At 40.9% G+C, this 72,089-nt stretch overlaps 2 protein-coding genes across 4 annotated transcripts in view; one reads left to right on the top strand and one right to left on the bottom strand.

Annotated features, from left to right (window-relative positions):
* Window positions 1–23,016: 23,016 nt before the first annotated feature.
* GATM (glycine amidinotransferase) lies at window positions 23,017–42,855 on the bottom strand. Its single transcript, XM_066276554.1, has 9 exons — window positions 42,686–42,855; window positions 40,987–41,205; window positions 32,866–33,061; window positions 31,920–32,110; window positions 30,564–30,701; window positions 30,278–30,442; window positions 27,866–27,929; window positions 27,290–27,406; window positions 23,017–24,067 (listed from the first exon to the last, which is right to left on the bottom strand). Exons 1-9 carry the CDS (start codon window positions 42,752–42,754, stop codon window positions 23,955–23,957), a joined length of 1,272 nt encoding a protein of 423 aa, XP_066132651.1. The 5' UTR covers window positions 42,755–42,855; the 3' UTR covers window positions 23,017–23,954.
* A 23,702-nt stretch (window positions 42,856–66,557) lies between these two features.
* The window catches only part of AFG2B (AFG2 AAA ATPase homolog B), a 17,651-nt gene continuing 12,119 nt past the window's right edge, over window positions 66,558–72,089 (top strand). The window contains exons 1-2 of one of the 3 annotated variants that reach the window (XM_066276540.1): window positions 66,558–68,324; window positions 69,354–69,401. In XM_066276540.1, coding sequence (XP_066132637.1) covers window positions 67,230–68,324; window positions 69,354–69,401 — 1,143 coding nt within the window. In that variant the 5' untranslated portion in view covers window positions 66,558–67,229. Of the gene's footprint in view, window positions 68,325–69,353; window positions 69,540–72,089 lie in introns of all 3 variants that reach the window. The other 2 variants (XR_010731294.1, XM_066276539.1) reach the window with 2 other exon arrangements.

The raw sequence follows: 72,089 nt of genomic DNA, 5'->3' as shown, positions 1-72,089 counted from the left end.
CCACATAAAAACTTGTACCCAAATGTTTATAGCAGCATTGTTCATAATTGCCAAAAAGTGGAAATAATACACATGTCTATGCATCAGTAGGAAATAACCTAATAACTCACAAATATGTGGAATTGCCATATAATGGAATTTTGTTCAGCCATAAAAAGGAATAAAGTCTTGGCCCTGGCCAGCTGGCTCAGTGGTAGAGCATCGACCTGGCGTGCAGAAGTCCCGGGTTCGATTCCCGGCCAGGGCACACAGGAGAAGCGCCCATCTGCTTCTCCACCCCTCCCCCTCTTCTTCCTCTCTGTCTAGCAAAGATGGCCCGGGAGCTGGGGATGGCTCCTTGGCCTCTGCCCCAGGCGCTAGAGTGGCTCTGGTTGCAGCAGAGTGACGCCCTAGAGGGGCAGAGCATCGCCCCCTGGTGGGCAGAGCGTTGCCCCCTGGTGGGCGTGCTGGGTGGATTCCGGTCAGGCTCATGCGAGAGTCTGTCTGACTGTCTCTCCCCGTTTCCAGCTTCAGAAAAAAAAAAAAAGGAATGAAGTCTTGCTAAGAGCTAAAGTAAATGAAATTTGAAAACATTTTGCTGAGTAAAAGAAACCCATGACAAAAAAACACATACTGTATGATTCTATTTCTGGTTCATCTTACTATGCATAGCTGTTTCCTCTAGACAGGCAGTTACAAAGAGGCTTGATGTTCTGTAGGAAGAGTGATGGTCTGCAGTTGTTGATATGTTATCCAGACACCTGTCAGCAGGTGGTGGGCCTTCTGCCTGCTGTAGACCACAAAGAAGCCACTGGGTTGCAGAAATGGTAGACGACAGATAGAAAACTGACAGCAGCTTTGTGGTGGAGAAGAGCTGCTTCTGTTTTCTCCACAACCTTGACAGAGGAGCATACTCAAGAGCACTGTCAGAAGATCTAAAAATAGTGACTTTATTAAATCATTCAACTGAGCTATCTTTGTTGAAATAATTGTCTTGTTTAATAACAATGCAAAAGGCCCATGGAAGGGACAAGATGAGATGAGGAAGAGGGAAGAGTCCAGGATGGCTTGGTGAAGAGTCAATTGTGATATTGTGATGAGCCTGCAATGCCTTTGCACATCCAGATAATGTCCACAGATGATTGAGAACAGGACCTGGAGCTTATAGGTCAAGATTCGAAGTCTAGGTATAGGACCTCCCAAGGACAGAACCCTGGGGGCATCCACCTCTTGGGGTGGGAAGAAGATAATTCAGTGAAGGAGCTTGAACATCAATAAGAAGAGATAGGAGAGAGTGGTATTACAGAAACCCCAAAGAGGAGAGATATTCAAAAGAATGACCAGTAAGGCCTGAATCCACTATCCACTGGAAATGACCCTTGAAAGGTTAGGTAAGAAATATGATCAGTACCTTGCAATTGTAAGGTAGAAATCAGATAGCAGGAAATTGAGGAATAAATAAAAGGTAAAATAGGGAAATAGCAGATGTAATTTTTCAGCAAGCTTTGCTTCAAAGTAAAATGAAGTAGCCAGAGGAATAGTTTTTGTTTGAACATTATTTTGAGCATGATTATTTATTTGCTGAGGGAAAACACACACACACACATACCCACTAAAGTTGTAGAAAATGTAACTGATGTAGCTGAAAGAGGAAAGAAATTAGAATCAAAGGACAGTTATATGAACCATACCTGGTTATAAGGCTGGCCTCTTTTTCTGCCACAATGAGAGAGAAGTGCCTCTTTGTAGAAGGTTGAGAAGTAAAGGCAAATCATGAGATGAAAACCTGATTTTTCTCTTTATAAGCTTAATTAGCAAAGGCAAGGAGAACAAGAACTCTAACCAGAGAATGCAAATGAAAATAAATCTGTATGGGACTGGAACAGAAAAGCTGAGGGAACTGACACATGATGGCCTCCATTTTCTCTGTGAAGAATGAAATAATATGATCAGGTGATATAACATAGTGAAAGTTTGGAATAGACACTGAGAAGAATGTGGAAGAGTATGTAATAGAATCACCAAGTAGTATGTTGGCCCAGGAATATATACTCCAAGGATGCATCAATTTACATGACTGTATTGATTTCTTAAGCAGGATTCAGTCCCAGTGCAAGAATGATGGGTATTTATCTGGTAGATGAGAAAGGGAACAAATCAGGTTACATAAGGAGTTAAAGGTATTGGCAAAGCATGGTTGAAACCTGTGACTCACTTTAAAGAATATCTCCCCAACTCCTAGATTTTTGATAAGTCAAAACCTTTCATATCTTGAGAACAGAGACTTTTCTTTTCTTGGACCTTGGATGAGTCCCTTATATCCAGAAGACATTCAGATATTTTTGAATAAGCAAATTAATTAATAAACAAAATTGGGCTCTGCTAAACATTTCTGAATACAAGAATTAGGTTTAAATTTGTATCTACTAAAGGTGAATATATTGATTATTTCAGACATTACAACTCTGTCCCAAGAACTAGAGCCTATAGTTTACTAGTGCTCAAAATAATTAGACTTGGGGGGGGTGGCAAGATGGCAATGGAGTAGACGGATGCACCAACTTCCACCTCCCAGAACCAAAGTGGATTTCAACTTAATTTTAAGAACCATCATCTGGAAAAACCAAATTTGGACTAAACTAAGAGGACTCTTTAACCAAGGAACACCTACTGAGACTGGTAGGAAAAGCAGAAACATGGAGAGAGCCACCCAGCTCCCGGGAGTGAATAGCAGCCCTGAGAGACTCATGTAGCGAGAAGTGAGTTTAGCGGAGAGGGGAAGGTCCTGGGCCCCAGGAACAAAGCCCCAGCTTGCATCATCCCCAGAGCCTAGAAGAAGTGTATGGACAGTATTTAGCTGTGAAACAAGTCAGGATACTGTTTGTGAAAAAGAGACAGATTTCTCAGACCCAGGATTCTTCTTAAAGGGACTGCGCAGAAAACCTCTTTCACAACCACTCACCTGGGGCTCCAGGGGACGAGGAGAGAGGAGAGGACTGGAGTAGCAGGAAAAGAGTGTAATTTAGGAGGCACAGGCAGAAACACATTGAGGGATAGCCACCCTAATCCCTGGGCTTAGTCACTCCCCAAATCTGAAGTGAATATTTCCCCTGGAACCAGCAATACCAAGCAAAGGGCAGCAGGACACCAGCCAAACAAGCTCTTCTGTGGCACTCAGAGCAGAGTTGCTTAGAAGGAGGGAGCCTTAAGGAATACAGTATTGAGTGCTAGGGTCTGAGCTTTAGTGCCCCCACCCACACTGCTGAGGGCTCACCGGAGGGCGGGTGGTGGCAAGATGCAGAAGCACGGTCCTGTTGGCGGGGGTGGAAGCCCAGCTGGCCACGACTGAGGCCCAGTATGAGCTCATTCTTGCTGGGCGGGGGTGGAAGGGAAACACAAAAGTGGTCCAGCTGGCTGCAGTCCCACCTGCAATACTGTCAGCAGGGGAAAGGGGAAATCCCAGGAACAGGCGGAGACCTGTGGCTGAGCAAAGGTGCTCACCCCTACTTGCGGTGCCGAGGCTTGCGGTCCTGGGCATGATGCGCGGCCTCACCCATGCAGGTGGGGCAAAGGCCAAGGCATGTAGACCTGGGCACATGAACACAGCCCCTCTCATGGAGGAGAGGTGGAAACCACAGCGACAGCCGCAGCTGGTGGGCGCTGGCAAAGTCTATACCCGAATGCCTGAGGCAGTGGCAGAGGGGGTTGCAGGCCTGCAGACAGACCACACCTAGGGAACACAGAGGCCATACCCATTGGACTCCAGTGGCCACATCCTTCTTTTTTTTTTTTTTTTTTTTAATTTTTTTTTGCATTTTTCTGAAGCTGGAAACAGGGAGAGACAGTCAGACAGACTCCCGCATGCGCCCGACCAGGATCCACCCGGCACGCCCACCAGGGGGCGATGCTCTGCCCATCCTGGGCGTCGCCATGTTGCGACCCTCCTGGGTGTCGCCATGTTGCGACCAGAGCCACTCTAGCGCCTGGCGCAGAGGCCACAGAGCCATCCCCAGCGCCCGGGCCATCTTTGCTCCAATGGAGCCTTGGCTGCGGGAGGGGAAGAGAGAGACAGAGAGGAAAGCGCGGCAGAGGGGTGGAGAAGCAAATGTGCGCTTCTCCTGTGTGCCCTGGCCGGGAATCGAACCCGGGTCCTCTGCACGCTAGGCCAACGCTCTACCGCTGAGCCAACCGGCCAGGGCCACATCCTTCTTATACACAGACAAAATGGGAAGGCAAAGAAATACAACCCAATTGAATCAAGAGAAATCCCCAGAAAATAACTTGAATGAGTCAGATATAACCAAATTACTGGATGCAGAGTTTAAAATAATAATTGTTAGGATGCTCAAAGATCTTAGAACAATAATAGATGGTCATAACAAACAACTAAATAAAGAGATAGCAAGTATAAAAAGGACATTGAAATAATAAAAAGGAATCAGCCAGAAATGACAAATACAATATCAGATATGAAGACCACAATGGAAGGAATTAAAAGCAGAATGGATGAAGCTGATGATTGAATCAATGAGTTAGAAGACAAGATAAATGAAGGCACAGAAGCAGAGCAGCAAAAAGAAAAGAGACTCAAAAAGTCTGAGGAAACTCTAAGAGAGTTCTGTGACAATATGAAGAGAAATAACACCTGCATCATAGGGGTTCCTGAAGAAGAAGAGAAAGAACAAGGGATAGAGACTTTGTTCAATCAAATCATAGCTGAAAACTTTCCTAAATTGATGCAGGAAAAAGTCATACAAGTTCAAGAAGCACAGAGAATTCCATTAAAGAGAAACCCAAGGAAATCTACACCAAGACACATCATAATTAAAATATCAAAGCTAAGTGATACAGAGAAAATATTAAAAGCTGCTAGGAAAAAAAAGGCTATCACCTACAAAGGAGCACCCATAAGGATGACATCCGACTTCTCAACAGAAACACTTGAGGTCAGAAGGGAATGGCAAGAAATATTCAAAGTAATGCAGAACAAGAGTCTACAACCAAGACTACTTTATCCAGCAAGGCTACCATTTAAAATTGAAGGAGAAATAAAAAGCTCCCAGACAAAAAAACAAAACAAAACAAAATTCAAGGAATTCATTACAACCAAACCAATGCTGCAAGAAATGTTAAAGGGCTGTTGTAAACAGATCAAAGTGGGAAAAGAATATAGCAAAAGAGGAATACAGCTTTAAAAAATAAAATGGCAATAAACAAGTACATATCAATAATAACCTTAAATGTAAATGCTTAAATGATTCAATCAAAAGACATAGGGTAGCTGCGTGGATAAGAAAACAGGACCCATACATATGCTGTCTACAAGAGACACACCTTAAAACAAAAGATGCACATAGACTGAAGGTAAAGGATAGAAAAAAATATTTCATGCAAATGAAAATGAAAAAAAAAGCTGGAGTAGCAATACTTATGTCAGACAAAATGGACTTTAAAACAAAAGATATAGTAAGAGATAAAGAAGGTCACTACATAATGATAAAGGGAGCAATTCAACAGGAAGATATAACCATTATAAATATCTACACACCTAATATAGGAGCACCTAAATATATAAAGAAGACTTTGATGGATATAAAGGGTGAGATCAACAGCAATACTATAATAGTAGGGGATTTTAATACCTTACTAACATCACTAGATAGATCCTGAAGAAAGAAAATTAACAAAGAAACAGCAGACTTAAAGAACACACTAGATCAACTGGATTTAATAGATATATTCAGAATCTTTCACCCTAAAGCAGCAGAATATACATTCTTTTCAAGTGCTCATGGTACATTCTCTAGGATAGACCACATGTTAGAGCACAAAAGTGGTCTCAACAAATTTAAGAAGATTGAAATCATATCTGTTGGGGACTGAAATATAAACAGGGTGTTTTTACAATCTGGATATCCAGGGGACAGAGATGCTGAGCCTAACCACCCATCTCACCTGCCCAGTTAACAAAGAGCTATACCTGATTATTGCTTGTCCCACCCATGTTCTCTGGAGGAGGCTGGAAGCTAGTTTCTTATTGGTGTAAAGTTAGATCTAAATGGTATGGCGGGGGTTGTCTTGGAAACAATTGAATTGCTAATGAACCACATTTTTTCCCTGAATAAATAGATAGATCCTGAAGAAAGAAAATTAACAAAGAAAGAGCAGACTTAAAGGACACACTAGATCAACTGGATTTAATAGATATCTTCAGAACCTTTCACCCTACAGCAGATGCGCTTCTGGGAACTGCCATGGCATTGGCTTAGGAACAGTAGAGACTGTTTGTTGTGCTGTCCTCCCGAACCAATCTTTTTTTTTTTTTAATTTTTTTTTTCAGAGACAGAGAGTCAGAGAGAGGGATAGACAGGGACAGACAGACAGGAACGGAGAGATTAGAAGCATCAATCATTAGCTTTTTTGTTGCTATACCTTAGTTGTTCATTGATTGCTTTCTCATATGTGCCTTGACCGCAGGCCTTCAGCAGACCGAGTAACCCCTTGCTCAAACCAGCGACCTTGGGTCCAGGCTGGTGAGCTTTTGCTCAAACCAGATGAGCCCCTGCTCAAGCTGGCAACCTCGGGGTCTCGAATCTGGGTCTTCCACATCCCAGTCCGACGTGCTATCCACTGTGCCACCACCTGGTCAGGGCCAAACCAATCTTTATGTATATGTCTTTAATTCTCTGTCTATCATTTATTTAATTCCATACCTTTCCCTGTTTGAGGACTCTGTAATACACTCGTTGTGGCTGGACCACGACAATTGGCATGCATACATGTGGCCATTTAAAAGGGGAAAGCAGAGAGGTAATGGAACTTCCCCAGAAGTGAGCACACGAAGTTAAGTTAAAGCTTTTAGAGAGTCAAGCTTTTAATTACAGTGTGGGAGGAGAGTATAATAATAAAGTAATTTGGGAGTAAATAACTATGGGAGTATTAGGTTCAAAAGTGAGGGACCTTTTTCTTTTTGTACAAATGTTTTTATTTGAGAATAAGTTATTTGATCAGAATGAGGTAGAAACAGAGGAATGTAAATATGAGAGCTTGGAGTCTGAGAATAACTTGGGAGATGGGAATATCACAGCTATGGCCATTTTAAACTTTGTGGCTCTGCAGCCCTCTGCTCTCCAAGTCTTTGTCTCAGGCCCTTAGAAATCTCCACTCCAAAGAGCAGAAGGCTGGCCTCCCCAGGCAGGGGCGATGAACTGAGAGCCGATAAAGCAGCGGGGGAAAAGGCCGCCCGTGGACTAGGGTTCGTGCTAGCCTCACGGCTCTCCCTGCCTCGTGCCTCTGAGGTGAAGCAAGCAGGCAACGGCAGAGGCATAAGTGGTGCCTTCCCAGGTCAGCAGGACGAAAAAGACACAAATGGGTCGGGAGAGAGCTCCAGCTGGTGCTCAGAATCGGCATACGACAGGTGTGCGGTGGGAAAAGCTCGCCCCAAATACAAGGCTCCAGACACCGCCAAGTTCCCAGGAGAAGCCACGGCAGCTGCCCTTTGGCAGGTGCAGCCGCCAGTGTGGCCCAGCTAGGGTCCGCTCTTGGAAGCGCAGGTAGCCACTCGCACAGGTGGTGAAGAAGGTGTGTCCCACGCGCTCGCGCAAGCCCGCGCAGGCGGCGGAGGGGACGTGTCCCACAGGCTGCACAGGCAGGGTGAGCAGCACAGCCTCCTGTGCTGGAATGTGTGGCTCCTGCGAGCTCACAGCGCTGCAGCAGAGGAAATGCTGCGGAGGCTGGGGCCCCAGATCCCAGTGACTGCAGGGGTGACAGCTCTATGGTAGGCTGACCTTTGTGCTAGCAGTGCACGGCTCTGCCTGGGAAGACCAGGCCCAGGAAAAGAAAGAGCAGGAAAGTATTCCCCTCCCAGATAAGCTAAACCTGCCTTTCGGCGGGGGTTGAAATGGAGGTGTTTCGGCTGCCAGTTGTAGCAGCTATTAGAACAGGGGTCCTCAAACTTTTTACACAGGGGGCCAGTTCACTGTCCCTCAGACTATTGGAGGGCCAGACTATAAAAAAACTATGAACAAATCCCTATGCACACTGCACAGATCTTATTTTTTTTTTAATAATTTTATTTTTTTAATGGGGTGACATCAATAAATCAGGATACATATATTCAAAGATAACAAGTCCAGGGTATCTTGTCGTTCAATTATGTTGCATACCCATAACCCAAAGTCAGATTGTCCTCTGTCACCTTCTATCTTGTTTTCTTTGTGCCCCTCCCCCTCCCCCTTTCCCTCTCCCATTCCCCCCCCCCCCTAACCACCACACTCTTATCAGTGTCTCTTAGTTTCACTTTTATGTCCCACCTACGTATGGAATAATGCAGTTCCTGGTTTTTTCTGATTTACTTATTTCGCTTCGTATCATGTTATCAAGATCCCACCATTTTGCTATAAATGTTCCGATGTCATCATTTCTTATGGCTGAGTAGTATTCCATAGTGTATATGTGCCACATCTTCTTTATCCAGTCATCTATTGACGGGCTTTTTGGTTGTTTCCATGTCCTGGCCACTGTGAACAATGCTGCAATAAACATGGGTTGCATGTGTCTTTACGTATCAATGTTTCTGAGTTTTTGGTGTATATACCCAGTAGAGGTATTGCTGGGTCATAAGGTAGTTCTATTTTCAGTTTTTTGAGGAACCACCATACTTTCTTCCATAATGGTTGTACTACTTTACATTCCTACCAACAGTGTATGAGGGTTCCTTTTTCTCCACAGCCTCTCCAACATTTGCTATTACCTGTCTTGCTAATAATAGCTAATCGAACAGGTGTGAGGCGGTATCTCATTGCAGTTTTGATTTGCATTTCTCTAATAGCTAAAGAAGATGAGCATCTTTTCATATATCTGTTGGCCATTTGTATTTCTTCCTGGGAGAAGTGTCTGTTCATATCCTCTTCCCATTTTTTTATGGGATTGTTTGTTTGTTTGTTGTTGAGTTTTATGAGTTCTTTGTATATTTTGGATATTAGGCCCTTATCTGAGCTGTTGTTTGAAAATATCATTTCCCATTTAGTTGGCTTTCTCTTTATTTTGTTATCAGTTTCTCTTGCTGAGCAAAAAGTTCTTAGTCTGATGTAGTCCCATTCATTAATTTTTTCCTTCACTTCTCTTGCCTGTGGAGTCAAATTCATAAAATGCTCTTTAAAACCCAGGTCCATGAGTTGAGTACCTATGTCTTCTTCTATGTACTTAATTGTTTCAGGTCTTATGTTTAGATCTTTGATCCATTTTGAGTTAATTTTAGTACAGGGGGACAAACTGTAGTCCAGTTTCATTCTTTTTCATGTGGCTTTCCAGTTTTCCCAGCACCATTTATTGAAGAGGCTTTCTTTTCTCCATTGTGTGTTGTTGGCCCCTTTATCAAAAATTATTTGACTATATATATGTGGTTTTATTTCTGGACTTTCTATTCTGTTCCATTGGTCTGAGTGTCTATTTTTCTGCCAATACCATGCTGTTTTGATTGTCATGGCCCTATAATATAGTTTGAAGTCAGGTATTGTAATGCCCCCAGCTTCATTCTTTTTCTTTAGGATTGCTTTGGCTATTCGGGGTTTTTTATAGTTCCATATAAATCTGATGATTTTTTGCTCTATTTCTTTAAAAAATGTCATTGGAAGTTTGATGGGAATTGCATTAAATTTGTATATTGCTTTGGGTAATATAGCCATCTTGATTATATTTATTCTTCCTAGCCAAGAACAAGGTATATTCTTCCATCTCATTATATCTTTTTCGATTTCCCTTAAAATGGTTTATAGTTTTCATTATATAAGTCCTTTACATTCTTTGTTATGTTTATTCCTAAGTATTTTATTTTTTTTGTTGCAATCGTGAAGGGGATTATTCTTTTGAGTTCCTTCTCAATTGTTTCATTGTTGGCATATAGAAAGGCTATTGACTTCTGTATGTTAATTTTGTATCCTGCGACCTTACTGTATTGGCTTATTGTTTCTAGTAGTCTTTTTGTGGATTCTTTGGGGTTTTCAATGTATAGGATCATATCATCAGCAAAAAGTGATACCTTTACTTCTTCTTTTCCGATATGGATGCCTTTTATTTCTTTGTCTTGTCTGATTGCTGTGGCTAGAACCTCTAGTACCACATTAAATAAGAGTGGAGAGAGTGGACAACCCTGTCTTGTTCCTGATTTAAGGGGGAAAGCCTTCAGTTTAGTGCCATTTAATATGATGTTAGCTGATGGTTTATCATATATGGCCTTTATCATGTTGAGATATTTTCCTTCTATACCCATTTTGTTGAGAGTCTTAAACATAAAATTGTGTTGTATTTTATCAAAAGCCTTTTCTGCGTCTATTGATAAGATCATGTGGTATTTGTTCTTTGTTTTGTTGATATGGTGTATTACGTTAACCGTTTTATGTATGTTGAACCATCCTTGAGATTCTGGGATGAATCCCACTTGATCATGATGTATTATTTTTTTAATGTGTTGTTGTATTCGATTTGCTAGTATTTTGTTTAGTATTTTAGCATCTGTATTCATTAGAGATATTGGTCTGTAGATTTCTTTTATTGTGCTGTCCTTTCCTGGTTTTGGTATGAGGGTTATGTTGGCCTCATAAAATGTGTTTGGAAGTATTGCTTCTTCTTTAATTTTTTGGAAGACTTTGAGTAGAATAGGAACCAAGTCTTCTTTGAATGTTTGATAAAATTCGCTGGTATAGCCGTCAGGGCCTGGACTTTTATTTTTGGGGAGGTTTTTTTTTTATTTTATTTTATTTTATTTTATTTTTTTATTTTTATTCATTATAGAGAGGAGAGAGAAGGGGAGAGAGAGAGAGAGGAGAGAGAGAAGGGGGAGGAGCTGGAAGCATCAACTCCCATACGTGCCTTGACCAGGCAAGCCCAGGGTTTCGAACCGGCGACCTCAGCATTTCCAGGTCGATGCTTTATCCACTGCGCCACCACAGGTCAGGCTATTTTTGGGGAGGTTTTTAATGTTTTTTTCTATTTCTTCTCTACTGATAGGTCTGTTTAGGCTTTCTGCTTCTTCTTGACTCAGTCTAGGAAGGTTGTATTGTTCTAGGAATTTATCCATTTCTTCTAGGTTGTTGAATTTAGTGGCATAAAGTTTTTCATAGTATTCTACAATAATTCTTTGTATATCTACGGTGTCCGTGGTGATTTCTCCTCTTTCATTTTGGATTTTGTTTATATGAGTTCTTTCTCTTTTTTCCTTGGTAAGTCTTGCCAAGGGTTTGTCAATTTTGTTGATCTTTTCAAAGAACCAGCTCCTTGTTCTATTAATTTTTTCTATCGTTTTTCTGTTCTCTAATTCATTTATTTCTGCTCTGATTTTTATTATCTCCTTTCTTCGGCTAGTTTTGGGTTGTCTTTGTTCTTCTTTTTCTAGTTCCTTAAGGTGGGAAGTTAAGTGGTTCACTTGGGCTCTCTCTTGTTTGTTCATATATGCCTGAAGTGATATGAACTTCCCTCTTATCACTGCTTTTGCTGCATCCCATAGATTCTGATATGTCGTATTGTCATTTTCATTAGTCTGTATATATCTTTTGATCTCTGCACTTATTTCTTCTTTGACCCATTCATTTTTTAAAAGTATGTTGTTTAGTTTCCACATTTTTGTGGGATTTTTTTCCTCTTTTTTGCAATTGAATTCTAGTTTCAAGGCTTTATGATCAGAAAATATGCTTGGTATAACTTCAATTTTTCTGAATTTGCTGATGTTGTTTTTGTGGCCCAACATATGGTCAGTTATTGAGAATGATCCATGTACACTGGAGAAAAATGTATACTCAGTCACTTTGGGATGAAATGTCCTGTAGATGTCTATCATATCCAGGTGCTCTAGTGTTTTGTTTAAGGCCACTATATCTTTGTTGATTCTCTGTTTGGATGACCGATCTAGAGCCGTCAGTGGTGTATTGAGGTCTCCAAGTATGATTGTATTTTTGTCAGTTTTTGTTTTAAGATCAATAAGTAGCTGTCTTATATATTTTGGTGCTCCTTAGTTTGGTGCATATATATTAAGAATTGTTATGTCTTCTTGATTCAGTGTCCCCTTAGCCATTATAAAATGGCCATTTTTATCTCTGAGTACTTTTCCTGTCTTGTAGTCAGCATTATCCAATATGAGTATTGCTACACCTGCTTTTTTTTGGATGTTATTTGCTTGGAGTATTGTTTTCCAGCCTTTCACTTTGAATTTGTTTTTATCCTTGTTACTTAGATGAGTTTCCTGTAGGCAGCATACAGTTGGATTTTCTTTTTTAATCCATTCTGCTACTCTGTGCCTTTTTATTGGTGAGTTTAATCCGTTTACATTTAGTGTAATTACTGATACTTGTGAGTTCCCTATTGCCATTTTATAGATTGCTTTCTGTTAGTTTTGTGTCTTGTTTGATCCTTCTCTTTCGTTTTTCTATGTTTTGTTTTTATTTGGTTGTATTCCATACATCTTTCCTCTGTTGCTATCTTTTTTATCTCATGTGCTTCTGTGGTGGTTTTTTCAATGGTGGTTACCTTCGAGTAATGAAAAGGGTCCCTACCCTGTTCATTGTAGTGAACTATTTTGTGAGTACTTTTGCACTCCATCGTCCTTTGCTACTGTTAATCTCCATCTTCTCCCCCTCTTTCTTTTTGTTGTTGTCACAGTTTAAATTTGGTTTTATTGTGTTCTTCTTGGAGCTTTTACTTGTGGCTCTGTTTTTTTTTTGTTCTTTGTGTCTGATTGGAGAACCCCCTTTAGTAATTCCTGGAGTGGGGGTTTTCTGATGATAAATTCCCTCATCTTTTCTGTATCTGTGAATGTTTTTATTTCTCCTTCATATTTGAAGGATAGCTTTGATGGGTATAGTATTCGTGGCTTAAAGTTCCTCTCTTTCAGGGCTTTAAATATTGGGGTCCCCTCTCTTCTAGCTTGTAGAGTATCTGCTGAGAAATCTGATGATAATCTAATGGGCCTTCCTTTATATGTTGTATTCTTCTTTTCTCTGGCTGCCTTGAGAATTTTTTCTTTGCTGTTGGTTTGTGTCAATTTCATTATGATATGCCTTGGAGTAGGTTTGTTGGGGTTAAGAAAACTCGGTGTTCTGTTTGCTTCATGAATTTGAGGCTTTAGTTCTTTCCACAGGCTTGGGAAGTTGTCATCTATTATTTGTTTGAGTATGTTCTCCATTCCATTTTCTTTCTCTTCTCCCTCTGATATACCTATTATTCTTATGTTATTCTTTCTGATGGAGTCAGATAATTCTTGTAGGGCTATCTCATTTTTTTTTTAATTTTTGAATCTCTTTCTTCTTCTCTCTGTTGTGCCTCAAGTTGCTTGTCTTCTATTTCACTAATCCTCTCTTCTATCTGACCTGTTCTATTAGCTAAGCTTGTTACTTCGTTTTTCAGCTCGTGAATTGAGTTTTTCATCTCTGTTTGATTTGTTTTTATAATTTCAATTTCTTTGGACATATATTCTTTGTGTTCATTGAGTTGTTTTCTGAGCTCCCTAAATTGCCTTTCTGTGTTTTCTTGTATATCTCTGAGTATTTTTAGGATTTCTATCTTGAATTCTCTGTCATTTAGCTCCAAGGTTTCCAATATATTAAATTTTTTCTCCATAGATTTTTCCTCATCTAGCTGTGTTACCTCTCTTTCTTTTGTATCCATGATATTTATTTTCTCTTCCTTAATGGCATCTGAGGGTGGTTTTGTTGATAGTATTAATGAGATTTAATAAAGAATAAAAAGTTAAAAAAAATAAAAAATCGAAAAGAGTTGTTTTTTTAAAAAAAATTAATAATGAAATAAAGAAAAATAAAATAAAATAAAAATTTTTAAAAAAAGGAAATTATTCCCCCCCTCCTTTTTTCCTCTCCTCTCCCCTTTTTCTTGAGAAAATCTTGTGGTGAACTGTGAATTATAACAACCAATGCCTGTGATGGAGGGCCTGAATTGGGGAAAAGTAATAAAGGGGCAAAAAGAAAAAAAAAAGAAAAAAAATAGGGCGGTTATGGACCCACAAAAAGCAAATAAGGAAAAAATTTGGGTCAAGAATAAAATGATTTGCTTTTAGGTGTTGGTTGTCTAAGAGTTATGATGAGAGGAATAAGAGGAAAACAGAAAAATGGGGGGACAAATTAAAAAAATGCTATTGTATTTAGTGGAACAAGAACTAGATAAAATGGAGAGCCAGGGATGGGAGCACTGCTAGTGAGTTAAAAAGGTGAAGTAAAAACCCCCCAAAATGCCACAAACATAAGTTTGAGTCCCAGATAAGAGAATTTGTTTGTTATTGAGGTTTGAATGAGAGGAGATGTAAAGGAGAAAGGAAGAAACTAATATAGAGGGAGAAAAGAAAGAGAGAGAGAGAAAAAAGAGGGAACCACTAAAAGAAGAAAAAAGAAAGGAGAGAGAGAGAGAGAGAGTTAAGGGTTTTGGAGTGCAACCCTCATAGAAAGAAAGGAAGAGGAGAAAAAAGATAATGGGAGATGTAACACTTATGGGGAGTGTAGTTTAAGGAGAGGAGAGAGTAAGACCAGCAGAGAGTTAATCGGCCAAATTGGAGGAGGAAAAAAAGTATCAAGAATGAAGATAAGAGAAACAAACGAACAAATATAATAAAATGGGATAGGTTATAAAGTCTGCAGATTATTCTTGATTTTGAGAGGTTATCTTCTTGCTTTTTCTTTTCTCTCCCTCTTCCTGGTCGGTGACTCTGTACCCCAGGTTCTGCCCCTTTGGCATGCTCAGGTAGAGGTTTGCAGTTGATAAGTCTCTATGGCAATGTCATGTATTGTGCTTTAGTCTCGTTGGCAGTCAAGGCTCATTAGCATTTATAGGCTCCGACAGTGAGAGAGTCCGTGTTCCTGGAGCCTCTCTCCTAGTCTTTCCTTCCTCAATTAGTAGCCTGATAATCCAGCTATGGGGTTGCTGCTGCCTCTGCCTGGATAGTAAGAGGCTCAAAGAGCTGGCAACTCCCCAATCTATTCCCACTCAGCACAGGGCTCTGGGTAAGGCTCAGTCAGTCAGAGCTGCTAGCATAATCAGTCGGGCTTTCCGCCCACTCAAAGACCTCTGGCTCTGCCACTCTGTCTGGTAACACAGGCGGGCGCCCACTTCCGGGGCGCTTGGAGGAAACTCTCATTCACTATCTGCGTGCGCAGACCAGGATATCCGGCCAGCAGTCTCACGCTCTGAGTGAAACCCCCAACCGCATGGAAAAGTTGCAGCGTTGGAATTCGCTCTCGCTCCGTCCCCGTGCGCGTCTTTTGCAAGGCACTGGGGCGGCCCAAGATTCCGCTTTTGCCCACACAAAGGCCCCTGACTCTGCCCCTCTGTGCGATAACACGGGCGCGCACTGCCGAAGCACTCGGAGGAATTGCTCACTTCCTATCTGTGCGCGCACACCAGGATATGAGGCTGGCCGCGTTTCCCTCTGAGTGAAACCCTCACCAGCACGGAAAATTTCCACCGTTGAAATTAGTTCTTGCTCCCTCCCGTGTGCGGCTTTCCCAGGGTGCTGGGGCTGCCTAGAGATTCTGCTTTCGGCCCACAGAAAGGCCTCTGACCCTGCCTCTCTGTGGGGTAACACGGACACCCACTTCCGGGGCTTAGGAAGAAATCTCTTGCCCACTAACTGCGCACCGACCAGGGATCGGGTAAAATGGCCGTTCCGCTTGTCTTTCTTTGTTTGGGTTTGGCGCGAGTGTTAGCTTGTATTGCCCGGCTTGCCACAGGATCAGTTTTTCCTTGGCTAGGATCTCCATGCCACAGCCTGGTTCGGCCATTTGGGCCGCGGCCTGGATCTATTCACCCTCTTTGCCCGCCTCAGTTTCTATATTCACAGTTACCAGAGAAAGCTGCCCTGTTTAGGTTACTGAGGAAGGCGGAACATTTCTTACTCCCTATTTCCTTCAGGGTTTGGTTATATATTTAGCCAATTTTTCACTCGACCATACCTTCGGGTGTATTGCGAAGCATCTGGAGGCTCCAAGTATAGGTTTTTCTGTTTCTGGTTGAAGATCTTGTTGAGTTTTGGGGGAGATTTATCGATATCACTTCCTACTCTGCCATTACTCTGACGTCATCTCCCCAGATCTTATTTTAAAGTAAAAAAAAACACAAAACGGGAACAAATACAATATTTAAAATAAAGAACAAGTAAGTTTAAATCAACTAACTGACCAGTATTTCAATGGGAACTATGCTCCTCTCACTGACCACCAATGAAAGAGGTGCCCCTTCCGGAAGTGCGGTGGGGGCCAGATAAATGGCCTCAGGGGGCCGCATGTGGCCCGCGGGCCGTAGTTTGGGGACCCCTGTATTAGAATTTAAGAATGATTAGAAGGCTGAGATGCTTTTTAAAGGTGTGTTATCTGATTTTCTTTAGTAAATAAAAAGACTTAAGAGTTTGGGAAAATTACGTTTTCCCGTTCTCTTTCTCTAAACTCATTTTATTTCTTTCCTGTTCTATGCCTGAAAAGAGGGTGAAGGGAACGCCTGTTTGGATGTTGCTAAACAGAATCTCATAAATGGCCGTTCTCAAAACTTTTTGAGAGAGTTCTGTTTAGTTTCTATCCTTTATGTTCCTATCAAAATAGCCCTTTGTAAAGATCAAGCAGGCCACGTTCTAATCTCTAAAACCTCAGGTTTCTCTCTAATTTGTCTGATTTGTCTACTTTGACTGATTCTTGTTTATGTTTGGTCTTTGTTTAATGTTGTCTAAATGTGATTTTTTAAGTTCTTGCATGCAAAAAATTGGAAATGCCGGCTTTAATATTGAAAAAATAAAATATCATTCCTACAAATTTTTTATTTTAATTGGAACAAGTATAGCACGCTCATTTAAATTTAAATAGAATGGAATGTGGATCCTAAAGACTTGCTAATTTAGGCCCTGGCCGGTTGGCTCAGTGGTAGAGTGTCAGCCTGGTGTGCAGAAGTCCCGGGTTCGATTCCCGGCCAGGGCACACAGGAGAAGCGCCCATCTGCTTCTCCGCCCCTCCCCCCTCTCCTTCCTCTCTGTCTCTCTCTTCCCCTCCCGCAGCCGAGGCTCCTTTGGAGCAAAGATGGCCTGTGCGCTGGGGATGGCTCCTTGGCCTCTGCCCCAGGTGCTAGAGTGGCTCTGGTCGCAGCAGAGCGATGCCCCGGAGGGGCAGAGCATTGCCCCTGGTGGGCAGAGCGTCGCCCCCTGGTGGGCGTGCCGGGTGGATCCCAGTCGGGCACATGCGGGAGTCTGTCTGACTGTCTCTCCCCGTTTCTAGCTTCAGAAAAATACAAAAAAAAAAAAGACTTGCTAATTTAGGCTAAACTGCTTCAAACTTCAGGCTGCTTGTTTAAAGCAGAGTACATTTATCTAACAAAAGTGTAGATTTTTTTAATAATATAGGAAAATAATGAAAGCCACACTGGAATTTTTCAGCTTTAATGTGCTCTTTAATTTTCCTGTTAATTAATGGGGTAGAAATGTTTTAATAAATATGGGAATGTTACTTGAAAATGCATTTACTATATTTTGTTAGAAGTTAACATAAAGATAAGTATTTTTACAATTTTTGAAGTCAAGGTATTGACTTTATATAAGGTATGCTCAACAAATGCTTAAAGGTCTATTATAAATAATATAAAAAGGGGGGGTCATATCCTGCAACTCCTGCAAATCTATTTTATCATGCTTTTTACTTAAAAAAATTTTATTTTGAATCCTGATGTACAGGGTTATTCAGCAGCTGAGAGACTCTGGAATCCTACAGGAGATGCCAAACTTCTTTTCTTTCTCCTTCAAACTTTAGCCTCTTTTATTTGATCCAGCTGATAACGCTGTTTTGTCTTTTTCCAATTAGCTCCAGATATATGGAAAAAGTTTATATAGGCAGATGAGGACCCTCAAATCCCTCAGTGAAATCTTCTGAGCATGGCTTTTAAGGTCTATAATGACCAAGAGAGAAATAGAAAAGGCAGACAGAGCCCAAAAAGAGATCATTCAAAATACCAGCTCTTGGCATATGCCCATAAAGGGTCCAATGCCCTGAGGGGGCTTCATAGGACTCCATCAGGGCCCTGCTTCACGAGTAGAAAGGAAGGTCATTGAGCTAAAGCCTCGCAGGCTTCTCTGCTCCAACCAAGGCCATGCCTTTGCTGTGGGAAAAAGTGACAGTGGAAGGTAACCTGCCCGTTCACTCCTCCAAGGGAGAGTTCAGTCTCTTCCAGCCCTGCTCCAGCGACCTGTGACCTAACCATGCCCAGCCTGCTGGGACTTGCCACTAAAGGCTAAAGGTGCCCATGGCCATCGACCCCATCTCACATCACTGTGGATGAGCCTAGCATATTTCTTCCAAGTAGCAGGTAAACTGATCTCATTTCTTATGGACATGAGGGCCACTTACTATGCCTTGCCTGAATATTCAGGTCTTCATTCATCACTCAAAGATCTCTTTTGTGGGTGTTGATGGTCTTATTTTCTGCTGCTTTAATATATAGTGTTTCCTTTATTTCTCTTGCCTCAATGCCCCATGCCTATTTTAGGCTAGGACTTGCTCCTAGTTTAAGTGAATTTACCTCTGCCACCCAGCATAGTATATGCCAAGGTTCTCTTCACCACATCACGGTTGCAGAACTCCAGGGAGAGGCACCCTGGGTTCACCTCTCCAGTTTAAAGAAAATGGAAGCTTCATCTCTATACATGCTGCAAATGGTTATTCCAGTCCACCTGAATTATTGCCAGCTAGAAGCAGTGGTCATTGGGACTAGCTGCAAAGTGTGGAAATGTGACCACAACTCCAGTGCCTTGTGGACTTTTTCCTAAATGTGTGTGACTCCTGCTCCTTGGGACAGTTCTCAGACTGAAGTAGGGTTAGGTTACATTTACAAGTAATATGAAGCAGTGATGGTGTCAACATGGACTTAGTAAAAGTACATTAACATGTTAAGGACATCTAAGACTGTAAGAATTTTATTTTAGATCGTGTTGTATTAGTTAAGACTTTGCTTGATAATCTAATAGGCTTTAATTACTTCATTGTATTAGGACATTTGTTATAGTATCTGTTAGCATTGGCTATTTTAATTTTGTTATTTTATATTTTTCCAGTCTGCCTCCAAATCGGAACATGGGAATTCAGATGAGTATGAATCACAACACATGAATTGAAGTTTTAATAAATCCAAAGGGGGGTCTTTTGGGGACTGAAATATAAACAGGGTGTTTTTACAATCTGGATATCCAGGGGAGGGGACAGAGGTGCTGGGCCTAACCACCCATCTCATCTGCCCAGTTAACAAAACATTATACCTGATTATTGCTTGTCCCACCCATGTTCTCTGGAGGAGGCTGGAAGTTAGTTTCTTATTGGTGTAAAGTTAGATCTAAATGGTATGGTGGAGGTTGTCTTTGAGTTGTCTTGGAAACAATTGAATTGCTAATGGACCACGTTTTTTCCCTGAATAAATACGGATGCACTTCTGGGAGCCGCCATGGCATCAGCTTAGGAACAGTAGAGACTGTTCATCATGCCGTCCTCTCAAACCCATCTTTATGTATATATCCTTAGTTCTCTGTCTATCATTTATTTAATTCCATACCTTTTCCCATTCGAGGACCCTGTAATAGACTCATTGTGGCTGGACCACGACACATATCAAGCATTTTCTCTGATCACAATGGCATGAAATTAGAAATCCATCACAACAGAAAAACTGAAAAGTACTCAAACACTTGGAAACTAAATAGCATGTTATTAAATAATGAATGGGTTAACGAGATAAAAAAGAAATAAAAAAAATTCCTAGAAACGAATGATAATGGCATACAACAACTCAAAATTTATGGGACACTGCTAAAGCAGTCCTGAGAGGGAAATTCATAGCATTACAGGCATACCTTAAGAAGCCAGAAAAAGCTCAAATAAACAACTTAAACCTGCATCTAAAAGAATTAGAAAAAGAACAGCAAATAAAGCCCAGAGGTAGAAGGAAGGAAATAATAAAGATCAGAGTGGAAATAAATGACATAGAGGCTAAAGAAACAATACAGAGGATCAATGAAACAAGGAGTGGTTCTTTGAAAAGGTAAATAAGATCAATGAACCTTTAATCAGACTCACCAAGAAAAAAAGAGAGAGGACTCAAATAAATAAAATTAGAAATAAGAGTGGAGAAATAACAACAGAAATACAAAGAATTGTAATAAAATACTATGAAAAACTGTATGCCAAAAAATTAGACAACCTAGGTGAAATGGACAAGTTCCTTGAAAAATGTAATCTTTCAAAAATCAATCTAGAAGAATCAGAAAACCTAAATAGACCAATTATAACAAATGAGATCGCAACAGTTATCAAAAAACTCCCAACAAACAAAAGCCCAGGGCCCGATGGCTTCACAAGTGAATTATACCAAATATTCAAAGAAGAACTAATTCCTATCCTTCTCAAGCTATTTTAAAAAATTCAAGAGGAAGGAAGACTTCCAAGCTCCTTTTATGAGGCGAGCATAATTCTGATTCCAAAACCAGGCAAAGACAACACAAAAAAAGGAAATTATAGGCCAATATCCCTGATGAATCAAGACGCTAAAATCTTCAACAAAATATTAGCCAACCGGATCCAGCAATATATGAAAAAAATTATACACCCTGATCAAGTGGGATTTATTCTGGGGAGGGAAGGCTGGTACAATATTCGTAAATCAATCAATGTGATTCGTTGCATAAACAAAAGGAAGGAGAAAAACCACACGACAATTTCAACAGATGCAGAAAAAGCATTTGATAAAATCCAGCACCCATTCATGATCAAAACTCTCAGCAAAGTGGGAATACAGGGAATATACCTCAACATGATAAAGGCCATCTATGATAGGCCCACAGCCAACATCATACTCAATGGGCAAAAATTAAAAGCAATCCCTTTAAGATCAGGAACAAGGAGGGGTGCCCCCTTTCACCACTCTTATTCAACATAGTCCTAGAAGTCCTAGCCACAGCAATCAGACAAGAAGAAAAATAAGAGGCATCCAAATTGGAAAAGAAGTAAAACTATCATTATTTGCAGATGACATGATATTGTATATAGAAAACCCTAAAGTCTCAGTCAAATAACTACTGGACCTGATAAATGAATTCAGCAAGGTAGCAGGATATAAAATTAATATTCAGAAATCAGAGGCATTTTTATACACTAACAATGAACTGTCAGAAAGAGAAATTAAGGAAACAATCCCCTTCACTATTGCAACCAAAAAATAAAGTACCTAGGAGTAAATTTAACCAAGGAGATTAAAGACTTGTACTCCAAAAATTACAAAGCATTGATAAAAGAAATCAAGGAAGATACAAACAAGTAGAAGCATATACTGTGCTCATGGTTAGGAAATTAAGCATCATTAAAATGTCTATATTACCCAAAGCAATTTATAAATTCAATGCAATACTAATAAAATACCAATGACATACTTCAAAGATATAGAAGACATATTCCAAAAGTTTATATGGAACCAAAAAAGAACATGAATAGCCTCAGCAATCTTGAAAAGGAAGAATAAAGTGGGAATATCACACTTCCTGATATCAAGTTATGCTACAAGGCCACTGTACTCAAAACAGCCTGGTACTGGCATAAGAACAGGCATATAGATCAATGGAACGGAACAGGGAACCCAGAAACAAACCCACACCTTTATGGACAACTGATATTTGACAAAGGAGGTAAGAGCATACATTGGAGTAAAGACAGCCTCTTCAACAAATGGTGTTGGAAAAATTGGACAGCTACCTGCAAAAAAATGAAACTAGACCACCAACTTATACTATTCACAAAAATAAACTCAAAATTGATAAAAGCCTTAAATGTAAGCCATAAAACCATAAGCATCTTAGAAGAAAACATAGGCAGTAAGCTCTCTGACATCTCTCGCAGCAATATATTTGCTGATTTATCTCCATGGGCAAGGGAAATAAAAGACAGGATAATAAACAAATGGGACTATATCAAACTGAAAAGCTTTTGCACAGCTAAAGACAATAAGAACAGAATAAAAGGGAAACTACACAATAGAACATATTTGACAATACATCTGATAGGGGGTTAATAACCAAAATTTATAAAGAACTTGTAAACCTCAACACCAGGAAGATAAACAATCCAATCAAAAAATGGGCAAAAGAAATTAATAGATACTACTTCAAAGAGGACATACAGATGGCCAATAGGCATATGAAAAAATGCTCAACATCACTAATCATTAGAGAAATGCAAATTAAAGCCACAATGAGATATATCAGCTCACACCAGTCAGAATGGCGCTCATCAACAAAACAACACAGAATAAGTGTTGGCGAGGATGTGGAGAGAAGGGAACCCTCCTGCACTGCTAGTGGGAATGTAGACTGGTGCAGCCACTGTGGAAAACAGTATGGAGATTCCTCAAAAAATTAAAAATTGAACTGTCTTTGACCCAGCTATCCCACTTTTAGGAATATACCCCAAGAACATGATAGAACTGTTCCAAAAGGAGAAATGCACCCCCATGTTTATGGCAGCATTGTTCACAATAACGAAGATCTGGAAATAGCTGAAGTGTCAGTGGACAAGTGTATTAAAAACCAGTGGTACATATATACAATGGAATACACTGGGGCCATGCAAAAGAAGGAAATCTTACCTTTTGCAACAACATGGATGGACATGGAAACTATTATGTTAAGTGAAATAAGCCAGGCAGAAAAAGAAAAATATCATATGATCTCACTCATTTGAGGAATCCAATGAACAATGTGAACTGAGGAATGGAACTGAGACAGAGGAGAGATCAAAGGGACCAGAGGAAAAGAGAACAGAAGGAAAGGGGATGATAGGATGAGATAAACCTGAAGGGAAGGGGGGAGGGTACTATAGGGAGGGGGGCAAAGGAGATGTTGAGGGGAATACGGGGGAGGGGGGATGCATTCAGGGCAACACTAGAATCTATGTAAACACAATAAATTAACATCAATAATAAAAAAGCTGTTGCCTTTAAAAAATAATAATAGATTGATGCCACACTAATAAAATCCACTCTGTAACACAAATGTTTATTAGAATAAAAATACATATACAGTATTCAACATTAAAATTATTTCACATCACATGTAGATTTTACCTCCATTAGTTTTTTTAATGCTTTTAAAGCCTGCACTTTAAATAATTTGCACATTTGTAAACAAATCTTAGCTTGCCAAAGATACAATGTATCCATTAGATACTGAATATCAAAATTAAGAGATGGGAACTGATCATTATAGCCTATTGCACTAAATATTTCTGTAAAATTTTAGACAGAAGAAAAAGATATTAAATCATTTGAAATGAGGTAAGCCATATAAAAAGGCTTTTAATAGCAAATATCACCAATGTTGAGATGAGAATATTAAAAACATTCATAGAAAATTCAGTTAAATGTTTGCATAGTCTAGGTTATTTTTTAAACAAAACTAAAGATTACCAAAATTCCTTATTAGAAAAAGAGACAATTTATACAGTTCTACTTAAGATTGATGAGCATTCTAAATCTTTCCTTCAGAAAAAGAGAAGTGATACAAACATTCACAAGTGTAGCAAAAAGTAAAAAAAAAAAAAGAAAAAAAAAGATTAGGACCAACAAACAGTTCAAGCTGCCTTTTGTAAAGAAAATTAAAAACAGAGGTAGATGGTTAAGTATTAGTGGCCAAGTTACTCAGAGGACTAATTTCTGTCTTGGTATATATTCAGTAAATTTTTATGCTTGAAGCCAAACAGCAAATAAATTTAGGAAGTAGAAAATAAGACACAGCACAAGTTATTCCCCTTATAACAAAGAAAAGGAATAAAAACAAACCAGGCTTAAGACCCCTGTTAAGGATATGATTGTTTAAAGCACTACAGTTCATGCACTTTTTAAAGCAGGAGAATGAACCTTGTCCCTATGCTCCCTATGTTTATTGGAGGCCAAGCCACGATCCCCATCAGGCGTGGTCAGTCAAAGTAGGACTGTAGGGTTCCGCGGCGCCGGACATCACAGGTCCAGCAGTGGAAGCCTCCTCCCAGGGAATTGGCATTACGAATGTTAACTTTAATGGTGCTGATACCTGCATTGAACAAGAGAGACATGGCCAGTTAGATGGACTCAGATCTAATTACTCTTGTAGAAAGTAAACATAAAGACAGATAGGAGTCCTGTGGTTCTAATAGTTAAGTCTACCCCAACCCAGGAGAATCTTCCAATTTTATTTTTACGAATTATATTTCACATGATCTATTCCACTGCTAATATGAAAAATTTACCAGAAAGTCAGCAGAGACTGTGAAGTCTATTTTGTGCTATTGATTATTCACAAGTCAACAGGTAGGATGAACAGACATCTGTCAAATGTTCAAAAACAATCAAACACTAAAATTTCAAGGGCTTTTAGAATTATGCTTTAACCATTTTTTCAGACTATTTCTAATTTTACCATATCAATTTAGTAGGAAAAGTATAATTTACCCAACCTGAAAAGTTGACTTTACTTACTCACATATATATATATGCAAAGTTTACCTGATATGGTTAACTTTACCAGGCCACCTTAAGGAGACAATGAAACAAAGCTCATATATATATATATATATATATATATATATATATATATATATATATATATATTTTTTTTTTAAGATTTATTGATTTTATAGAAAAAGGAGAGAGAGAGGTGGGGGGAATGAGAAGTTGTTTCACTTTAGTTGTTCATTGCTTGCTTGTTGCATTGTCATATGTGCCTTGACCAGGCAAGCCCAGGATTTCAAACTGGCAACCTCAGTATTCTAGGTCAGTGCTCTATCCACTGCACCACCACAGGCCCAGAGCTCCTATTATAATATCTAGGTTCAGTGGTGGAATCCAGCAGGTTTGCACTGGTTCAGCAGAACCCATACCTAATTTTTAATTGAGTTTGGCAAACTGGTTGTTATAATGGCACTTGTAATCATGGTTCTCTCTAAGGTGGGCACCTGGGCAGCCACTCAATGTGGAAATGACAAATTTACATTCCTTACTCTTTTTAAATGTTCATCTGTGCAACAGCGTATTCTAAGCACCTGTAGTAATGCTCATTCTGTCCATAGGTGAAAAAAACTTGATAGAACTATGCTTGTAATATTTATTTATTAATTTCATAAAACTCATTATACCTTTGATGAAATATTACATTTTAATTCCCTCGCATTTGTTACTTCAGTAAACAAACATATAACGTAAAGAGAAAAAGTGCCAAACAACCAGGGGTGACAAGCTGTCACTTGTTTCAGCTTTGCATTATGCCCAAAATTCCCTCGAGATATTATGAGTGCACTGGTGTTCCCCAAATGGTGAAACCAACAGGAAGCTAGGACACAAAGAACCAATAGAAATATAGATTTCAAGAGTTATTTTATTGTCCATTTCAGAAGCTGTAGAAGTATTAAATGCATGAAATAATAAACCACATTTTGGTATATTGATTTTTTTCTACTTAAAACGGTCATTAGGGCAGAGAACTGGTTGTTACATTATTTGAATCCTCTAGGCTATATGGTCATACAGGAACCAAAGCTACTCAGATAATTAATTATTTTAATCTGGCACTATTTGTATTGACATGGTTATGATGTGCTCAGTCAACCAGTGATATTTAGGAAGAATCTGTTGTGGTTGGCACAACAGGCTTTTAAAAAAGAAATCTATTCCCTCAAGAACTCATTATTTTGAGGGAAAAGACAAGCTAGAGTCACTAAAGGTTCCACTGGTGTAGTCAGGGAGGGGAAGGCAACAGGAACCATCAGGAAAGACTTCCTGAGAAAGTGAGACTGAGCAGAACTCTGAAAATTAAGAACAGGCAGGGCAGAGGTAAGGGGTGGGTTTGTAAGTGCAAGCATATGTTTTCTGATAGATGTATCTATCTTACTCAGATTGCTAGATCCATATTCATCCTGAACTGAAGAGAGTTCAGTTAGTTGTAAAGGTCTGCTTTAACAAGTTCCTTGCATCTGAAAAGACTATATTACAAATAAAATGATACATCAGATGTTTGGTACTCAATAATATTTTAAGTTGAAAAACAATACTTTTTTTTTAAGCGAGTGAGAGGGACAGATAGACAGGAAGGGAGAGAAATGAGAAGCATCAATTTTTTGTTGCAGCATCTTAGTTGCTCATTGATTGCTTTCTCATATGTGCCTTAACTGGGAGGCTCCAGCAGAGCGAGTGAGTGACCCCTTGCTCAAGCCAGCGACCATAGGGTCATGTCTATGATCCCATGCTCAAGCCAGTGACCCTGCACTCAAGCTGGTGAGCCTGTGCTCAAGCCTGCAACCTCAGGGTTTTGAACCTGGGTCCTCAGCATCCCAGGCCGATACTTTATCCACTGTGCTACTGCCTGAGATACACGAGAAACAATAAATTCTTAATAGAAAAATAAATGAAACCCAAGCAACTAAGTTACTTAATGAAAACCAGAAAAAAAGTGGCATCACATTACGGATTAAATCATTAGATTGGGCTCAATCTAACACTGACAGGCCAGTCCTTTTATACTGATACTGTACTACATTAAGGGGGGATGTCTCAAACAAACAGCCAGATATTTTCTTCTGGGTAGTATACCTGAAATCAAAACATGACTCCATTACACCAAGTGTACTACCTGGCTTTACCTGACACTTGGGATACATCAAGTATATTAAGAGTGATCAACATACATATTTATGTACTCTACAGCTATATGAAAATCTTTCAACACTTTTCTCAATAGCATTAGAGTATTTGGTCTAAATTTTGAATATCAGGAAAAGCAAACTTCTACCCAAATAAAAACCAGTTCTGCTTTTTAGTTTAAAGTTGAATGATTTACTGACATCCTCTATTTCATTTCATTACTTTATTCACAGTGCTTATCACACATATTAGTCACTTCTGTGTCTGCACCCTTATAGGTCATTTAAAATATGTAATAATTAAATTACTTTAAAGTGCCCTCAACAATTTATTTGGGGAATGGCTGAATAATGTATATGCTCAATTACAAAGGGGTAGTTCTCCACACATGGACACCAGGAGATTAGATAAGTCATAGAAGATAGATAAACTTATTGCTAACGGAGTGACTGAGGAGCCTGTGATGCATCTCCCACCTTTTGAAGTTATGACTGTTGAAAACAAAAATATTGTCCATCTAGAAACTAATACCTTGATACTCTAAAAGGAACAAAGAGGAATTAGATACAGCATGCATCACACCTAGCATGTCATTACTTCAGATCTTTGTATATGACAACATTTCATATACTGTACATACCCAGCTTCTCAAACATCTTTTGAATCGGGATTTCATTGGCATCCACCATAACGCGCTTTTCATCTAGCATTAAGACATTCATGGAAAGCCATTTGGATGACATCCAGAGTGGGTGATCTAAAAATAGCAACAACCTTTAAATCATGTCTACTATCATTTTTGTTTAGAGCAAGGATTTGAAAGTGAGGACTATTAAAGTGACAGTTCAATTTTCAGAGTTCACCTACCCTGCAAACGTTTTATCTTAAGACAACTTATAAGTGTTATGAGTCAATCTATACTGACTATGCATATTTGGATTTCACTTTGTTTTATTTACAAAGTCATTAGTTGCTTTATGTTATTTTATATTGACTTTTCCTGATCTTCTCACTTTCATTTTCCTTGGAAGGAGGTGGTGTGAACACAAATCCAGACTTATTCTAGTCTCCATACTCCCAACTGCCAGTTCACTCCTTACTGGGGAAATGTTTTCTCTAAATTACTAAACATTTGGGCCGCTTTCTATAGGTGGAAGATTCTTGGTCACATAAGTAATAATTTTAGTCTGTGAGTATATTATAAAAGTAAACATACCATCTGGAATGACTGGTATTGGAGGAGTAACTATGGTCCATCCTGCTTTCTTGAAAAGATCAATCTGCAAGACCAAAAAAACTCAAAGACGCTTAAATCTATATATGCTATTCTTATCATTCTTGGTCTCAGATAGCCCTTATGATTAATAATTATTTTTGAGCTGTTTTTTCAATTTTCAATATAAAGAAATTAAATTTTCAAGATATTTGGATGATTTTACCTGAATCCCAAATTAAAATGTACATAAAATCCCCAAATTACTAAAGTTAAAAAGTAACAGAAATATTAAAACTTTAAAAAATATGCTGTACTTTTCTCAGGTTTCAGAGATTTTAAAATACCAAAGACACTTTCCTTGAGTAATTCTCTTTTTTAAAAAAGTGAAAATATTTAACTATTTAGTAATAAGAAAACAAAAATGTGGCTGAATCAAACCCATAGTCTATCCATTTCCCAGTCCATCACTTTGTATCTATGACCATAGTATAAAGACAAATGTTAGGCTGTCCTCCCAAAAAGCCCTTCTTGTCCTTTGTGAGCTATTTATTATAACTCAGCTATCCCTATCTGAATTATATTAAAATGAGATGACTAATCTTGGTCATTGGGTCTAAACTTATGGGATAAAAATGGAAGTGTGACATGGTAAAATAGTGATTTTAAAAACATATACTGGCCCTGGCCGGTTGGCTCAGCGGTAGAGCGTCAGCCTGGCGTGCGGGGGACCCGGGTTCGATTCCTGGCCAGGGCACATAGGAGAAGTGCCCATTTGCTTCTCCACCCTCCCTCCTTCCTCTCTGTCTCTCTCTTCCCCTCCCGCAGCCGAAGCTCCATTGGAGCAAAGATGGCCCGGGCGCTGGGGATGGCTCCTTGGCCTCTGCCCCAGGCGCTAGAGTGGCTCTGGTCACGGCAGAGCGACACCCCAGAGGGGCAGAACATCGCCCCCTGGTGGGCAGAGCGTCGCCCCTGGTGGGCGTGCCGGGTGGATCCCGGTCGGGCGCATGCGGGAGTCTGTCTGACTGTCTCTCCCTGTTTCCAGCTTCAGAAAAATGCAAAACAAACAAACAAACAAAAAAAAACATATACTGAAGGCACTGACTGGTTTGCTCAGTATAGAGCATGAGCCCGGTGTGTGGAAGTCCTGGGTTCAATTCCTGGCCAGGGCACACAGGAGAAATAAATGCCCATCTGCTTCTCTACCCTTCCCCCTCTCCTTTTTCTCTCTCTCCCTCCCCCTCTCGCAGCCAAGGCTCCATTGGAGCAAAAAGTTGGCCCAGGCGCTGAGGATGGCTCTGTGGCCTCTGCCTCAGGCACTAGAATGGCTCTGATTGCAACACAGCGACGCCCAGATGGGCAGAGCATCGCCCCCTAGTGGGCTTGCTGTGTGGATCCCAGTCAGGTACATGCAGGAGTCTGTCTGACTGCCTCCCCACTTCTCACTTCAGAAAAATAGAAAGAAAAAGAAAAAGAAAAAGAAAGAAAGAAAGAAAGAAAGAAAGAAAGAAAGAAAGAAAGAAAGGGAAAGGAAACAACCATGTACTAAAGCCTAAAAATCACTCACCACCCAACTGAAAGTAGGGGACAGCAGACAGAAGTAGGAGGCTCAGGTGATAGGGACAGACCAGCTATAGAGCAGCAGCTCTGCTCCTCCCAAAGGGTGGGGCTAGCCGAAGGAGGCTGACCCACTAGAGAGGGAAGAAGACACTCAATGCCCATGGGCAGTGGCATTGTGCCAGACATGAAGGGATCATCTTGTTTGCAATGCAGTGGCAATTGGAACCTCGGATGCAAGTTATGATATATAGTAGTCCCCCTTATCAATGGTTTTGCTTTCTGTGGTTTCAATTAACCACAGTCAACCATAGTCCAGAAATATTAAGTGGAAAATTCCAGGTATTATGAGAAAGAGAGAGAGAGATCACATTCATATAACTTTTATCACAGTATATTATTATAATTGTTCTATTATTAGTTATTATTTTTAATTTCATACTCTGCCTAACTTATAAACTAAACTATTATAGGTATATATGTGTAGGAAAATACATAGTATGTACAGGGTCTAATACTATACATAGTTTTAGGCTTCCACTGAGGGTCTCGGAACGTAGCCCCGAGTATAAAGGGAACTACTGTAATACTGCTCTATTCAACTATAGGCACAAATTTGAGGTTCTCACAGCAGCAAGCAGCCAAAGTGTGATGATACTACACTGTATATGTCTGAGTGTTGGACATCCTGTAGTAAACATAACACAAGCAATCCAATTTTTGATTATAATAATGTTGAACATTACTGAATTTGTCATTTAGAACCATTAGGAATCATGTAAGTGCTTAAAACAAAAGTGGCAGCTACTTCAATTATGCTAGACTTTATTACCTCCAGAGTCCTAACAACTTCCTTACCTGGTGACATGGTCGGTCTGGGTTGGAAAGCACAAGACCAGGTCCAATGATATTGAAGGTGGCATCAATATGCATTGGATTGGGATCTTTAAAGGAGATGATATGCACTCTGTAGTCTGGAGCAAGATGCCTACGCATCCATTCAATGCCCAGGTGGTTTGTAACCTGAAAACAAAAGGAAGACATAAGTCCATAAAGATTTGGTTCTATGATTAGAAAACTAAAAATAGTTAGAATAAAAAATACAATAATAAAGTGTGAAATTCCAGAGGCAGCCTTTATCAACCTGGCTTCTCTGTGCAAAAATATCTCTTCCAGCTCGAATGAAGTCAGCAGCATCAAAGCACGGCTCAAATTCAGTTGTCACAAATTTTCCCTGAGCAGCCAATTTGTGTCTGTCTTGTACAGAGTGAATGGGGTAATCCTAGTTGGGATAAGAATGAACACACACAATGCATTGGTTCATGAGGAAATTATTTGTAAGACATTCAATACTAAAAATGAATCATCATCATCATTTCCCAAAATACTACTACCCTGTTCTAGACTAAAAACTGGAAGGTGTAGGCCCATTCTAACCAAATGAAAAAACAACCAACAACAAAAAATGGCAGGGCAGCAATTTCCTATACTTAGAAGCAAGTGTACAGAGGCAGTCATGATTCTGAAAATATTCCATGACCCATGCATTAATTTCTATAGCTACCTACAATATTGAAAGTCAACAGGATGAAGTCATTCTGTTCTTTTAGAAAAGGAATTTGGTCCTGAGCCTAACTCTTACCATAAAATGAGATGGCATGTTTCCCCTGCCAGTTTTGATTGGGCATGGTGGAATGAATTTATTATTTCTTTCTGTCTTTAAACCCTTAGAAGAACTTTGCTTTATTTTTATTCTTTCTGTAAATGATCAAGTAGTAAGTAGCCTAATAAGGTATATATATTTCCTTTTACTGTGAATTTGGCCTATAGATCAAATTCTTGGAATCCAGTGACTTCTCTCTCCACCAATGAATAGCTGTGTGCCTTCAGGCAAATTTTTCTCCCTATAATACAGGGGTCAGGAGCCTATGGCTCGCGAGCCAGATATGGCTCTTTTGATGATTGTATCTGGCTCACAGACAAATCTTTAATAAAAAAAATAATAACGTTAAAAATATAAAACATTCTCAAATATTACAATCCATTCATCTCCTACCGCTCATGTTCATGGTTGTGGGTGGCTGGAGCCAATCACAGCTGTCCTCCGGGACAACATCAAATTTTTATTGGATAACGTGTAACGTACATGGGTCATTGTACGGCTCTCACAGAATTACATTTTAAAATATGTGGCATTCATGGCTCTCTCAGTCAAAAAGTTTCCTGACCCCTGCTATAATAGTATGATGCTATTCCCTCATGGAGTTGCTGTGAACTGTAAACAGGCCTGAGGATGTAAATAAAGTGCTTCACTCAAGACCTGGCACATGGTAAGCACCAGAAAAGTATTAGACATTATTACTATCATTATCTCAATATCATTTACTCTTATCTTCATCATAAAATATATAACAAATACAAGCCATCAGAGAATATCCACCTTACTGTGTGGATTACTTAGAAAAGTTACTAATAAGCACACCTATAATTAGAGACTTACCTGGTCATAAAGCTCCTCAGCCATTGTGGGTTTGGGAGCCGTAGTCCACTTGGCACCACGATGGAAGTAGTCTTTGATAATTGATCGGTATGCCCGGTACTCAAAGAAGCGAGAGCGCCATGCCATGGGAGCCTCGATGATCTCATTTCCCACAACTATCAGGATGTCTCGAGGCATCGCACCATATAAACCTGTCAGACCAAAAAGTTCCACAACCACCTCAGTAATGCTAATGTTCAAGACAGAGAAGGCTATAAATTATTATCTCATTTTTCAGTAAAAAAAAATTTACAGAAAATCTGTATGTGTGAAAGTATGTAATTATATGCAAATGGAAAAATATGGAATGATATATACTAGATTGTTAACGTGAATTCTGTGAGGGATGGTGAAGCCAAAAAGAGAGAGAGAGAGAGAAGAAAAATGAAATAATAAGATCTTTGTTCAAAGAGGTCTTGAATTACAAATTTTTTACCTTTTGTAAGTTTCTTGCTACACTGAAACAGAGTTCTTCAGGGAATATCAGTACCACAAGATAAAAGTAGGGCCAAGAATTGCCTCTAGAACTATAAATTAGAACACTGGACTCAGGCATAAGAACAATCTTGTAGCAGTGTCAGTTAAAACTAAAATGGGAATGTTTCTGTTGCTCTCTTAACTTCTGCTTTTGAAGAAAATTAAATAGAATCCACTGTTCTTATGTAAGAAAATTACAGTAAGTTTAAAACGAAAAGCTGAATCTTTCAAGGCGATTCCAGATTTACAATGAAGTTTTGAATGCATACATCTTAATCATATCAAAAAACCCAAACTGTTTCTAAATAATCTATAAAGTTTTGAAGAATTATTAAAACAAAGGAATCTCTGAGGTATTATCAGAGTTTTCTCCTTATACATTAAGAAAGAAATTAAAAATTAAGACACTAGTAGTTTAGACATTACTTACCCGTAGACTCAAAATCAGGAGTTTTATACTTTAACGACCAGTCAATGGGGTCAGGCCTCCTCACTGTCACTCCTTCCATTTTTAAAATATTGCACATTTCTTCAATTTCAGCAACAGCCTTTTTTAAATGATCTTTGGGAAAATAATGGCCTCCATGCTTCTGGTAAAATGGCCAGTACTTTTCATATGTGTTGGCCTAGAAGCAGAAGAAAGTAAGTGGAATATTTCTAGAAGAAAAATACGACGCATGAGAGGTTTATAGGTGGTGAACCATGATTTGTATAGCTTCCGAATTCGAAGTAAGACACGTCTTGTACAGTGTTGATTTCCAGCACAAAGCACAGTGCCTCTCTGGGAAGACACTCAGTATTTGTTGAATAAAGAACTCTAGATCCCCTTGATGTTTTGAGACCTTCTGCTTCTTTTGTCTGGCTGAGATCTCATGCCTTACCACTCACAGCATGTCTGGCCTTACGCAGGTTTGGCATCCTTTTGGGCCAGTTTGCCCATGCTTCATGCACAAAACAAGGCATGAGTGGTCCTGTTAGACAATCTCAATGAAATCAAATAATAGAACAAATGATACAGCATAAGAGAATAAAAGGACACCTATATTAAGACAAAAATGATGGGCTATCCATGCATCACAGAATTCTGTCTAGAAAACAGCACTTCAAGATATTTTGTCAGCCCTGGCTGGTTGGCTCAGTGGTAGAGCATCGGCATGTGGATGTCCAGGGTTCAATTCCCAGTCAAGGCACACAAGAGAGGCGACTACCTGCTTCTCAAACCCTCCTCCTCCCCTTCTCTCACTTTTTCTTTCTTTCCCTCCTGTGGCCATGGCTCGATTGGTTTGAGTGCATCAGCCCCGAGTGCTGAGGATGGCTTTGTGGAGTCTCTGCCTCAGGTTCTAAAATAGGTTGGTTGTGAGCATGGCCCAAGATGGGCAAAGCATCAGCCCCAGACCAGGGTGGGGGGTGCCAGGTGGATCCTGGTTGGGCTGCATACAAGAGTCTGTCTCTCTATGTCCCCTACCTTCACTTGGAAAAGAAGAAAAAAAAATGGTAAGAAAATAGAGCACTTCCCCCTTAAAGATTAAGGACATACTCTCATACATGCTTTGTTTCTCTTAAAAATCCATTAGTGATTTTCCCATATGACTGATTTACCACTTGGCAGTACAAGTCTGCCTTTGGTGCTTCCTACTCTTCCCTGCCAACAGGTCTCACCCCACACACCTCTCCGCTCCCCAGCCCATCCAAGCTCTCGTTGCTTCGGGTCCTTTTGTCATAGAAGAAAATAATCTGATAAATGAATACACGGTTTTTAATAGCTAAAAAAAGCTTAACATTTAGAAAGTGACCAAGGGTTATATGCATTTTAAAAGACCACTGAATGGAAACCAGTTGAATGCTTTAAAAAAAAGCTTAATTTGTTAAAAATTACTATTGAATGAGGTAAAACTATAAAAATATCAATTTTCAAAAGTATAAAAATCTAAGAGGTATCTTCATTAAGATTGTTTTGCATGTGGCTAAGTTCTCAATCAGTTTAAAGAACTACATTGGGAAATGCAGATGATGCATATGAATGTAACTTATCCAGACAGAGAAGTAGAATTCCAATCAGAAGATACAAATGCTAAGAAAAAAGCCTTGGTTGGACCTTAATCAAAAGGTTGGCAAACAATTTCCATTTAAAAATTTGAGTTTAAAAATATTTAAAGCAGGTATTTAAAAAATATTTCTATAGATCACTGATTAACTGACCAACTACCACTCTTGATCATGTCAGATAAGAAGGTTTCCATCATAGATCAGACAATTTCAGATAGTGATAAGTGCTATCACAAAGGGAAAAATGGGTAATGAAATAAGTTCATCAAAATGTCTAAATCTTTAATGTCAAAGACAATGTCTTTTCCAGATTTTCTGTCTTTACTTCCATTTTCACTTCAGCCTAATAAATACCAAACATGGAAGCAGACCTACCTCTCGTTAATTCTGTATCTAGGTTCACATTAGACTGGAGCTGAACCTACTGGAGAAGGGTTTAAGGATCTGAAAAACAGGGCTTCAGTAAACATGAAGGATGACAGTCAAGCTCTAAAACAGGGGTTGGCAAACTAAAGTTCATGGGCTAAATCTGCCCTCTGCCTGTTTTTGTAAATAAAGTATTATGGGAACAGAGACACAGTCATTTACATGCTGTCTATGGTTGTTTTGCACTACCATGCCTGAGTTGAGAGTTAGGTAGTAATTGCAACAGAGACCTATGGTCTTCAAAATCTGAAATGTTTATTATCTGGTCTTATATAGAAAAAGTTTGCTGATCCTGTCTAAATTAGTAGTTAGTGGCTCTACTTTTTAAGATCTGTAGGCAACCAACAGATTCAATATCTGGCCCATAAAAAATGTTATCAGTATTAAAAATTTGAGTCCACCCCCTTAAAAAACAAAACAAAAGCACTTTGTTTTCTATGCCTAGCAAGTCCTGCAGCAGCAATCAGAAGGAGAGGATAATAATGACTCTTTATATTCCTCTCAGACACATCCTGGTACTACATCCATTCACCACTTCCTCCTTCTCATGCCAGGCACATCTCTTATAATCCGCTGAGGGACAAGAAGCCTTTGAAAGTGTAACACTGGGTTATGGTAGATGCACAGCCATGCTGTCTTGCCAGGCACATTTCAAAGTATCCTGTGAGACTATTTGTGCAGAGTGACACTTGCCAAGATAAATATAAAGTAAACTTCACTGGGAGAAAAAACTTATTTGAACAAGTGTGACTTGTATAGTTCATACTCTGGCTAAGGTTGGACAAAGTCCAAATGATCAGGGTACATTACATTTTCCAAGAGATAGCTGAAAACTATTTACACTTCCTTTATAACCCTGCTAAATGGGTTAGCAATCATTTACCAAGTGTCTGCAAGATAAAAAAGAGAATACACTGTATTAAGTGTTTAACCTATTAGGTTTTTAATAGTGTTGTAGAGATGTGGCTGCAATCCTAGAAACTTTGTAGCCTTTCAGAGCATAAAATCTTTCAGCAGGGGTTGCCAAATGAATTTTAAACACAGTCTTTGAAAGTTTAGGAAATGTCAACAGAAATTTATTTATCCACCTGAAAACATATTACATTAACTTTGATTGATTTTGTCTTTTATGAAAGGTCCTTTACCAAGGGCTTTGTAAAAAATTACAAAAGCAAAACAAAAAGCACATATTTGGTGGAAAGTATTCATTATGTTTTACAGAATTAAAAAGCCATATATAGCTTTTAAAAATTGTGCTTCCTGACAACTATGTTCCTCACTCCCATAAAGTTTCTCTGGAACTTATATCTTCCCATATATCTTATGCTCTAATTGCATATAAACCATCTACTATATTGTTTTAGCTTTCATTGTTTCCCAAATTAATACATCTGTGTCATTTTCCTCTGACTAGAAGGTAAGACCTTGCCTTCTAAGAGTCATGCATGTCTTAGTTTTACTCCCTTCTCCCTCAATACCTAGTTTTTAGTATGCAGCATAAAGCAGAAATATATATAGATGAATGAAATCAATACTATTAATGCTATTAATATCTACAACCATTATATCCCCAATGTACTTTTGTATTGTAATTAGCAAACTAGATCCATTCAACTATAGTAAGTTTCAGTATGTTCTCTAAAATACTTAACATGTAACCTTTTACCTTCATATTTAATCTTGTTAGGTAGATAGCAGACTTCTTAATATCTTCATTTTACTGAGGCCCAAAAATTTGTGGAATCTTGCACAAAGTCAAATAACTGGTAGATTAGTTATCAAGCTTTATCAAATATCTAATTCAATCCCAGTCTCCTGACTTCAGCCAGTTCACTTTCCACAATCCCATGAAATTACAAAGTCCAAAGTTAAAATAAAGTGACAAAAAACTCATAATAACGTCTGAGAATTCTGATTACATAAGATCACATGGTATAGCCTGACAGGTAGTGGCACAGTGGCTTGAGCATAAGCCCAGGATACTGAGAGCCCAGGTTCAAAACCCAAGATCACCAGCTAGAGCAGGGGTCCCCAAACTTTTTACACAGGGGGCCAGTTCACTGTCCCTCAGACCATTGGAGGGCCGGACTATAAAAAAAACTATGAACAAATCCCTATGCACACTGCACATATCTTATTTTAAAGTAAAAAAACAAAACGGGAACAAACACAATATTTAAAATAAAGAACAAGTAAATTTAAATCAACAAACTGACCAGTATTTCAATCGGAACTATAAGCCTGTTTTTGGCTAATTAGATGGTCAATGTCCAGTTCCATATTTGTCAGTGCTAGGTGTAACAAGTGATATGACACGCTTCCAGAGCCGTGACGCGTGCATCCCATGTCACCGGAAGTAGTACTGTACGTGAGCTATGCCACGCTTTGTGGCACCGCCACATACAGTACTCCAGGAGTGGTAGTCCTCTCATTAACCACCAATGAAAGAGGTGCCCCTTCCGGAAGTGCGGCAGGGGCCGGATAAATGGCCTCGGGGGCCGCATGCGGCCCACGGGCCGTAGTTTGGGGACCCCTGGGCTAGAGTATGGCTCATCCAGCTTGAGCATAGGCTTGCCAGCTTGAGCACAGGGCTGCTGGCTTGAGCATGGGATCATTGACTTGATCCCAAGATCATGGGCTTGAAACCCAAGGTGGCTAGCTTGAACAAGGGGTCACTGGCTCAGCTTGACCTATCAAGGCACATATGAGAAACAATCAATAAAAACAACTAAAGTGGGCCCTGGCTGGTTGGCTCAGTGGTAAAGCATTGGCCTGGCGTGTGGAAGTCCCGGGTTCGATTTCCGGTCAGGCCACACAGAAGAAGCGCCCATCTGCTTCTCCGCCCTTCCCCTTCTCCTTCCTCTCTCTTTCTTCCCCTCCTGCAGCCTAGGCTCCATTGGAGCAAAGTTGGCCCAGGAGCTGAAGATGGTTCTGTGGCCTCCGCTTCAGGCACCAGAATGGCTCCAGCTGCAAAAGAGCAATGCCCCGGATGGGCAGAGCATCGCCTCCTGGTGGGCATGCCAGGTAGATCCCGGTCCGGCACATACAGGAGTCTGTCTGACTGCCTCCCAGCTTCTAACTTTGGAAAAATACAAAGAACAAACAAACAAACAAAACTAAAGTGAAGCAACTATGAGTTGATGTTTCTCATCTCTCTCCTTCCCTCATCTCTCTTCCTTCCTGTCTCTCACTCTAAAAAAAAAAAAGAAAAAAAAATCACATGATATAAAGTCACTAATTTTAAAGACAAGTAGAAGGATAAACTGTTGCCTGAAATTGAAATTTAATTTCACTTAATTAAAATGAGTAGTGGATGGGACATCTTTCTAAGAAAAAACCTTAATGAGATCATGCCTTTTAAAACATGTGGATGACATATAAATTAATCTGTCCATCAAATTTTAAACATCAGAACAAAAAGCCAAAGGTAGTTTCAGAACAATTAGAATTTATTAGTTTTTTATTACTCTGTCTTCAAGGTCTACCTCAAGAATCCTTTTCTTTGAGACTTCCCAACTATTTAGCACCTACCTGGTCATTGCTTTTTCTTTTTCTTTTTTTTTTTTTTGTATTTTTCTGAAGTTGGAAACAGGGAAGCAGTCAGACAGACTCCCGCATGCGCCCGACCAGGATCCACCCGGCACGCCCACCAGGGGGCGATGCTTTGCCCACCTGGGGCGTTGCTCTGTTGTAACCAGAGCCATTCTAGCACCTGAGGCAGAGGCCATGGAACCATCCTCAGCACCTGGGCCATCTTTGCTCCAATGGAGCCTCGGCTGCAGGAGGGGAAGAGAGAGACAGAGAGGAAGGAGACGGGGAGGGGTGCAGAAGCAGACGGGCGGTTCTCCTGTGTGCCTTGGCCGGGAATCGAACCCAGGACTCCTGCATGCCAGACTGACGCTCTACCACTGAGCCAACCGGCCAGGGCCTGGTCATTGCTTTTTCTTAGCTCTCCTGGCACTTCAGTTCCACTGCCTTACCAGTTGGTTGGCATAAAATACTTAGTCTTTGTTTCTATGTGGACATAGTATCTCTCCAAGTACTAAGCTATTTTCTTTTTTTTTTTTTTTTTTTTTTTTATTTATTTATTCATTTTTTTATTCTTTATTTATTTATTCATTTTAGAGAGGAGAGAGAGAGAGACAGAGAGGAGAGAGAGATAGGGGGGAGGAGCTGGAAGCATCAACTCCCATATGTGCCTTGACCAGGCAAGCCCAGGGTTTTGAACCGGCGACCTCAGCATTTCCAGGTCGACGCTTTATCCACTGCACCACCACAGGTCAGGCAACTATTTTCTAATACCTCTGGAACCCAGGTACAATGCAGGCAACATTTCTGACAAATACAAATGTAAATATTCAGGAAGAATTTAAGTACATTGAAGATATACTTGTAACCTATTATTAATGAAAGCTTAGGCTGTGTCTACAATACTGACGGCACTCCCTCGGGTATGGGACCCTTATGCAGCACACACCCTGAACACCAAACCAGGGAGGCCATAGAATATTACATATGAAGAACACTAGCAGTTTTTAAAAAGGAAAATATCACTTTTTACAGGAAAATCCTGTAAGACTTTGTGGAAGGTGCCACCAGAGCCAGGTGGTAGTAAGAGGAGTAGCTTTAAACCGCAGACAAGAAGGGTACAGGAAGAAGAACGGAAGGGACCTAGCTGGGAGCAACAGCATGAGGCTTGTTTGGGGGACTCCTGAGTAGTCAACATTGGCTGCTTATATGGTTATTATTAAAAATCTGCTGAAACCCAGAGTGGAATATGACAGGTGAGAGAGACCCAATTAGAACATACATCTGCTAACCTGCCATACGAACACATCTCTAAGATGAGTCAGTGTGGGGAGACCTGGAAAGGCAGACAGAGCCAAATTGTGAAGGATCTTGAATACCATGAGGACTTGATCCTAAGCAAAGAGACTAGAAAATACAGGAGTAATGAGTGAGAGCAAGAAGAGTTAGATTGAATTTTGGTTTTAAAAAAATCCCTCCGATAGATGCTGGAAGGTGGTTTGGAGAGAAGAGCAAATGGGGGAGACCAGGTAGTAGTTAACTGCAATAGTCCAGGCCGCAGATGACAACCTGACCCAAGGCAGCGGCAGAGGGGTGGAGGCTAGGTTCCTTTTGACAAAAGGTTTATTTGATCTTGGAGAATGGACACAGACGATGTGACTAAAATAAAGTCAAAGATGATTCTTGTGGTGTTTTAGCTTGACTAAACAGCAATGCCAAAAACTGAAAGGAAAAAATGAAGAAGCGTCCGGTTTGGCAGAGTGACTGGCATTTGAATTTAAGATGTGTCGATTTGAGATCTGTGGCAATATCCAGTAAAGAGTTTAATATGTTCATCTGGACAGAGTTCAGGAGAGAAATTTGGACCAGAGTAGAGGTACGCTCTGAAGCTGTGAGAACAGCTAAGAGAAAGGGGCCAAAGTGAAATTCTGTTCAACCCCCAACACTACAGACAATGAAGGAAGATGTGAGGAATAAAGAACTATAATCTCCAGAAAGGAGTCTCTCAGAATCTGAACGAGGGAGTTACCATTTGTGTAAATCAGGGGTCCCCAAACTACGGCCCCGCGGGCTGCATGTGGCCTCCTGAGGCCATTTATCTGGCCCCAGCTGCACTTCGGAAGGGGCACCTTTTTCATTGGTGGTCAGTGAGAGGAGCATAGTTCCCATTAAAATACTGGTCAGTTTGTTGATTTAAATTTATTTGTTCTTTACTTTAAATATTGTATTTGTTCCTGTTTTGTTTTTTTACTTTAAAATAAGATATGTGCAGTGTGCATAGGGATTTGTTCATAGTATGTTTTATAGTCCAGCCCTCCAACGGTCTGAGGGACAGTGAACTGGCCCCCTGTGTAAAAAGTTTGGGGACCCCTGGTGTAAATAGTGTCAAATACGGCAGAGATGCCAATTAAGAGAACTTAAAATTGACCCTGGATTTGGGACTCGGGAGTAAGCTAAAGTGAAAGCCGTTATTGAGGACAGTGGGAGCAGAAGCCAGACTGCAGAAGGTGAGGAGAGACCCAGCTTCAGACATGTGGACACCCTTGTTTACCTTCACCTCCACGGTGAACGGTGGAACACAGGCGTTTTCTGCTCGGCCCACTATCACTTCCTCTAAGGGATCCCATTCGTTGTAAGAGGAGACCGGGCAGTCCTTGGGCAGAGGATCGGTGGCCTTGTAGTCAGCTGCACAGGAATTCCGGGAGGAAGCCGTAGCTGCCTGGGTGCTCTGGAAAGTTCGTTGCACCCATCCTGTTAAGGTTCTTCCAAGCTTCCAAGAACAAAGAAAAGATTATTGTGTAATCTTATAAATATATAGTACTTGGGGGGAGGGGAAGTGAGGGGAGATAAAAACCCAGGGTAACATTGTGAGACATTTAAAAATCCTTTCAGAGAACGAAAAACCAAGATGTTAATTTACAAGTGAGTAGTGGGTACAGGTGAATTTTACCTTTCTATTTCTTTATATGCCATCTTCTTATCTGTTATTTAATTGCTGTAACTTTTTTAAACCCCGCAAATTTTGTCCTCAACAACCATACACCCCATTTATATCTCAGTATCGTTTTCTGCAATCAAGGTTTAATCAAACTAGGCAACTCTTCTGCAGATGATGGGTCACTCTCTTCCCAGAAAACCACAGAAAGCTGCTCCTTGTCTACTGCCAAGACCAGCTGGGGGAGGGAATCCTCTTTTCTCTTCAAAGTATCAAAGATTATCACTATTAAGACCTTTTTTTTCCCAAGTGAAAATATATAAAGGACTTTCTCCAAATAATCAGTTTCAAACAAAAAAATTTTTCCTTGCTGATACACACTTCGAATTTTTTGGCACTTAAATTCTGAGAATGACCCCGTGCCATCCAGTACGTTTTACAGATGATCCACCATCGCCTAGCCAAGATAACGATTAACCCAGGCACAAATTTAAACAACTAGAAAGGAGATCGAATAACTTCAAAAAAACCTTTTGAAAAATGCAGGGCCCACAAACGTCGAGAGCAGGGAGAGTTCCTCATCCACAAGGCAAATTTCAAGTCCCCAAATCTCTATCAGAATAAAGCCTTAGGAAGGAGGCAGGAGGGGAAGCCTGGAGTGCGGACCAAAGCCAGGAGAGTGACAGCTGTTCTGGAACCAGTTGCTGGGGCCGGGGTGTGGGAGGGGAGTTGCTGAACCGCCCTGATAGATATTCCGGTTTTAGGACTTGGGAGGGTCTGCAGGCGCGCGCTCATTCACCAGGGCAGCGGAGGGCGGGGACTGGGCAGAAATTCTGGGTATAGGCCGAACTCGCTCCAACTCCTCTCGCGACTCACGACTCCATGTTACGCTTGGAAGGGGTCTGCTCGCTCCCTCTCCGTCCTCAAGCCCCACTTTGCCTCTCTCCCGTCCAACCCACATGCATGCTCAACTCTATGCCCACCGAAGGCAATGAACCCCAACACCACCCTTTTACTACGAGGTGCTGTCGTCCCCATCTCCTCACTCCCGCCGCAAGCTCCGCGGAGCTAAAGAGGTCCGGCTGGGGAGGGCGACGCCCCCTGTGCTGGCGGCCCCCGCAGTCCGAGACACGCAAAAACCAACTGTACCCACGGGGTGTGGCCCGAGGACTGCTCCAAACCCCGGGGACACTGCCAAGTTCCCAGTAGCCAGCAAAAGCTCTTGAAGCCGAGCTTCCACGGGGGACCAGAAGGGATCAGGTCACGCAATGCTGGCTGGGCTAAAGCCAGGGAAAGAAGCAGGCGGCGCACGCACCCGAGATCCAATGTAGTGCACCGCCTCGGCGCCGCGGCTCCCGCCGCGCAGGCACCGCACCCGCAGCATCGTGCCGCGCCCTCGGGTCACCGAATGGTCCTGCGCCGAGCCGCGTCCGCCGGGTCGCCCGAGAGCGCGCTCGCAGCGGGGTGTCCGGGCGTGCGGCCCGCCGCCTTTTGTAGCCTCGCTCCGCCCGGGCCGCCCCCCTCGCGTCCATTGGCTGCTGGTAACAGGTGGCGGGGCTTCCCCGAATTAGGAGTAGTGAGGGACTGCCGGGGGCGCAGGGTCAAGTGCGCGGGACCTGCCCTTTTTTAGCCGGTAAATCCTCCCACTGACTTGGGCTGAGCTCGGAGAAGCCTATCCTGCGTCCGCGGAAGGAGGCTCACGGGCGTCTCAGGGAAGGGAGAGGACGTGACTTCCGACGAAGTAAACAAAATAGTGCATACACACATTGTTTTAAGTTTACATTTATGTATTTAAGTATGTAAAGCGTGAGTACATGTACAAAATCATCTATGTGCAGGGACCCAAATGTGTTCATATTGCTGTGAACGAAACCGCGTAAAGTTCAGGTGGCTGCCTGGGACGACCCCGGCGATGAGACTGGAGCGGACTCAGGCTGGAATCAGAACATCCGCTCTCCCGGGTGCTGAGCTTCCCACCCTGTGTGAGGTGTTCTTTGGAATATTTGCCGTTTCAAATAGGTTTTGGCCACGTGCCCCGGGCTTGAGAAACTCAATGATGAAAACAGAGACAAATGTCGGCCAGAAGTAAGGGAAGACTACAATGTCTTCCCTTCCATTTCATATATTTAAATTTTTGTTTTAATTTGATCAGGATACTATTTGTTAGAAAACTAGTTCCTTAACAGTACAAAGTCTTAAATGCTGTGGGGGCAGAGAGATTAGACTATTTCATTTTTTAACCTACAATATATGTAATTATTTCTTTTTAATGAACTGTCTTTTTAATTCTGGTGTCTCAAACTTGTTTTCCAAAGTTCACTGATGGAAGGCACTAACCAGGATGGCATGGTGGAAAGATCTGTGCAGAAGAAATTGGGAGAACTGGGTTCTAGTCGCGATTCTGTTATAGACTACTATGTGTCTTTTTGAGTTGCGGTTTTCTTATCCTGGAAAGGAAAACAATTGCATTTATTGTCCTTAGCACACAGGGTCCTTGAGGGGCCAAAAGAAGAGACTGCATGCAGAACTTGGTGTGGCTCTAGAGTTATATAAATATGAGGTAATATTTTACCAGCTCTAACAGTAAATAAGGAGGCCTCCAAATGTGATAATAGGGTGAAAGGAGTCAGTCAGTCTAGGTGCATATCTTTACTACTAACTTGCTGTCTAACATGGAACCAGTTTCCTTCCCCTTCCAGTGAAGGCTTTCGTAAACTCCTGACATTGCTCAAAATTTACAGAGTACCTTTTCCCAGTAATTAAATGCAGCCATTTCTAATGCTTAATTCTCTCAGTGTACTTTGGGTGGTCAGAGATTTGCTCTCAATAAAGGATTTTGGAGTACAGTAAGTACACATAACAAACTAATTGATGTTATACCCTTTCTGTCTGAGATCTGAGAACTCCTCATGTCATTCACTAAAGACACCATTTTAATTTTGCAGATGTAAAAATTGGGAGTGCCTGAAAGAAATTAATAGACACTTCTCCAAAGAGGACATACAGATGGCCAATAGGCAGATGAAAAAAAGTTCAACATCATTAATCATTAGAGAAATGCAAGTTAAAACCACAATGAGATATCACCTCACACCAGTCAGAATGGTGCTCATGAACAGAACAACACAGAGTAAGTGCTGACAAGGATGTGGAGAAAAGGGAACCCTCCTGCACTGCTGGTGGGAATGCAGACTGGTGCAGCCTCTGTGGAAAACAGTATGGAGATTTCTCAAAAAATTAAAAATCAAACTGCCTTTTGACCCAGCCATCCCACTTTTAGGAATATATCCTAAGAACACCAAATCACTGACTCAAAAGAAGAAATGCACCTCCATGTCTATGGCAGCATTGTTTATAATAGCCAAGATCTGGAAACAGCCCAAGTGTCTGTCAGTGGACGAGTGTATTAAAAAGCTGTGGTACATATACACAATGGAATACTATGCGGCCACGAAAAAGAAGAAAATCTTACCTTTTGCAACAGCATAGATGGACCTGGAAACTATTATATTAAGTGAAATAAGCCAGGCAGAGAAAAAAAAATATCATATGACCTCACTCATTTGAGGAATCTAATGAACAATGTGAACTGAGAAATGGAATAGAGGCAGAGGCAGGATCAAAGGGACCAGAGGGAAAGGGGACAGAGGGAAAGGGGATGAGAGGATGGGATCAAGGAAGGGAAAGAGATTGCTGAAATTATATATACATAACACAGCCTTATAGAGTGCAGAAAAGCAAATCCTGGAGGGAAGGGGGGAGGGCCTTGGGGGGAGGGCATTAGGGAGAGAGGGGGCAAGTAGGATGTTGAGAGGAACACAGGGATGGGGGGAATGTATTCAGTGGGACACTTGAATCTATGTAAACACAATAAATTAAAAAAAAAGAAGCATGCAATACCTGACCATTTAGTCAGGGGCGCTGACTTCTTTTTCCTTAGATTGTCATATTAAAAAATTGTAACAGCCAACACACACACACATACACACACACACACACACACACACACAAATAAGAATTGGGAGTGCCTGAAAATAATGAGGCCAAGGTGTCATTAAGTTTTACATAAAAGAAAATCTCTTATTATAGCCATAGATTAGAACATACACTTACTGTTGTTTCTTATTAACGTGGATACAAAGAAAAAGCCAGAGACAGATGAGAGAAAGCAGGGGACTGAAACTAGTAAGGCGGAATCAGCCTCCAACATCATTCACTCAGCGTATTTATTGGTTAACATACAGTGGGGGTGCACCAGTCTAACTATGTTATTTTTCTTTTCTAAATACCAACTGTAATCTTTAAACCATGCCCTTCTCCATTTCTCCTAGAACACTAGGTGAAAGACAGGGCAAATGCTTTAGGTAATCCTAATCATAAACAAGACATCTGTACTTGTGGCGTGCCTCCAAGATTCCTGTGTGTCTGCGTGCAGAACAACAGGCCAACGTCTTGTTATTTTTCAGACTCCTTCAGCTTCTCACGCCCTCCAATAACTCCTGCTCCGAGTTTATGTCAGTGCACAATTAAAATCCTTCAACTTACCTCCTAGAATCCAGGGGAAATTATATGGATAGAGCTATCCAAGCCAATTCAACTGCTATAAAAGCAATTCAAAGTACTTTCCTACCACCCCTTTCTCTCTTTCTTTCTTATTTTTTGCTCTTGAAAAAATTCTGTAACAATTTTTAGACTGACCTCATCAATCGGAAGCACAAGTATTCTATACTGGTTTGTTTGTTTGTTTGTTTAATATTGGGTCAACTCTGTAAACTATCAATGGTGATACTGAGGAACTCCCTGATTTTTAATTGCTGCTTTCTTTTCAGATGAAATAGAATAGACTGTGAACTCTTGGCTTCTTCTCCTTCATTGGTAAGAGGTTAGTTTTTGTGTGGATGTATGTTTTCTTTTTTCACTGATATATACCTAGGATCAGAATTGCTGCACCAAATGGTTACTCCACGTTGAACATTCTGAGGAACTGGCAGACTGTTTTCTCAAGTAGCAGTTGCATCAGTTCTACATTCCCACAAGCAACGTGTGAGGGTTCCAATTTTTCCACATCCTTACCAACACTTGTATGCCCACCCTTTTTATTTTACGCATCCTAGCAGGTGTGACATGGTACATCATTGTGGTTTTAATTTGCATTTCCCTAGTGACTAATGATGTTGACAATCTGTTCATGTGCTTATTGGCCATTTGTACATGGTCTTCTTTGGATCACCTCAGTCTTAGGAGAGGTACAAATTTAAATATCTTTATTTAAAGAGGATATGATGCTTATTTGCAGAAACTAACATCCTCCTTTCACATATGGTAAATTAAAACTTCTTTAAAAATGCAAAGGAAAAATACTTCTTTAAATAGGTTGCACAGGACTTTTAGAGTTTAAAAACACCTTTTTAAAGATTTTATTCACTTTAGAGAGGAAAGAGAGAGAAAAAGGAGTGAGAAGGTGGGGAGGAGCAGGAAGCATCGACTCTTATAGGTGCCTTGACCAGGCAAGCCCAGGGTTTCAAACTGGCACCCTCAGCATTCCAGGTTGACACTTTTATCCACTGTGCCACTATAGGCCAGGCAAAAACACTCTTTACCTTTAAAAAATTATGAAAGGAAACCTCAGAGTTAAATAATTGAGAAGAATTTCTTTTTAGCGTAGATAAGTAGTGAATACAGTACACTCTTACAGAATTAAACAATAGTCTTGTAAGAACCTTATCATCAATATTCCTGTCTTTTGGAGGGGACTTACTTAAAATTTAGTAGATAATGCAATAAATCTACTATATTGAAAAAGGTAAATGTCATTTTAATATAAATAAACCCATACAGAAAAAAATCAGTTTACAGAAAAGATAAAGTATATGTGTATGTGGAGAAGGCGGATCTGTGTGGCCTTATAGTGCTCAATTAATATTTGCTGACACTAATTAATTTTAAAGTCACTTCCACTCTACTTAACAATGATGGCTACTATTTACTGAGTGCTTACTACGTGCCAGCGAGAACTTCATATATATTATCTCATTTACTTATCTATGAGGAAGTATTCTTATAATAATTTCAAGTAGATGACGAAAATGAGCTTTAGAAAGGTTAAAGGAATCATTCAGAGTTAAACAGCTGCCAAGTAGCTGACCGAGCCAAATTCAAACTGAGGCCTGTATGACCTTAATTTCTGCATGTTTTTGTTTTTTCACAAATTGTCAGGGAGATATCTATTGCATAACACAAGGTATATATGTAGTCTAACTACTTCTAATATTAGATACTCTCCATTAGATGTCACATGCTTCCATTGTCTTTTAGGATATCTCTGAGTTTTTCTTTCAGGAGCTAATTATCAGATAAATGCCCTTCTTAGGATAGCACTGTATCTGTAAGATTGTGTGGTAATGAGTCTTCGACAAATTAAACTTCTATAGGTCAGGCATAGCTGCATGCTGCAGGTAAAGACCAGAACATAGTATGAGGCTGCTAACCAAGTGCAGAAATGGCTTAGACACTTTGAGAACTAACTCCACAGAGGCCAGGGCAGGGACTTTAACATAGGTGTGGCCATTGCCCCAGCACTATGGCCAATGAAGGGAGAACATCAAGAAGGGGCAGGATGCTCCAGAAGAATCTATCCTATTGGAATGGTTCTGGAAATAGATTACATATTCTTTCCCACTTAAGTCCAATCTTAAGACTTTTAGCAGGAGCTAAAATAGTGCCTCTCATTCTGATGAAAAAGTTGTGCCTCACATCAGCTGGCACTAATGTTTCCTAACACACTATCCACTGGTAGTGCTGACCAGGGCGGGGCCACATCTAGGTAGCACCGAAGAGAGAGGAAGGCATATTGGCCAATTCCAGAAATGATGCAACAGTTAGTGACTCACCACCACTGTGTTACCTCTCACTGGACTCTCTTTCTCATCTCCTTTTTTTTTAGCCCACATTCCTTTCAATCATCTTCCTCCATCTGATCCCTTATTTTCATATCTGGCCTCGATTCTCAAGAAAATGTAATGAAATAAGAAATGAGTAGCCAACAACTAGAGAATGGTTAAGGAAATTACAACACATTCAGCATTTGATCCTTAAGTAAACAAATACATTTTCTTAGTATTTCTTAACTGAATGAATAAATTTAGGATTTAGAATAAGTAAACTTCATTGTAGCATAAAACGTTCAGCCACTAAGAATGTTTACAAAGAGTTTTCATAACCTAGGACAATTCTTATCTCATGATATTAATAGAAAAAGAACAGAATATGAAATGCACACATATAGTACATAGTCTTTAAACCATGTTAAATATCTATGCATATAAAACCCTGAAAAGAAATTCACTAAAATTTTAATAGCGACTCTTTTGATAAAGATACAATGGATAATTTTTATATTATTCTTTCTGCTTTCCTGCAACTTGTATGGTTTTCTCTGTGAGCCATTATTACATTTACAATCAGAAAAAGAAACATAAATGCCATTTTTAAAGGAAGCAAAGGCTTCTGTGTATACCTACAAAGAACTCTTTTATTGTCACAGATGTTTTCCCTTGCAGCTCTGCCCCCAGAACAGTGTAGATGCTGTTCTGGGAGAAAACCTCCCACAGCCACCTGGCTCCTGTCCTGTGTGCGCACGCACGCAGCGATCTGGCAGAAGGGGAGATTAGTGTGGGAATGCACTTCTGTCTATCCTGCACTTTGCCCAGCAATCTCAGGTCTGTGCTTGCTATTTCATTTCTGCCTGTCCCACTTGTTGCTGGTGAGGAATTCTCCAGAATTACCACTCCCAGCAGAAGGCACCTTTCTAGTTGGGCTCTGGGAAAGGGAGAAGTAACATCTGCCAGTTTTCTGTACCTTTCTTCAGTATTCCTTCTTGGCTCAGACAGTGTCCCAGGAAAAAGCGCTCATTGCCATCCCCACCGCATAATCATTTAGTGCACCTCCCCCAACAGTCATGTTCTCTTCTTTAAAGAAAGGTCTGTTCAAATAGAATTATTCAGAATTTGCAAGCCAAAGGGTCAAAGGTAGAGCCAATTTAGAACTTTTGCTTAGGAGTCTTAAATTTCTGTTTCTACCATGTTATTCAGAATTTAAAAGCAAAGTATATACTAAGACTGAAGATTGCAAGGCCTGAGCCACAAATATTCAGTCATAAGATGGAAAGGGAATGATAGGAGAGGCATGAACTTTATATATATATATAGGCTTGATTTTGAAATGACAGGCTATGACAGCTAACACCTGGCCTTTTCTAGAATGTTGTTCATGTGACAGCAATTAAATCACCTCAGGGGACAGACTTCATGCATATCAACATTCTCAAGAGAGTGAATTTGCAAAATGAGACACCTGTCTGTGTTTTTCTGGCCCAGCTCTGTAGCAACCCCATTTCTGACCCAGCAGCTAAATCATAGATGGGAAAATCCAGTAATCTCAACTTTTCATATACAGCCAATTAGAATAAATGTTTACTGCGATGGGGTTGATTCCTCACTGACTCTGTTTAGATCAAATAGTAATATTTCATGGTCTTAGGTCTAAAGCCTTCCCTAGCCTTTACAGGCAGAGTGAAGCAATTCCTCCCTGTGCACCAGCACACCTTGTTAGTACCTCTTCTATGGCACTTATCACCTGGCCATAACTGCTTGCTTACAAATCTGTGTCTTTCAGCAGACTGAGACCTCTGGAGGGCAAGCACCTGCACCAGCACAGTGATCATAGCATAAGTGTTTGTGTAATTAATAACCTAATCACAGTTAGTATTTTCTCCTCAGAATTGATACCACTCTTTAAAACAATGTTTGACATATTTGAGAAAGGAATAGTTATAGAGTTTTAGAACTGGGAGGGACCTCATTTAGTAGGCGGCATAACTATGGCTCAGAAAGGCCAAATGACCCATCCAAGTTCATCACACATTGCTGAAATCATGTCTCAGTGCAACTCTGTTTTCAAGAGTTACATGAGCTTTAGGAAAATGGACTTGGATTCAACACTCTGGGAATTTAAATATGTAAATCTTTAATGTCCAGATTGAGCAAAATGGTTGCATTGGCCTCAAGAAGAGAGTTGAGTGCAGATATTGTAGGTAGGCTTTTCACACAAGTCTGCCCTCTAAATTTGTGGAATCTGTGGGTCAAGAAAAACCTTACTTTAATACGTTAAAACTATTTTCATGAGTTTGTGGGACGTTTTATGTTATTTTCCATTACAGGCTTTGGATTTATAGAAAAGCCACAAAGATAGTGCAGAGTTCCTGGATATTTGTCACCAGTTTCAGTTTCCCACAATGTTACCATCTTATATTACCATGGTACGTTTGTCATAAGTAAGGAACTAACACTGTGCATTATTACTACTAACTAAACTTCAGACTTTATTCAGATTTCACCAGTTTTTCCACTAATGTTCTTCCATTTCAGGATCCCAAATTACATCTAGTTGTCATATCTTCTCTGGTCTGCTACAGTTTCTTAGTCTTTGTTTTTTCATGACCATAATCATTTTGAGGAGTCCTGGTTGGGTATTTGGTAGATTGTCCCTCAAAGTGGGTTTCTCTTATGCTTTCCTTGTGATTAGACTGGGATTGTGGGTGTTATGGCAAAGAATATCACAAATATCTAGTGCCCTTCTCATCACATTATTATCAGGAGGTAAGTGACACCCCCATGGTATCACTGGCAATGCTAATTTAACCATGACCATTTGGTTGAGGTGGTATTTGCCAGGTTTCTCCTCTGTAAAGTTAGTATTTTTCTTTCCATTCTCTGATTTTTGGAAGTGATGCACTAAGATCAATTTGAAAGAGGATGATATATCTTCACATAGTATTTAGAATTCTTTTGTAAAGGGGGATTTATCTCTTTCTTTTATTTATGAAAATTTTAGTTTAATAGATAATAGCAATTGGTTGAATTTATGGGAAGTTAAACTAAAATAATAATTGAACAAGACAGTAAGTTTTGGCAGATTTAAAATGAGCATATAGTGTTGGAATAAGTATTTAAGAGATAACACTTCCTTGGGGACACCACCATGGCTGAGACATTTCATATCAATAAACTTTTCAGAAAACTGAAGTTTATTCCTTTAATCACTAAGTTTTTTAATATATAAATTTATCCCATTCTTATGGCTGCCTTTCTAAGATGTATCATATGCTTTTACCTTCTTGAACAAAATATGCTGAACACAATTTAACCTTTTTCCAAAAATTAATCACTATACTGAAATGCATAGCCGTGATGATGGTTGAGCTGGATGACCTTCCAATCCAAGTTTAATAACTATCAGGCTAAATTAATGAAACTATGTACCCAAATAACCAAAGCCTTCTTGTTTTCAGCCTGTGGTTTTACCTGGGGGGTAGGGTGCAGTGATCTCAGCCTTAGTTCAGCCCAGAGAGAAGCAATAGGTTGTTCACACAGAAGCCACCAAGACAGCACAGACAGAGCACTTGGAGAGGTTGTCACAGGGCAGATTCTGATTCCCACCTGATATTCTGCATTTCTAACAACCTCCAAGGCGATGCCAGTGCTCGTGGTCCATAGAACACACTCTTTCAGTAGCAAGGACCCAGGGAACCCCACATACCAAACTTTATAGTCCAGTTGTTTTACAGGGCTGTCTGAGGCCAGGGAGCACTTGGGAGAGAGCAGTGCGTTCTCTCATGCTGCAAAGAGCTTTGAATAGCTATGAATCATTCACAAAGTACACTCAAAGCTAGGTGACAAAAATGAATAGGTCATTCTTCTAATACAAGACAAAGGAAGGAAAGAGAATTCTCTTCCTTAAGAGAAGTACTTTTGCCCTGGCCGGTTGGCTCAGCGGTAGAGCGTCGGCCTAGCGTGCGGAGGACCTGGGTTCGATTCCCGGCCAGGGCACATGGGAGAAGCGCCCATTTGCTTCTCCACCCCTCCGCCGCGCCTTCCTCTCTGTCTCTCTCTTCCCCTCCCGCAGCCAAGGCTCCATTGGAGCAAGGATGGCCCGGGCGCTGGGGATGGCTCTGTGGCCTCTGCCCCAGGCGCTAGAGTGGCTCTGGTCGCAACATGGCGACACCCAGGAGGGTCGCAACATGGCGACGCCCAGGATGGGCAGAGCATCGCCCCCTGGTGGGCAGAGCGTCGCCCCCTGGTGGGCGTGCCGGGTGGATCCCGGTCGGGAGCATGCGGGAGTCTGTCTGGCTGTCTCTCCCTGTTTCCAGCTTCAGAAAAATGCAAAAAAAAGAGAGAAGTACTTTTGAGGCAAACATTTCATTAACTCTGTGGGGTTTTTGGTGTTGAAAAGAAGTATCCAGACCACATAAAAAATATAATAAGCTAGTTTTATGTAAAGATGAGTTTTGTAGAGAGAAGGTCCACTTTTAGAACTTGAGGCTTCTTACCCTAAAATTACACTTGAGGATTTTAGGACAGCACTCATGTACATTTTATGTGGTTACTTCTACTACTATTTTCTCACAAACAGAAGGTGGGCTTGTCTGCCCTTCAAGATCTGAGCCATGGCAACCAAACTCTTAGCTGCATTCCAATTAAGCTAATATAATATATGGAATCTACTTATTTAAATGTGCAGTGCAATTATGATTGCTGTGAAGTGTAGTAGCTTTATTAGGACAACTAATAAGAGTTCCTTGACTGTGAGAAGTCTCTCACATCATTGTACACATGACCGCAGCCTGTCTGAGCTATCCAGCCAGGAATGCGGTGCTGAGGACAGCACGCTGTGCATGCAGGCCTGGGGACCCAGCTTCTCATCCCTGCTCGATAAGTAACCACTTGGGTAGCATTATTTACTTGAACAAGTCACTCAACCTCTCCAGGCCTAACTGTACAAACTAGTTCATCTTAAGACTTCGTCAAGTCCTAGTTTTTCACTACTCTATTCTGATATCTCAGAAAGATATTTTGTATACATTTCAGAACAGTGCTTATTCCTGTTTATCATGCCATCAGGAACGCCAATTCTGCCAACTTTGTGCCTAACCTTTGAGCAAGTAGCAACTTGAATGTTATCTCATATTCAGTATTCATCAGGAAGAGCTGCTGAGATTTCGACCTCATTTCTTACATAGGTTTGTGACTATAAGCTAGCTCGTGGTTTAGTTAATATTATGTAGAGTTACTGCTAAATTCACCTTTTCCCTCAGATAATGACTAAAAATCGAAGTTTATAACACAAATTATTAAGAGTTGGTAAGATTCTAAATTTGTTATTAGTAGGTAACAAATATTAGAGTTGACTTTAAAAGGCAAAAAGAGAAAGTGCCTGAAAAATTTTTACTGTGATTTTTAAAAATAATTGTATTATTGTTTATTAATTATTGTATTATTTACTCTTTTTTTACCTTTGGCCTGAAAAAAATTTTTTATTCATTTTTAGAGAAGAGAGAGGAAGAGAAGGGGGGAGGAGCAGGAAGCATCAACTCCCATATGTGCCTTGACCAGTCAAGCCCAGGGTTTTGAACTGACGACCTCAGCTCTTCCAGGTAGATGCTTTATCTACTGCGCCACCACAGGTCAGGCTTGCCTGAAAATTTTTAACTTGGCAAATATGTGTATAGGACAGTGGCAGGCACTATGGCAGAGTGAGATGCGGCACAGCATAGCAGTACAGAGCGTGAGCTGGGCAGCTGTCCTTCCAGGTTTGAAGCTTGACTCTATCACTCACTAGCTGTATGACCTTGTGAAGTTATTTAACCCCTCTGTATCTCAGCTTTCTTGACTATAAGAGGGATCATATTAGTACATAACTCTCAGTCATGACGATTAAATGAATACATGTAAAGCACTTAAAACAACACTAACTACAAATTAGGAACTGAAATGGGGAAAAGGGGAACTATTCAGAACAGGAAGGCAAGCTTGGATACATTAAGAAATAAAAAGATGCTGAAAGCAAGTTCAGAAATGTTCTGAGTGTGCTCTGTAGTACATGACTATAACACTTGCATGAAAACTCTTCACTCTGTGCGTTCGTGTGTTTAAGTATTTCAAAATGACTTCAGATATATCATCTCATTTGATTATCAGCAATCTAGGGAAGTAAAAAATCTCTTAAGCAACTTAGCCAATACTGCTGACTCTCACAGAATGTGGATAAGGCAAGCATAGAATAGTTCCTGAGAGCAACAGCAGGGCACAGTAGGCCATCATTTCTGTGTGGATTCTGAGAAGTGTTTTTGGGCTTTTTATATGTCATCATAGATGTAATGTAGAGCTATTCCATTTCCCATGACTTCATTATACATTTCCTGAAATCATTGTATTTGATCTTCTTCATCTCTTTACATTCTCCAAATCCAGGTTCCTTGGTAGTACATATATTTTACAAGCCTTAGCTGTGTATAGGAAAGTAGCCATTTAAAACCTTTTGTCTGTTTAGCTGTGAAAGATACTTGTATTGTGGGGCAATATCCTATAGAACACTACCACAAAAATATTTCATAGAGAATTTAGGGGACTAGTAGAAAATGGCCGTATAGTGATGATAAAATCTCAAGCCAAGCCTGACCTGTGGTGGTGCAGTGGATAATGCGTAAACCTGGAAACACAGAGGTTGCCGGTTCGAAACCCTGGCTTGCCTGGTCGAGGCACATGTGGGAGTTGGTGCTTCCTGTTCCTCCCCTTTCTCTCTCTCTCTAAAATCCTCCCCCCATCCTCTCTAAAATGAATAAATAAAATTAAAAAAAAAAATCTCAAGCCAAGTAATAGGAAACGTGTATCAGAGAAGTTATTGCCTTCTTATTATTATTTAAAATAATAATTATCACTGTTTGCTTACTCTGTGCCTGGAAGTATACCAAGTATTTTATTTGAATTAAATCATCATGATATTGGAGTATAACAAACAGTAGAAGCTCAATTAATATATAAATCTATAAAGTAGGGGTTACCTCTATCCCTTTCATAAAAGATGAAAATGAGATTCAGAATCTTAAATTTTGCCTAATGTCACATAATTTTTTTTTTAACAGGGTCAGAGAGAGAGTCAGAGAGAGGGATAGATAGGGACAGACAGGAATGGAGAGAGGTGAGAAGCATCAATCATTAGTTTTTTGTTGCAACACCTTAGTTGTTCATTGATTGCTTTCTCATAAGTGCCTTGACCGCGGGCCTTCAGCAGACCAAGTAACCCCTTGCTCAAGCCAGCAACCTTGGGTCCAAGCTGGGGAGCTTTTTGCTCAAGCCAGATGAGCCCGCACTCAAACTGGCAACCTTGGGGTCTCGAACTTGGGTCCTCCGCATCCCAGTCTGATGCTTTATCCACTGCGCCACCGCCTGGTCAGACACACATAGTTTTTTTTTTTGTATAAATATTTTTCCAAAGTGAGAAGCGGTCTGTGTGTGGGGGGAGGCAGACAGACTCCCGCAGGTGCCTGGCTGGGATCCACCTGGCATGCCCACCAGGGGGCAATGCTCGGCCCCTCTGGGAGGTTGCTCCACTGCAGCTGGAGCCATTCATGCACCTGAAGTGGAGGCCATGGAGCCATCCTCAGCACCCTGGCTAACTTTGGTCCAACGGAACCTTGGCTGTAAAAGGGGAAGAAAGAGATAGAAAGGAGAAGGTGAAGGGTGGAGAAGCAGATGGGCGCGTGCCCTGTCTGGGAATCGAACCTGGGACTTCCACATGCCAGGCCAATGCTCTACCACTGAGTCAACCAGCCAGGGCTAATGCCACATAATTATTAAGTAACTAGTGAATGTAGTTCGTAAACCAAAATTTGATTGTAGCGCAGCATATAGGGTAGTAGTTCAGAGTGGGATCCTGAGGCCAGTCACCACCTAGTTTTGTATCCTAGCTCTGCCACTTGGTGGTTGTATGACCTTGGGGAAGTTAGTTAACCTTTCTGTGCCTCAATGCTTTCATCTATAAATTAGAAATAATAATTTAAACCTCTCAGATTTTGGCAGATTAAATGAGATCATATATGGAAAGCACGTGGAACTGTGCTTGAGACAGTATAGCTATTACTATTTAGTACAGCCTTATATTACATATCAATAGAGCATCCTACTTTGCAAAAGAATTTCCATAAATTATCTCATGATATCGTTGTAAGGCAGGCAATAATAATTACAATTAATACAATAGCATATCACTTGATCCTCACAACAATCCATTTTATAGATTATAAGAATCAGGCTTAGAAAGGTTAAATGAAGCCCTGGCCAGTTGGCTCAGTGGTAGAGCGTTGGCCTGGTATGTGGATGTTCCGGGTTTGATTCCCAGTCAGGGCACAGAGCAGAAGTGGCCATCTGCTTCTCCACCCCTCTCCCTACCCCACCCTCATCTCCTTCTGCAGCCATGGCTTGATTGGTTCAAACATATCACCCTGGCACTGAGGATGGCTCTCTGGATCCTCCACCTTGGGCACTAAAAATAGCTTGGTTACAAGCATGACTCCAGATGGGCAGAGCATGGGCCCCAGATGGGGGTTGCATGCAGGAGTCTGTCTCTCTATCTCCCCTCCTCTAACTTGGAAAAAGAAAACAAAAAAAGAAAGGTTAAGCCCTGGCCGGTTGGCTCAGCGGTAGAGCGTCGGCCTAGCGTGCGGAGGACCCGGGTTCGATTCCCGGCCAGGGCACACAGGAGAAGCGCCCATTTGCTTCTCCGCCCCTCCACTGCGCTTTCCTCTCTGTCTCTCTCTTCCCCTCCCACAGCCAAGGCTCCATTGGAGCAAAGATGGCCCAGGCGCTGGGGATGGCTCTGTGGCCTCTGCCTCAGGCGCTAGAGTGGCTCTGGTCGCAACATGGCGACGCCCAGGATGGGCAGAGCATCGCCCCCTGGTGGGCAGAGCATCGCCCCATGGGGGGCATGCTGGGTGGATCCCGGTCGGGCGCATGCGGGAGTCTGTCTGACTGTCTCTCCCTGTTTCCAGCTTCAGAAAAAAAAGAAAAAAAAAAAGAAAAAAGAAAAAAAAGAACGGTTAAATGAATTGCTCAAGATCCCACAGAAAATCAGTAACTAGACTCTGTTAGAAGGTAGAATGAAAGGTTAGATGACGAATACTCAGTGTTAACTCTTAAAATCAGGAGTAGAGGGAAGACGGAAAAACAACTAGCTTATTCAAGGCAGAATGAGCCTATATGCTAAGAGGTGGCTGCATGCTCAGGAAAGCCAGAGGAAGAATCAGTGGATTTTGTCTGGAGGTAGTGCAGCCCGATGGCATCAAAGCAGGTCAGGCACCATTTCATGGTAATGAAACATACTGAGTTTACTTGAAGTCAGAAAATGTTGAAGGTCTGGGAGTAGCAGAACAACATGGGAAAAAGTTGGGGGGAAAAAAACCTGAAAAATGTCCAGGCATTTTTGGATGTGGCCACTCCCACACATTTTTGGATGTGGGAGGGAAACAGTGGACTTCATTTCTACAAAGTATTCAGTACCATGGATAAGTGAACAATGTGTTTATTTTTTTAAAAAGTTATCTATCTACTTGCTAGGATTCAGAATGTGTATCTTCCTCCCTTTATCTTTAGTTTTGCCACTTTGCAACCCAGTGGATCAGTTTCTTCTGGAGTCAGTCCTCCCATTTTGAGGCCAAAGGGTTATGAAATCTCTCTTTATCCTCTCTCAGGGCTTGTACTCTTCCAGCAAGATCTTGCCAATTAGTGAGATATGATGGTGCAGCAAAGATATTTCTGTTTCCTCTGCTTGATCTTTGTGCCTTGGAAAACAGAAATTAAAGATTTCATTCCATTCTTGGAAGGGGTGTAGCAAAAGACAAGAGAAAACTTTGATGAAGTAAATACTTCTGCATTACTATAAATCAACCATTTTGAAATGGTGTCTTCCCCATTTCTGTAGACTGGCCTTGTTTCTGGTTCAGTCCTCAAGACCAGCTCTTAAATATCAGGTACTCCTAGACAAGTTTGAGAGTGTGAAAGCTCTAGGATTTGTTATGATAGACTAGAATTCTCGGATCTAGTATATATCAAATATAATAATCAAACCAGATTTTCTGAGAGTCAAGCTCCTTCTCCTAAATTCAAACCAAATCTCTAGTAATGGAAAGAACAGATACATTTAATTATTAAGCATTTAGTATTTTTCTCAATGTTGGGGTGAGTAGCAAAAATTATAAAATATTAGAGAAGTGTGGTACAAGTTCCCAAATCACTTAAAAGCTCTCATTGGAAAACCTGATCAGGCAGAGGCACAGTGGATAGAGCATTGGACTGGGACACAGAGGACCCAGGCTCAAAACCCTGAGGTCACCAGCTTGAGCACAGGGTCACTGGCTTGAGCGTGGGATCATAGACATGACCCCATGGTCGCTGGCTTGAGGCCAAAGGTTGTTGGCTTGAGCAAGGGGTCACTCACTCTGCTGTAGCTCCCCAGTCAAGGTACATATGAGAAAGCAATCAGTGAACAACTAAGGTGACGCAATGAAGACTGATGCTTCTCATCTCTCTCCCTTCCTGTCTGTCTGTCCCTATCTGCCTCTCTCTCTGTCTCTGACACACACAAAAAAATCTCATTGGAGAGATAATACAAAGTCACATTAAATAATTGCCTAACAGCAGAAACAGAATGCAACTATATGTGTAAATGTATGAACAGTGCTATATGCTGGACTTCCTTCTGGCTCACTTTCCTAGATAAGAGCTTACATAATATTGTGTCTACTCTTAGACAAGTTTGAGTGTTTGAAAGATCTAGGATTTATTAAGATAGATACAACCAGTCAAAATACAGCAGTTTCCTGGATGGATTAATATAGTAGCAATGTGAGGAGAGACTGGAGGTGTGGAGTTTAGTTAAGAGGCTGCTGTAGTAATTCAATAAAAGTGACGAGAATTCCTATGGCTAGTAGGAAAAGGCAAGATGAATGCATATAAGTCAACAGCACATGGGTTTCCAACTCTGTGATATTCAACCTTAATATATAGTATTTGAACATCAGCAATAATTATGGCAAATCCAGAATTTAACAGACTTTTATAATGATTGATTTAACTGAAATTTTTAAGATTTTTATTTGTTCATTTTAGAGAGGGCAGAGAGAGAGAGAGAGAGAGAAGGAGGGAGGAGTAGGAAGCATCAACTCCCATATATGCCTTGACTGGGCAAGTCTCAGGTTTCAAACTGGTGACCTCAGCATTCTAGGTCAATGCTTTATCCACTGTGCCACCACAGGCCAGGCTTAACTGAAATTTTTAAATGTTAGAAGCTGAAGAGAATAGTAACAGAAGTGGCAGGAAGGGTGGTCTCAGTCATGAGCAGAGACATCCTCCTTGAAGAATTACCCTTGAGGTCTACCTGAGTCTGCGCTGAATAGCTTCTGATCTTTCTGGATAGAACAAGATCTAACCCACATAGCATGGGTCACCAGACTCTATTCCCTAATTTCAATCCAACAAGTATTTATTGAGCACAACCATAACCCAGCACTCTGCTATAGTCCTGTAAAGTATACCATAGATACACATTTTTAAAGTTAGCTTCTATCCTAAAACAACTATCTGTGCAGAGTAACAAAATATCCATCTTGTTTTACACATGTAAAACAATTAGGAAAAAATAGAATATAAGTGCCAAAGGTATAGTAAAGACAAAACTGGCCTTTTTTAAATTTCTTAAACACAGCGACTGTGTTCCACTTTCCCTCTGACTGGTACTCTGCTCCCCTCCACCCCGAATTCGTAGGCTTGACTCCTTCTCATCCTTTAGGTTTGAGTTTAAACCTGAAGTTTAAACTCAAACCTGAGTTGTTACTTTCCTGCTTCTCTGTGTCAAGTAGCCTTTTTCTGTTTATTTTTATCCACAGCCATTTTTATCACCTTTAATTCTCTGGTTTATTCATTTATCGAGTCCTTTAATGTCTGACTTCCCCACTAGACTATAAACTTCATGAAGGCAAGAATTACATTTTTTTAACCATATATCCAGTCTCTAGTACAGTAACACAAAGTAGACATAAATACACAGATAGATATTTAGTTAATAAACATATGACTATTATTACTCTTACTAGTTGAGTAAGACATTGGTATAGTTTGAACCAATATCTTTGGTGATAATTATCTTAAATACTTAACTTCTAAAATATGATGAAACAAGAAGTTTCCTGAAAATCTGTAAGAACAGACTGGTGCCCTGTGTCAGAATAGTGCTCTGTGAAATACAGTCTGCTGGTCATTTACAATTCAGCAAAGATTTCCGATGGTTCTAATAACCCCCTATCCTATTGTTCTGTATCTTGTAAATAATAATTCTAGCCTTATATGAAAAACTAAAACTGAAAAAAGAACAATTTTAACAATGTTCTATTTTAGGGTATTTTCTTATTTACTTTAAAAGAAGAAAAGCTGTTTAGTATATTAGAAATCCATGGCAATAAGTCACTTGATATATCTGCATGAACATATTGAGATAAAACATTTGCAAACCACTCCTTTTCAAGTGTGGTTAAGTTAAGCTCTATTCTTATCTATTATGATTCATAATCACTGGTACTGTTCAAATATATAAGGCCTACCGGAAAGTTCTGTCCGTTTCTATCACAACAAGTTTCGACACATAAGCACGTTTATTTGGCGCATGTGTGCCTATTTTTTATCACTTAATGTATACATACTGACGTAGCAAATTAACTAAAACAAAGTTGATTCACGTTAGTCTTATGTCTGAAGCGATAGTGTACCCATGGCTACTGATAAAGTTCATTTACGCCACTGTAATTTTTATGGATTTCAACAAGGAAGAAATGCTACAGAAGCATGTCTGTCGCATCCACCATATTCCCCGGACTTAGCACCCTCCGACTATCATTTGTTTTTATCCTTACAAAATTCTTTGAAGGGCAAAAAATTCAAATGAAGAAGATATCAAACAAGCACTGGTTCAATTTTTCACATCAAAAGATAAAACATTTTTCAAAAATGGGATATACAAATTGCCCTCACGCTGGCAAGAAATCAATAATAATGGCAATTATATTATTTAATAAAGTTTATTGACGGTAAGAAAAATTTGTTTTTTGTTTTATTTCAAAAACGGACAGAACTTTCCGGTAGACCTTATATTAAGGTTGAACATAAAATGAAAATGGAAGCATAAGAAAGATTAGTATTCATGGGTCAACTGATGTCTCATACTACTGGCTTAACCATTTTTTTCTTTAGAGTTTTCACAATTATGGTATATTTCACTTTCTGAAATGTAATATTTAATATGTAATATTGATGCTTAAGGAACACAAATAATGTATAATTATTATTACAAAAAAGAAACAGGCCTGACCTGTGGTGGCGCAGTGGATAAAGCGTCGACCTGGAAATGCTGAGGTCGCCGGTTCGAAACCCTGGGCTTGCCTGGTCAAGGCACATATGGGAGTTGATGCTTCCAGCTCCTCCCCCTTCTCTCTCTCTGTTTCTCTCTCCCTCTCTCTCTCCTCTCTAAAAAAATGAATAATAATAAAAAGAAACAGATTTTGCCTGACCGGTGGTGGTGCAGTGGGTAGAGCATCGTTGACCCGGAATGCTAAGGTCCCTGTTTCAAAACCCCAAAGTCGCCAGCTTGAGCACAGGGTCACCAACTCAAATGCAGGATCATCAACATGATCCCAAGGTCACACCAGCTTGAGCACCCCCCTGCAATCAAGGCACATATGAGAAGCAATCAGTGAACAACTAAAGTGAAGCAACTACTATTTGATGCGTTTGATCTCTCTCCTCCCTCTCTCTCTTTTAAATTGCATAAAAAGAAACAGCTTTCAACTATTTCTTTTGAATTTTATTGTTGATTGAGAATGTTTATAATTAATCCAATAGTTGAAAGATTATAACCTTGACTGTAGCAAAGGAAATCAAGAGAAACTGTTAAATGCATCTCTAGGAAAATCTCACAAAAGATTGTTTAGCAAGGTTATTGGAAACCATTAAAAGCCGAAATTATTTCTAGGCTATAGCAAAATAAATTCAGTTTGTTTGGATATTGATCTACCACTAAATTCTGAAAGTAAAAATAATTTTTATTTTTATTTTTAGAGACAGAGAGGGAAAGACACAGAGAGAAAAAACACTGATTTGTTATTCCACTTACTCATACATTCATTGGTTGATTCTTACATGTGTCCCAACCAGGAATTGAACCTGCAACCTTGCCATGTCAGGATAATATTCTAACCAACTGAGCTACCAGGCCAGATGTGAGGACTCTGATAGTGAAGAGCAGGATATGAGCTCTGGTTCTCACGAGAAACTGCAAGCAGCACCAGGTCCCCCATTCTCTGGGCTGTGTGTCCTAGTACCAGCTCCCACACATATTTGAGCTAGCTGACTTAGCCTCGGTTCTCAGGCAATTTTAGGTCAGCAGCCTGGAAGACTACCATTTTGGCTATAGGCTAGCCAGATCAGTAAGTTGACATGGCCACACTGATGTAATAGATGATGTGATATTGGCCCCGTGCCACTATTATTCCTAAGTCCAGCACCAGCACTGCTAGGCAGGAAACGGGAAACACCAGAATTGAGGAGACTGGAGACATCAGGATTCAGAAGACTGAGGAGACTTCAGAACTGAGAATTCAGGAGACTTGAGACTAAGAAGACCAGGGGTGGGGGGTGGGGCATGAGAAGCAGAAGTAACAGCAGCAGCAACAGGAGCAGAAGCAACAGAGATGAGGCAGAAATAAAGCCTTGAAGCATGCACCTACCTTGCCTTCAGCTCCTTGTGTTTTTTTCACCTTAGGGATCTCACCGCCTAAATCATCCCTTGTGGAGCAGGTGTGCTCCAACACCAGGGTTGCCTCTAAATTTTGGATTGGAGGAATGTTTCATTTTGATGTTCAATATAGCAATTAAATTATAACTTTGAAAGTGAGACATGTAGAAATTGTGAAAATATACTGCTCACAAAAATTAGGGAATATTTCAAAATGAATATGAAGTGATAAAAGATGCCCTAAGTTTTGTGAGCAGTATAAGTAACTATATAGACAACTGACCATGTCATACACCCATGTGTAAATCTTGGGAAAATCTAGTAGAAGCCACAGTTGAGAACACTTCAAACTCAAAATCTTGTAGCCTATGGCCTTATATGGTTCTGGACTCCCTTTAGTGGTTCAACCTTTTGGTGCTTTAATTGGTACTCTTCAGGTCATAGAATCACCAAATTTTGGGTTTTATTAAGAACAAATTTTTAAAAAGAACCACACAACTCCTATTCGAATGGTTTTTCACAAGAAGACTATGTTAATGAATGGTATGATAAATGTGGATATTAAGATAGTTAAAATAATACTGTTGCAAATGGTCTGACCTAAAGGGACATAGTGGAATTTCACTGACTGGAAAAGCTAGTTAAAGTTCTGCTGAGAGTGTGTGAATAAGAACTGATGGCCCTGGTGCCTGACTAGGTGGTAACGCAGTGGATAGAGCGTCGGACTGGGATGCGGAGGACCCAGGTTCGAGAACCCTGAAGTCACCAGCTTGAGCTCAGGCTCATCTGGTTTGAGCAGAGCTCACCAGCTTGGACCCAAGGTCGCTAGCTTGAGCAAGAGGTTACTCGGTCTGCTGAAGGCCCACGGTCAAGGCACATATGAGAAAGCAATCAATGAACAACTAAGGTGTCGCAACTAAAAACTGATGATTGATGCTTCTCACCTCTCTCTGTTCCTGTCTGTCTGTCCCTATCTATCCCTCTCTCTGACTCTGTCTCTGTCAAACAAACAACAAAAAACTGACACTCCGGGCCCTGGCCGGTCGGCCTAGCGTGCGGAGGACCCGGGTTCGATTCCCGGCCAGGGCACATAGGAGAAGCGCCCATTTGCTTCTCCACCCCTCCGCCGCGCCTTCCTCTCTATCTCTCTTCCCCTCCCGCAGCCAAGGCTCCATTGGAGCAAAGATGGCCCGGGCGCTGGGGATGGCTCTGTGGCCTCTGCCCCAGGCGCTAGAGTGGCTCTGGTCGCAGCATGGCGACACCCAGGAGGGTCGCAACATGGCGACGCCCAGGATGGGCAGAGCATCGCCCCCTGGTGGGCAGAGCGTCGCCCCCTGGTGGGCGTGCCGGGTGGATCCCGGTTGGGCGCATGCGGGAGTCTGTCTGACTTTCTCTCCCTGTTTCCAGCTTCAGAAAAATGCAAAAACAAAAAAAACAAAAAAAACAAAAAAAACAAAAAAAAAACTGACACTCCTGGAGTAGGGAAAGGGTGAAGAAACTATTTCCTGGGTATATATGTCCTAAAAGGTCAGAGAATTCTAGTTCAGACCAACCCAAAACAACATGTAATTTCTTCCACATTATATACCTAATATCACAGCCTTTATCTGTTTTAACCAAATGCAGAAAACTCTAAGTTTGAAATAACTTTTTTTTGCCTCCTTGTGTTGGCTTTGGTTATGCTTTTGGCCATATCTTAGAAAATGTCCCCTACCTCTTCCATACGACCATATGAAGAGGAGGACTTTTATGTTCACTCTATTTAACTTTCAATTCCTGCACTACAGATATACATAAATATACCAACTCTTTTATATGATAGTCTTATACATAGTTAAGAAAATTATATGTGCATTAAGTCTTCCTTTCCTTTTTTTGATTATCAAATATTGGAACAAGAATAAAAGAACCTCTATGAGGTACAGGCATCTTTAGAGAATGTCTTGGTGGGCATTTCATTCATACATTCAGGGGTCAGTAAAAATACTGGCTTTTTATTTCAGAAAATATAAAACTGCTCTTGAAAAGTTTGAGTTTGGAGTTTTTGTTCTCCAAGAGAACAGAAGCCAATAAGATTTAAAAAAAAGAAGAAAATAGGATATAATGGTTGACTTAGCCACTTCAGAACCTCCTCTTAGTATGCTATTTTCTGATTCCTTTTAAAGTGTTTCAGCACTAGAGCTAGAAACATATACAGCAGGGACCAGATAAGTGACTGTGAAATCCAGAAGTCTGTCACAGTGTCTAGTTTATATAAAGTCAACCTTTCAGACCAACCCAAAGTAACATGTAGTTTCTTCCACATCATATACCTAATATCACAGCCTTTACATCTGTTTTACATGTACCCTGAAGTCTGGGTAGAGTAAGGCCAGAAACTGGCATTTCTCTTAAGATCCCAAATCTGACAGTACTTTCCATTAAGAAAGAATTGCTATAAAGTCTGTAGTTGATAAGTTGATCCTTGACCAACACCAGTTTGAACTGCCTGGGCCCACTTATTTGGGGGTTGTTGTTGTTATTATTATTATTATTATTTGTGACAAAGACAGAAAGAGGGACAGACAGATGGGAAGGGAGAGAGATGAGAAACATCTATTCTTCATTGTGGCACCTTAGTTGTTCATTGATTGCTTTCTCATATGTGCCTTTACTGGGGACAGGGGATGGGTACAGCAGAGCGAGTGACCCTTTGCTCAAGCCAGCAATCCTGGGCTCAAGCTGGTGAGCCTTGCTCAAACCAGATGAGCCTGCGCTCAGGCCAGTGACTTCAGGGCTTTGAACTTGGGTCCTGTGCATCCCAGTCCAACGCTCTATCCACTGCACCACCACCCGCTCAGGCAGGGATTTTTTTCAATAAATATGTACAGTACTATAAATGTATTTTTCTCTTCCTTATTATTTTTTAATAACATTGTTTTTTCTCTAGCATACTTTATTGAAAAAATAGTATATAATACATATACAAAATATGTATTAATCGAGTGTCCACATTATTCCTAAGACCTCTGGCCAACAGTAGACTATTAGTAGCTAAGTTTTGGGGGAGTCAAAAATTATACACATATTTTTGACTGGGTGTGTGTGTGTTGGCAACCTTAACTCTAGTATTGTTCAAAGGTCAACTGTATTTGCATAAGTGGGAAAAACCCAACCCCCCCAGGGACTTAAGCACTCTCTGCAATTTCAGTTTTGAAATTTTATAAGCTGGGGTTGTGGTGAAGGTGGGAAAAATAGAGGTAGGAGGATGTGAGTAGGATAAAAACAAGGCATATTTTTAAATTTTGAATATCTGTAGCTCTTTTTGATGAGCAGAATTTAAAATGATAAGACATCTATTCTAGCTGGTAAGAGGAAAGAGTAATTCCCTTTGGTTAGAGAAGAGTAAAGGTGGAAAGAGAATAGCAGGCAGTTTAATGTAGATAGGCATCACCTCTAATACAATATTTAATACTGCTGTGCCCCAAACAGATGATGGACAGTAGAGGATATGATTAACTTGTTGTCAAAGAATGTTAAAAGGAGTAAATTAGTGATCTGAACAGAATGTATCAGTGTGCCACAAATACGGCTGTTTTCCTTCTTTCCCCTCTTCAAGTGATTTAAAATGCTTCACTGTGCTTCTCTCTTGCTATGCGAAGGGCATTCCTGAACCTTCCTAACAGGTTGGAACCCAGGTTATCAAAGGCGATTAGGCTGTATTTCTCAGTCACCCGAGAGATTAAGCACCAGAGCACTCCAAAATACTGTGCTCTTGAGGGCAGTAGAGAGATCCTCACAAAATAGCAGTCTGCTGACATTGCAAATGTGCAGCTGGTGATGCTCGAGTCTGAGCGCCAGGGAGAGAGTATGCTGTTCCGGGGACTTTCCACACCACGAAGTCATCGGACCAAGTGAAGTTATCTTACACTGCCTCCCAGACGCCGGTAACGAAAGCTCGGTCGGTAAAGCTCTGGAATCGGCCAGTGTATTTTATTAAACCCGACACTACAACAAACTACGTCCCAGGGTCCTAGCATCGTCTAACTTTCCAATTGGCCCTTTCAGCCTCCATTCAGAGGATAGGTGACTCTTTTTCCGACGCATGCGTGTCACCTGCTTCCGGCTGGGGCACTCGGTGTACCGGCCTTTCCGGCCCGGGTGGAATTCCTACCCCACTTTCCTCGGCTTAGTGTTCTCCGTGTGCAATGGCTCCGGACTCAGGTCCCCTTGCCGAAGGGCCTGTCTTAAAGGTCCTACCTTTAGACACTAGGGACCAGGGCACCCAGCGCTGTCGCCTGGGCCCGGCAGCCTTCCATGCTTTGGGCGCGCACTTGGGCTCGGCGGTGAAGATCTCGCTGCCTGACGGCGGCTCTTGCCTTTGCACCGCCTGGCCGCGGCGGGACGGAGCGGACGGGTTTGTGCAACTTGACTCGCGGTGCGCGAGCCCCGGGTCGGCAGTGGGGCCGCCGGGATCCTTGGGGAGTCTCAGCCAGAGCCGCCTCCGTCTGGTGCCTTGTCCGCCCCTTCGGCGCCTCACCGTGTGGCCGGAGTTGCGGGAGCGCACGGGAGCGCCAGGTGCCGCGAATCCAGCTGCGGTGCTGGAGACGGTGCAGGAGCTGCTGAGGAACCGACCGGTCTCCCGGGGCCACGTGGTGGCCGCTCCGCCGGGCGTCCCCGGCCCGGTGGCCGCCCTGCACATCGTCAGCGGGGCGCCCAGCCCGGATCCGGCTGGCCTGGTCACCCCTCATACCCTCATCAGTCTCAGCGGGGCGCCTCCGTCCGCAGCACGGCCGCAGCCCGAGTTGCCCCTGGGGGGCCTGTCGGAGGCGGCCGACTCACTGCGAGAGCTCCTCCGCCTGCCGCTCCGCTACCCGCGCGCCTTGGCGGCTCTGGGACTGGCGGTGCCCCGCGGGGTGCTCCTAGCGGGACCCCCCGGAGTGGGCAAGACTCAGCTAGTGCGGGCTGTGGTCCGGGAGGCCGGCGCCGAGCTGCTTGCTGTGTGCGCCCCCGCGCTGCAGGGCGCCCGGCCCGGGGAGACCGAGGAGAACGTGCGGCAGGTCTTCCAGCGTGCCCAGGAGCTGGCCAGCCGCAGGCCCACTCTCCTCTTCCTCGACGAGGTGGACGCCCTGTGTCCCCGGCGGGGAGGCCCACACCAAGCCCCTGAGAGCCGCGTGGTGGCCCAGGTGTTGACTCTGCTAGACGGCATCAGTGGGGACCGCGAGGTGGTGGTGGTGGGATCCACTAACCGGCCTGATGCACTAGACCCAGCGCTGCGCAGACCCGGGAGATTTGACCGAGAGGTAAACAGGCCGGGACAGTTAGCTCATTACTCCTGGAACTTCGTCTTCTGGTTCTGGTTGGCTTCCTGGAAGCCTTTGCCACTAGGTTTGGAAGTCGGTGAGGCTGGGGTGGGGCTCTTTGTAATGCAAGAGACCCGTTCGTTCTCTGACCATTTATGATCTGCGAGCCAGGACATGTTTTTCTGCAGAGTCAAATTGTTCTGAGAAGCAAGGTGGCCATTAGGGGTTAGTTTTGTTTTGGAAGTCCTGAAGAATACTATAATCAGTAATGTTCATTTTTAGGGGAAGTAGGACTGCCACAATCGTATTAAACTAATGATTTTGAAATGAGAATTTAGAGTAGAAGGATAGCTTCGAGATATACATGTGTACAAAGAAAAGGGTGAAGGCAGGGAAGAAATAAATCAGAGCGGACATAAACTCATTTGGATTTATTTACTGATTGTGTGGATACCAGCATCCTATCCACAGTTGCTTCCTGAATTTCCGGGGAGGTTGAGTATTCAACAAAGCTGTCCTGCTTTATGAGCTTCAAGAATCTTAAAATTGATTCTTGATTTCTATTAAATAGTGTGAATAGTGTTTAGTTTAAGTGACGTTTGAATTTTGTGGTAGGAATCTAAAGAGACAGATGGTAGTTGCACACTTTTAGCTTAATCTGGCCTGAACTTGAGTGGGTTTCTTCCTTGCACCATCTCGTACCACTTTCCGGAATCAGCTACGGAAGGACTGGGACCTAGAGACTATCCGATTTATGTTGTATCCCTGGCTCCGAGAATTTGGTACAGTCTTAAAAATAACAAATACAAACTTCGTAAATGATATGTGTAGTTTTTGTAGTACAACTATTTTAGCTAGTGTTACTCATCTGGAAAATTAGGATTTTCATATGTTCAGAATCTAAGATATGCTTAAGAGTAGTACACAGTAATAATCATTAATTTGCCCACTAAATTATTGTGTTTCTGAGGATAAAAATATTTTAAACTATAAACTTTAATAATAATATTTTGCTTGCTTTGCATATAGATTGTCATTGGGACCCCCACACTTAAACAAAGAAAGGCAATTCTACAGGTGATTACCTCAAAGATGCCCGTCTCTAGTCAGGTCAATTTGAGCCTCCTTGCAGAAATGACAGTTGGCTACGTTGGCGCAGACCTGACCGCATTGTGTAGGGAGGCTGCCATGCACGCTTTGCTTCATAGAGAGAAGGTAGGAGATACTGATTTATGACCATGTATGTTAATTTTTTTTATTAAAGTAACAAATTAATTTCGGGGATTAAAAAGTTTGGTAAGTACATTTTCTTGGACCTTTTTGATACCTTACAGCAGCTGCTTCTTATGTATATTTTTTTACATCTCAAACATATGAGAATATACTGCAGCTGTGATGTCCCTTTAAGCCTTGAAAACTTGTGTATATTTCCTAAATATAAGGACTTTAACTGCAGTACAATTATCAAGAGGAGGAAATTAACACTGACATGATACTTTTACCCAAACTTTAAGACTTACCCAAATCTTACTATTTGCCCCAGTGATCTCTTTTAGAGCAAAAAATTTTAAAGGAAAAATGAAAATATTTGTAACCCAGGATTACACATTGCTTTTAGTTGTCATGATTTCTTAATCTTCTTTAATCTAAAGTCATTCTTCGGTCTTTTTTTTTTTTTAATGACTTTAACTTTTTAAGCATACAGGTCAGTTATCCTGTAAAATAGTCCTCAATTTGTTTGACTGATGTTTCCTCATAATTTGATTCAGGTTTTGCATTTTTGGCAGGAATATCACAGAAATGTACTGTTCTTCTCATTGTTTCTATTAGGTAGCAAATGATATCTCTGCCTTATTAGCTTTGATTTCTTGGATAAGGTAGTATTTTGAAAACCTGTTTATCTAGATAATTTGTATCCTTCCTGATTTCATTCATTTTTACTCTTATACAGAAGGTGGGGAAGCCGTTACATGAATTTGTTAAGTCCTCATCTTCTGGGTTTAGAACCAAAACTGCTTGAAGATTTAATGACAAGTCCCATGTGTAAAAGTATGAGAATATATGCTTTTTGAGGGGATAAAGAGAGTACCAGGGGATGAGAAACAAGATTTACATTTAGGATTCCCTTTGCTTTGAAGTTCCAGGTTTGACCTTAAGCATCTTGGCTTAGGTGGATCAGCCAGCTGCTGTCATCCTAGGGTGGAGCCCAGTGCTACTTGAGGAGGGGCCTGCCCAGGCATAGTTACCACAGGTGATGGCTGAGTTCATAAGCAACCAGGGGAAGAAAGAAAGGCAAAAAGGAAGAAGGGACAGAGGCATCTGGAGAGGTACTGGCTCCATCTTTTTCTTCTTTCCCCCTCCAGGCAGCTGAGGGGCTGCCTCTCTCTGTGCCAGGGCAGACAAAGGACACGTTGAAGTTTATTCTGCTTTTTGTGAATTGTTCCTGTTAAAGGATGACCAATCTAGTTTAATACATCCACATATATACACAGAGGAAAAAGGATTTTATCTGTCTGAGAGAATCATGAGAATCAAGTAAAATAATGTACACACAAGTGATCTTGAACTATAGATGGGGTTTTCAAATGTTAGTAGGTATTATCTAAAAATTAATTAGTATTCAGCTATCCAACATCTAATATTGCCATCCAGTTTTTTGGGGTTTTTTTTTGTATTTTTCTGAAGCTAGAAATGGGGAGAGACAGTCAGACAGACTCCCCCATGCGCCCGACCGGGATCCACCAGGGGGCACGCCCTGCCCACCAGGGGGTGACGCCCTGCTGCAACCAGAGCCACTCTAGCGCCTGGGGCCGAGGCCAAGGAGCCATCCCCAGTGCCCGGGCCGACTTTGCTCCAATGGAGCCTTGGCTGCAGGAGGGGAAGAGAGAGACAGAGAGGAAGGAGAGGGGGAAGTGTGGAGAAGCAGATGGGCGCTTCTCCTGTGTGCCTTGGCCGGGAATCAAATCCGGGACTTCTGCACACCAGGCCGACGCTCTACCACTGAGCCAACCGGCCCGGGCCTGCCATCCATTTTTTTTTAAAAAAGTTATTTAAAAAATTACCTGTGTTCCTTTTAAGAAATTAGATATGATAAAAAATTATAAAGAAATGCCTGAAATCTCTCCCAGAGGTTATACAATAATTATTAACATTTTTCAGGAATGCTGTTCAGAATTGCTCTATACATATATATTCACTTATTTAATCTTACACAAATGGGATAAAATAGTTTCTTACTGAAAATGGGAATTTTTAGACAAGTAAATGGTTAGAATTTTATATAAGAAGGCAAATACTTAAATATAATACAGATATTACAAGTAAAAATATAAGTTATTAACTCTAGTGAAAAACCTGCTTTACTAGACTGGTTAAGAAAGTTGCTAGAAGGATTCTCCAAAATATAATCTTAGAGTAAAGATGGACTTTAACATAAAACTTAATAGCCAAAAAGGAAACGATTTATTAATTTGGTCATTTTGGAATGGCAAAAAAATACTATCAGCAAAGATAAGACATGGGACAGACTTGAAGAAATGCTTTTAACTTTTTATTTTGAAATAATGAAAACTTTAGGAAGAGTTGCAGCACAGGGAACTCCTGAAAAGTCTTTTATCCAAACTTACCAATTTTTAACATTTTGCATAATTAGCCTTATCATTTTTTCTTTCTCATTCTATGTGTATGTATATATGTACACACATTATTATTTCTAAATCATTTAAGGATGGGTTGAATACCTCATAACCCATTATCTCTTTATTT

Source organism: Saccopteryx bilineata, chromosome 4 (genome assembly GCF_036850765.1).
Source record: "Saccopteryx bilineata isolate mSacBil1 chromosome 4, mSacBil1_pri_phased_curated, whole genome shotgun sequence".
Lineage (NCBI taxonomy): Eukaryota > Metazoa > Chordata > Mammalia > Chiroptera > Emballonuridae > Saccopteryx > Saccopteryx bilineata.
The sequence above is the reverse complement of the archived record's forward strand: the minus strand, read 5'-3'. Positions and strand labels throughout refer to the sequence as shown.

Excerpts from the sequence above, each read along its gene's own strand:
- GATM (XM_066276554.1), bottom strand. The coding sequence starts at position 42,754 with ATGCTGCGGGTGCGGTGCCTGCGCGGCGGGAGCCGCGGCGCCGAGGCG. Across the intron at positions 33,062-40,986 it reads CGTTCACCGTGGAGGTGAAG|GCCAACACATATGAAAAGTA; the intron begins GTAAACAAGGGT and ends TTCTGCTTCTAG. Across the intron at positions 27,930-30,277 it reads CAGACCGACCATGTCACCAG|ATTGATCTTTTCAAGAAAGC; the intron begins GTAAGGAAGTTG and ends TTGGTCTTGCAG.